Source organism: Lygodium microphyllum, chromosome 9, assembly GCF_053477565.2.
Source record: "Lygodium microphyllum isolate KBCC chromosome 9, Lygodium_microphyllum_v1.1.10, whole genome shotgun sequence".
NCBI classification, from domain to species: domain Eukaryota; kingdom Viridiplantae; phylum Streptophyta; class Polypodiopsida; order Schizaeales; family Lygodiaceae; genus Lygodium; species Lygodium microphyllum.
Genome location: NC_141143.1, coordinates 148980262 through 149052350, shown reverse-complemented (window position 1 = coordinate 149052350; position 72089 = coordinate 148980262). Strand labels below are relative to the sequence as shown.

Below are 72089 nucleotides of genomic sequence, written 5' to 3'. Positions count from 1 at the left end.
GCCAGTACATAACTTTTCTGGCTATCTTATGCCATCCTTTAAATACCTGCATTTGCTGTTGATTGGGAACATCAGGAAGAACCGGTTCTTCTTCATTTTCTGTAACAAATTCCCAATATCATTTTCCCATAAGAAAATTCGTCATTTTAAACTTCCATGCTTGGAAGTTGTTCTTGTCAAGCTTTTCAGTGACAATTTGTAAAAGAGAATCAAACACCATTATAGAACACTGCAAAAAATTTTGTCACTGTAAAAAAACACAGCTTTAGCCTCACAAGGGCAAATCTGCAAAACTGACGAAAGTGGTATTTGACCACACAGTCACTTCCTAGTGACAATTTTGCATCAATAAGCAACAAGGATGATTCTGTAACTCCCAATGTCTCTGCACACAGGCATACGATGCAATTTCTACGGTAACTTTTCACTGACCTGTAGAACAGTGGTCGCACAACAAAAAATATGGCATTTTCCTGAGTGCGTGCGGAAAACTTCCGCCTCCAAAACAGGCCCCAAAATGGCCTCGAATAAAAAAAAAGGGCAACCAAGAGAGAAGAAGGAGTCTCACTTGTAGCTTTCTCACTTACACAGTGGGGAAATACCACAAAGGTGGAGGCTGAAAACAGTTTTCCTCTTCTTAGTTGTGTAAACCAAAGACAACTAACTAAGGTGGCATACTAACTGAGCCATAAACTAGAGTAGATAAGGATAGCTATCATCTAGCTATTATTCATGGGCAGTGTTACCAACCGCATCTACAGCTAACAAGTCGGTGACATAAATGCACAACGGTCACCCTGGCATATCACAAGTGGAGCTCGATATCTCAACACTCTCTTCCCTATATAGTTGAAATTATGGGTGCATCTAAATCTGAGATTACAATTCTTCTATGGCAATCAAATATGTCATACAATGCATATCTAGTGATACAAATGTATATGTTTTTAGTTCTAGACATTGCTCTACCTAAAAAAACCCATTCCAAAGCACCACACTATATATATAGAATGAAGTAAAGAAACCTACAACAAAATGAGTTTTGTAGTCAACAATACATTGGAACATTACAAATATAGATAGAATAGCAAGGAGAATCACACATAATAATAAATAGGATGAACATTATTTGAAGCTAAGTCTACATATTCAAGATTTAATTCACTGTGTGTTTTAATGTTAAGCATGGTAATCTTTTTCTTTCTCTAATATTTCAAATGTCACATTCAAGTTTTAATTCGTTGTGTGTTTTAATATTAAGCATTGTGTGTTAAGAATGGTAATATTTTACTTTCTCTAATATTTCAAATGTCACATTTGTATAGGCAAACGATAATGAAGAGGGAGAAAATGAAGTAAGAACAAGTGAGCCTAATGGTTCTAACAAGGGAAGTAGAATTAAGAGTAGCACACTTGAGAAAATGTTGCCAATGCATGAGACAAATCATATTAGGTTATAGATGTAATTTAAGCCAAAGTTTGTCTATCAATTTTTTGTGTACATCAATGATTATTTGTAACATTGTATATGTGTTTTTTTGTAAACAAAAAATCCCTAGTTTTGCTTTTACTAGTTAGGATTTTGTGTGTTTGCTTGCATGTGTGGTTGATTGCTTGATGTTTTTGTAGCATAGAGTTTTTTAACATGTAGAAAGTCTAGTGTTTTTTATGCTTAAGATTTGTTTTTTCTTTACCCACTTGATATTTTGGTCAAGATTGGTCTGGTTTTGATAGGTTGATGCTAGAATTTGATTGAATTTGCTGGATGTCATGGATCACATAATGTTTCTTGCCAATTTCTTTGCATATTCAGGTGATATCAAGTCCATAAGCACCTCATGTTGTAGATTTGTTGATCCACTACACTTGAGGGTCATCTTTCATTTTTTTGAATTTATTTCCATGCCATGGGATGGAGTGATGCACAAACCACCATATTTAAGCATTATAGGACATGAGGCCCACTACAAGTATATGTACTAAAAGCTTTCGATTGTATGGGCATGATGATAGAGGTCACATAATTATGGGTGGTGTTTTTTGGTCTACATCAATTGACTATTCTTCTCTTGAGAAAATGTGTTTTTTGGGTGAGTGTAATGGAGTGTTATTATCTTCTATCTTGATTGAGAGGTGCATATAAGTATAAAAGACCTAATCTAATAAAAAAATTGTGCTTATATTATTGCATGATACACATGCACTCTAGCTAGGCATGATTGTTTTCAACGCATCCATCTTTTCCATGTGTAATATTGTGTTGTCTATCAATAAAGCATTCTTTTAAAAAGCTAGGCCCACCACATGAACATGCAAAAGTATTTTCAATGATGTTTTTTAAGATCTGAGGCTAGCTATATGCTAAATTTGGACTCATTGAGGATGCATGGAGCTATATTGGCTTGAATCACATTGTTTCTCTACTTTATTAAAAGCTACAATGTAAGCATCACACATTCATGACTTTGGCATGGCTTAGCATTATCTTTCTTCTAACCAAGGTTAGATGGACATTAGCTTTATGGCTATGATTTGGATCTACATAGAGACTACTTTTGTAAACACCTTGAATAAGGTAGTATGCTCAACACTTATAAAGTTCATTTATTTTCAAGACTTGATATTTCACAAAATGGAGAAAGTAAACACTTAAAGTTGAATATATCAAAACATCATGGCCACAAAAATGTAAAAGTAATAGAGGCAAGATTGAGGGTCAACAATGGATAACACCGCCCTCCCCAATCCCCCCCATTGGGTGCTTTGTCGAGGATTGTATTTGTGCTCAACCCAAGTTTCTTAGGAAAGAGCTTAGTTATAATTTGAGAGTGAGAATAAATAGTTCTTACACTCACAAGATATGTAAAAATATATATACACACATGCATCACTTACTATGTAATAAAACAAATCTTTACAAGATGTGAGTAAAAAGAGAAAAAATGTCAGAGAGAGAACTAGGGAGAGAGAAAGAGGAGAGAGAAGACTGTAGAAGAGAGAGAAAGATTGCAGGAAGAGAGAGAAGAAGAGTAACGAGGAGAGAGAAATAATAGATTTAGAGAGAGAAAGACAGGAAAGAAGGGGAAGCCATAGAAGCTGTGAGCAAGATGGAAGAGAAAGACTGTAATTGTATTAATGTGTCAGAAAGATATGTAAAATTACATGTCCTCTTCTTTTATACCAATGTCAGTGTGACATGGCATAATGTCAATATTATTTACACAAAATCCTTATTCCCAGCTTCTTACAATCCATCCCTTCCCAAAAGTTTTTGTCCTAAAAAACAAACCTGAAAGACTAGAAAAGGATAGATGAAACAGAGTACTACTTTGATACAAGGGCTACAAAAATAGGAAAAGCACTAGTTTGTACTAAGTAATGGAGAGGATCATAAGTGGGACAGGTGAATAGGCCATATGAACATCCATTTTGAAATGATAAAACTGAAAACTGAACCATCATAACTCCAAGAAAGAACACCTGCAAGAAATAGACAGCTTGATGTCTACTATAGAACCTACTGTAGTAAAACGGAGATATCTTGGGATGGGCATATCCAAATCAAGTGTGCTATGAGTCAAAAGAAAACTCATTAGACATACATGCAACCTATATAGATATCCTTCTTTTGTAATCAAACCAGAATTGAAGCTAAACCAAAATAGTAAGCTATCCAAAAACTATATGCAGTAGAACCAAAGATAAATGGACTAATTTTCAGCCAAATAAGCCTCTTAGATATGAAAATTCTGAACCCCAATATGGATGTTGGCCTAATGAAGGTGCAAAATCCTGCTCAAAACCTCCTGGATCAAAAGGTATTCCGTTATAATGATTGTCCAAGAGAATAGAATGCCTCTCAACCACATACTCCAATCCACCCAGATCAAATGGATACGATGAAGTATCCCCAAAATCAAGTCCATGATCACATCCATAATCCCCCGGATCATAGGGAAGCACAATGCCATCTTCATATTCATGTATGCCCAAATCATGTATTATATCATCATCAGACATGCGCCATTCACCATAACCATGATCAAGGTACTCATTATCAAATGCGTTCAATGGCTGTCGTAAACCTTGATTAAGTGTAAACTGATGCTCAAGAATATCATCATGAAGTTTCTCTAAGAGTCTAAAACCTTCAACATAACCATCTACATCTGCAAGTGCTTCATGTGATTCATCAACGAAGATGCCATCAGCTTGTACATCTTGCTCATCTACAAGTGCCTCATGTGATTCATCAATGAAGATGCCATCAGCTTGTACATCTTGCTCTTCATTGTTCCCTTCTTGTACATCTTCTTGGGCTTGTACATCTTCTTGGTCTTCTTGCTCATAACCATTACTGTCACATCCATAAGAACTGGGTTGCTCAACTAAGAGAGCTTCACAAGTATAATCATAACTATGTTGCTGAAGAGGTGGATGCTCATGAGTATAAGCATGTTGTCCATAATAGCCATTCTGTTGCCAAGGTTCAATGGAATGATACTCTGCATTATGATATGGTACATCATATTTATAAGCATTAACATGCTGTCTAGATGTACTTGCATACTGCTCATATTCATTTGCATATTGTTGCTGTTCATATTCATAAGATGCATGTAGATCATAGTGTGTACCATCAGCATATACATATTGTCCATGAGCATAACCATTTGATTCAAGTGTACCATCAGCATATACATGTTGGCCATAAGCATAAGCATTTGATTCAGGTCTTGCTCTTTTTTCTATAACCACCTTCATAAGAGCAATACATCGATCAGCTAAAACTTCAAGTTTGTCAATATTAGCCTGTGTTTGAAGCCAACCTTGTCCAAGTTTGTCAATATTAGCCTATGTTTGAAGCCAACCTTGTTCACTAGAGCTGGAGCTATTGTTCTCAGCTGCCATTGTAGCCAAGTTGCTGTGTTGGTGAATTTTAGGACCTCTATCCCCACTGATTGATTTGCAATTGTATCAAGCTTGCATTTGGTAAGACCTTTTGAATTCTGAAAGGTTTAGCTACAGATTTCAGGACATAGCTTGCAAGTATGAGGGCATCGTCATCAAGTGTGGAAGAACTGTTTCTGTGTCTTCTTTAGTTATGCTGAGTTGCTTTCTTCTTCAGTTATGCTACCACTATGAACATGTGCTCCAAATCTGTAACCCTGCAATGCATGAACCAACCACAACAATTGACCTCTCTCAAGAAAACCAACAAAAGCCAAGCCTTCAGTTGCAAAGTAACTTGCAACCAATGAAATGGAAAATCTGTAATCTGCTACCCCTGAACAATTAGAGAAGGTGTGTACTGTTCAAGTAGACCAATGCATATCAATGCTGCAACTCCACACAAAGCATTGGTTGTTTCCAGCAGACAACTACAAAGGCTTCATATCCATCACAAGCATACATTACTCCTCCCTCTATTTCACAGACATTTGCAAGCAACACTGATCAGTGAACAGCATCTGCTGACATCTATTAGTCCCAACTTGTAATGCCTACAAAGTAGACTTCCCTGTCCTCTCTGCTTCTTTACTCATCTAGAGGTAGGGATTTGAACTTTTGGAGATTGTGATGAAGTCCAAGTGGCTCCGACTTTGGCAGCCATAGCTTCACAAAAGGCTACTTTCCTTGTTTTCCCAGGCTGCTTCCCCTCAAATATCTCAAACACCTGTGTATGGTCTTATGGTTCCATTCCATATTGCTACTATCAAGAGTGTTACCAGCCAGCAAGATGGCGATCATTCATTCATTCAGCTAATCAAGACGTTGAGGTGCTAGGTTGCACAAAGGGAATCAGAGAAGGCGAGAGGGCAAGGACCAAAGACAACAATTTGCTTGGCAAATTCGAGCTATCTAGCATCCCTTGTGGCGTCCCCTTTTCAAAAGAATTAATCAAACAAAATTGTCGTTAATCAGACAACCAAAGCATCTCTGATTCAAATGCTTGTTATTGTGTTCAGACGAATGGAAGCAGACTCTTCAACTGTGCCTGTTCAGCTAATTGTGGCAGCAAATCACCACTGTACATGCTGTGATATGGTAGCTTGTAATGCCTGACTTCCCTTACAAATGCAACAACCTCAGAACTCCCAATTGCAGCGCTTTGCTCATCCAAAACAACTGCATATTTACAGTCACTTCCCTGAAGCTAAATCTCCCATAGTAGTGGGTGCTAGGTCAATGAATCCGCAACAGTCACCACTTCCTCCGCAAACTTAGTGATGTCCCAATCGAGCCTTTCCATGAGCAGCCAGCCTGATGACTCTACTCACTGTATACCGTTAGAGCGACCTGTTGCTTTTGACACAACTGCTACAAAATCAACTGATGCACATTTCATGTGCAGGGAAAATGCAGCATTTGTCACAGTCCCTAGTCACAATACAGGTACTATGGCTAACAACGACGAGCAACCATTATCAGCAAGTGATGGACATTGTGAGCCAGAGCAAAGAGAAGGCAATATTGCAAGTGGGAAAGGTCAACATGGCAGCAAATTTAAGGATGTAGAAGGTACTACTACGAGCCATGCAAAGAAACCTAAGAAGAGGATGACACAAAAGAAGAAGTAGGACGAAGGCAGCAAAAAGGAGAAGGAGGACTTAGAGAGAGAAAAAAGGGAATCCCTCAAAGAGGTGGAAGAGAGGGAGAAGAATAAGAAATAGGAAGCAGAAAAGTCGAAGGAAGAAGCCAAGAAAGCCAAGAAGGTATCAAAACAGGAGGCCGAAGAGAGGAAGAAGAAAGAAAAAGAAGAAGCAGATAAATTGGAGGAAGAATCTAGGAAAGTAGAAGAAGAGAGGGAGAGAAGAGCTGGTGAGGAAGAGGAGGAGCTAAGAAGGAAGGAGGAGGAAGACATGGCTGAAGTCACACGTCAGTCTATAGAGCAACAATTTTCAATGAAAAAAAGAAAAGAAAAAGGGGGACATGCCTCTCCCCACACATAGGTCTACACAAGGATAGCTCGCAAGTGGGGGTAAAAAAAGTTTGTGATGGCAAAGGTGAAAATGATACTGGGGACATGGGCTGCAAGCACATCAAACGCATGATGGAATACATCCTGTCATGAAAAAATTGTCAAGATTGTGGGAGAGAAGGAAGGAGTCTCACTTGTAGCTTTCTTGCTTGCACAGTGGGGGAATACACACACAAGTGGAGGCTGAAAACAGTTTTCCTCTTCTTAGTTGTGTAAGCCAAAAGAACTCTAGTACATAGAAATAGAAGAACCCTATATATGGGTCTCAAACCAAACTCAACTAGCTAAGGTGGCATACTAACTGAGCCACGAACTAGAGTAGATAAGGATAGCTTTCATCTAGCTATTATTCATGGGCCGTGTACCAACCGCATCTGAACCTGACAAATCAATGACATAAATGCACAATGGTCACCCTGGCATATCACGAGTGAAGGTCGATATCTCAACACTCCCCCTCGAGCTCAATCTCAATTCCTACACGCCAAGCAGGTCTCTGAACTTGCGCAACTTCTCTGCGCCCAATACCTTCGTAAATATATCAGCTACCTAATCCTCTGTGCTGACATAAACTAGATCAATAAGACCTAGTAAAACCCTCTCCGGCACATAGTGATAATGCACCTCAATGTGCTTTGTTCTAGCATGATAGACTGGGTTATTTGCCAAGTGTATACTGCTCATGTTGTCACAATAAATGACAATTGGCCCATCTGTAGGCTGATGCATATCATAAAGTAGCTTATGCAACCAAGCTACCTCACATGCAGCCATTGCTGCACCCCTGTACTCAGCCTCCGTGCTCGACAAGGCAATTGTAGGCTCTTTCCTACTTCTCTAAGTGACTGCAGCACTCCCAAAAGAGAACACGTATCCACTAGTAGATCGTCTATCAGAAGTACTACCAGCCCAATCAGCATCAGTGTATCCATGCAATTGTATCTGAACCCCAGTCTTATAAAATAGTCCATACTGCAATGTGGACTTCACATACCTGAGTATGCGTCTAGCCGCATCTAAATGTGGTTTCCTTGGAGCTTGCATAAATTGACTTACCAATCCAATAGCATAGATCAAATCTGGCCTGGTAATAGTCATATAAATCAAACTTCCTACTATGCGTCTATACATAGTAGGGTCTTCCAAAAGCTCACTTGCATCTGCGCTCAGCTTCACATTCTGCTCCAAAGAAATTGAAATAGTCTTACAGCCTGTTATCCCATATTTGGATAGCATGTCCAATCCATACTGCCTCTGTAAGAGCCATATCCCACTTAGTGATCTAATCACCTCAATGCCCAAGAAATAACACAGCTCTCCCAAATCTTTCATCTCAAACTTCTGCTTCAATAGCATTTTCACATGAAGGATATCTTCATCACTGTCACCTGTGATAATCAAATCATCAACATAAATGACAAGCAGCATAATATCTTTATCTATTTTTCTCACATAAAGTGAGAAATCTGCCTTGGAAATCTGAAAGCCAATAGTGACAAGATACTATCCTATCTTGTCAGACCATGCTCTAGGTGCTTGCTTCAAGCCATACAATACTTTTTTCAACCTGCAAACAAACTCAAGATGAACAACATGCACATAACTTGGTGGCTGCTCCATATACCTCTTCTTGCAAATCACCATGCAAGAAGGCATTCTTTACATCCATCTGATGTAAAGACCATTCCTTTGATGCAGCCATAGCAATGACTGCTCTTACGGTTGCCATCCTTCCAACCGAACTGAATGTTTCTTCATAATCAATGCCATATGTTTGTGCATACCCCTTGACTACTAATCTTGCCTTGTATCTATTCACAGAACCATCTGCATTGTGCTTCACCTTATAAACCCACTTACAACCAATTGCACTCTTATATTTAGGCAAAGGTACCAATTCCCATGTAGCATTTGCTTCCAAGGCATCCATTTCTTCATCCATGGCTTTCTCCCATTTTTCTTTTTCCATGGCTTGCTCAAAAGAAGTGGGTTCTGGTTCCTGTATCACTTTGACTATATATGCATAGTGAATGGCTGTAAAACCATCATATTTCAGCCTATCCACAGGATACCTAGCTTTGGTAGACCTCGCAAAGTAGGTTCACTCCCAAGTGCTCTCAAAATATCCCTGGTCTTCCTTACTCCAGGTGTAACAATAGAAGGAATACCCAACTCATCATCAATGCTCTATTCTGAGCCACTGGATTCACCATCCACATAAGAGTGACCTACATTCACATCAAACATGGGCTGATCTACCTTCTCTTTTCCTTTTCGTGATACATGCATACCACTATCTACATTTCTTTGAGAAGATTCTCCTGATCTCAATCTGCCTGTCCATGGCGAAGAATGTGAACCACTACTAGAGGACACTCCAGATCCACTAATATCTTATGACTGCTGCTGTGAATTCTGTGCAGCATTACCATTTTGTGTATCTACATTATCAATCACATTTATTGGTTTATACCAGCTACTCATCTCATCAAAAACAATATCTCTGCTCACTATAAACTTAAGAGTAGAAGGGTTATAGCATCTATACCATTTCTGCTGCAGAGAGTAACCAATAAAGATGCACTTCTCAGCTTTTGGATCCAACTTGGATCTCAACTTATCTGGCACATGAACATAGGCAATGTAACAAAAAAAATTTAAATGAGAAATATCTGGTTTCCTACTAGTATACCTCTCCTCTGGAGTCAACCCATGTATTGCTGCAGTGGAAGTCCTGTTCATTATGTAGACTGCTGTAGAAACTACCTTAGCCCAATAAAAATCTGGCAGGTCTTTTTCATTGAGCATGGCACGAGATACCTCTCTAATATGCTTGTTTTTTCTTTCTACAATTCCATTTTGTTGTGGGGTATGACTACATGAATATTGCTGCTTTATGCCATGCTCCTGCAGGAACCTTGCAAACTCATTTGAGAGGTACTCTCCCCCTCCATCTGACCTTAGGCATTTTATTTACAGGCCCGTTTCTTTTTTAACCATAGCTTTAAGAGTTTTGAAATGCCCAAAAACTTCACTTTTCTTTTTCATAAAATACACCCAAACTTTTCTGCTATAGTCATTAATAAAAGTGACAAAATAATGACAGCCTCCAAGAGATGCAGCTTTAGTAGTCCATACATCAGAGTGGATTAATTCCAATGGCTTTTTACTCTCTTGAACATGTCTAAGAAATGGTTTCCTTGCCTGTTTTCCAAATTGACAGGCTTCACATACCTTATACATTTCTGCAACCTTGAATTTAGGCAATCCTGCAACAATATTTTGGGCCTGCATTGATTTAAGTCGTTGTACATTAACATAACCAATGTGTTTATGCCAGATATCAATATCTGCAACTACATCGGTCCCATATTCAAACATTGCTGCACTCAATTCAGATATGTCTGCATCCAACGTAAACATTCTGCCCTTCTTCTTTCCTTTTGCTATCAAGCGACCTTTATTTTTCATATCCTCAACAAAGCATCCATGAGAGTTAAATCTGACCTGCAAGCCCTGCTCAACCATTTGACCAATAGAAACTAGATTCTTGGTGATATTCGGGACATGAAATACATCCGATATGTATTTCTTTTTCCCATCATGCATAGACAAAGGAATTTTTCTAATCTCCACAATAGGATGTGCAATATCATCACCAGTCTCCACAAATCCTGGTTTTTCCATTTTCCTTGCATCTTGTATCCATTCTGCATGACCTGTCATGTGGTTTGATGTACCTGAGTCAACATACCACACATCATTGCTTTCTTCTACACTTATCACAGAATTGGTCATGTACTGCACCATAAACAAATGCTCATTTCTATCATCACCGTGTCTACTAGAAGATGCATAATTCCCTTGTTGCAGTTTTCCATTCATGATGTCATTCTGCTTTTTATAGCAATCTTTAGCTATATGACCCATTTTACTAGAGTAGTAACATTCAACATTGTTGTTTGCATTTTGGCCTCTTTGCCATCCACCATGACCTCTTTGGCTCCCCCTGCCTCTAGAGTTACCACATCCTCCTCCATAGGACTGGTTTTCTTGAGTTTGCTGCATATTTTGATTTCTACCACGGCCTCCAAATCGGCCTCCTCTACCTCTTCCAGCATTTGAGTAGAAGACAGCTTCTTTTGAAGTTCCTCCTGAAGAAGATACACCACAATTTCTCTGCTCCTCAGAAATTAGAAGAGCAATCAACTCCTCAAAATCAGGAAATCTTTCACGGACGGAAATTGATGTTTGGAACTGTGCATAATCCTTTCCTAGACCATTCAAGGTCACAGAAACTAAATCATCATCTTCCACTGGCTACCCAATGGAAGCAAGTGCATCTGCAATCTTCTTCACCTTCATGTGGTAGTCATTGATGCTCATACTTTCTCTTTGCACATTGTGCAACTCTTGCTTGAGCTGCATTTTCCAAGCTTGCATATTTGTGCTATACATTTTTGACAAAGTATCCCATGCCTCCTTTGGCGTACTTGCATCTTGAATATGCACAATCCTAGAGTCTGAAATGCTGATAGACAGCCAGTACATAACTTTCTTGGCTCTCTCATGCCATGCTTTAAATGCCTGCATTTGCTGTTGATTGGGAACATCAGGAAGAACTGGTTCTTCTTTATTTCCTACAACGAATTTCCAATATCATTTTCCCATAAGGAAATTCGTCATTCTAAACTTCCATGCTTGGAAGTTGTTCTTGTCAAGCTTTTCAGTGACAATCTGTGAAAGAGAATCAGACGCCATTACAGAATACTGCAAAAAATTCTGTCACTGCAAAAAAACACAGCTTCAGCCTCACAAGGGCAAATCTGCAAAACTGACGAAAGTGATATTTAACCACACAGTCACTTCCTAGTGATGATTTTGCATCAACAGGCAACAAGGATGATTCTGTAACTCCCAATGTCTCTGGGCATAGGCATACGATGCAATTTCTACAGTAACTTTTCACTGACTTGTAGAACAGTGGTTGCACAGCATAAAATAGAGTCTTTTCCTGAGTGCTTGCAGAAGACTTTCGCATCCAAAACAGGCCCCGAAATGGACTCAAATAAAAAAAAACAGGGTCACCAAGTACTAAAGCCCTTTTCTCGCAGCATACACTGCCCTCTTGCTTCACCGCGAAGGGTATCTCAACCTGAGACAATGCACTCTTGCACTTTCTGGCTATGCTACCTGCAGAGACTTGCTCCCAAAACAAAAGAATGAAAGCAACACTGGTCCTCTTACTAGAACACCGCGAACTTGGCTTGCTTTCTTGAACTCCTTACCACGAACAAGGCTCTGATACCATGTCAAGATTGTGGAAGAGAAGGAAGGAGTCTCACTTGTAGCTTTCTTGCTTGCACAATGGGAGAATACACACACAGGTGGAGGCTGAAAACAGTTTTCCTCTTCTTAGTTGTGTAAGCCAAAAGAACTCTAGTACATAGAAATAGAAGAACCCTATATATGGGTCTCACACCAAACTCAACTAACTAAGGTGGCATACTAACTGAGCTACGAACTAGAGTAGATAAGGATAGCTGTCATCTAGCTATTATTCATGGGCGGTGTACCAATCGTATCTGCAAACTGACAAGTCGGTGATATAAATGCACAATGGTCACCGTGGCATATCACGAGTGGAGCTCGATATCTTAACAAAAATGAGAAATACTAACATTCACATGGAACCACCTTAAAATGAAACTCTATAAAAATGAATCAAAAAGTAGTTACAAAAAAATTATAAGTCAAATGGTAGTGTGGAAGGAAGAAAATGGAAGTAAGTCAATGAACAAATAGGATGAGCATTGAAAGTTTCACTTCATGTACCAAAGAGGCACATGCACATGGAAAACAAACAAAAAAACATGCAAAAAGTAGTGAAAATCTAATAATGACAAACCTGTGAGTTTGAATGGAATGAAGTAGAGAAAAATAGTGGGGTAAAGAATTAGACAAGGTAGCTAGTCAAAATGTAGTTTCAAAATAAGGGTTATGGCATTGCACAAAATAACATGATATATCGTGTGGTGGTTGGAGAGGTCCATCCTATATATGCATAGGAAAATAAGAATGTACCTATCTCCATTTGTCATAATGTCCCTCAAATATCACCTTTTAGTTGATTGAAGGGAAGATTGCTCACGCTCAACCTCCTCATTGTCTCATGCTCGATGGAGAAGGGCCACCCGATTCTTGAAACCCATTGATGTAATCCTCATTGCCACTTGTGCAAAGATTGTATGACTTGTGTGCATTTGATGATGCATAAGTGCATGCTACCATACAGTGCAAGAAATAGAAGGCCATAGTGCCTCATAGTTATATGCACAAAACATTTGCATGTGGTACATTGAAAAGCCCAATCCATACACATAACACTTCATTCACACATCTCACCTCTTATTGATTGAAAGGGGAAAGACTGGTCATTTAGTCCACCCTCCATCTCATACTTTGTTGATAGATATAGAGGGCAATATGTACTCAAATTTCCATTATATTAGGATAAAATCTCACATCACTAAATGGTTATTGATAAGGTGAGGCTTGTTGATGATGTCAAACAATATTACAAGGAGATAGCCAATAAATCAAGAACTTGTATTGGCATAAGTTCTTCCATCTACTGTAGAAGTGAGACATTTTGTGGAGTCACATGGTATAGTGTATGCACCAAGGGAGATGACTTTGAAACTACATCTTGGAAGGATCAACATATGATTCAACTAATTTGGACTATAAGGTGTCACTATCTTTTCCACAACCATCTTCCCACCCAAGGATTTTACCACCTTTTCTTAGAGCACGGCTTGTTATGACATGGAAAATTTTCCCATTTTCTCTCATAAATGTTTGTGCTTTTTTTCCTCTTCTTTTTTGGTTTACTTTTCTTTCCTTTCTCCCAAGCATGTTTTCACATTTTCTTGAAGAGTAGGTCAATATGGCAAATCGAAGTCATTTTCTTTTATAAATTTTTTAATTTTTAAATATCTTTAAAATTCTTGAAACAACATTTATCATAACCATCCATGACATTTATGCTAGATTGAAGGAAAGGTAACAAAATAGAGATAGGAGCTAGAGTAGAGGCAACAAGAGAATTAAGTGACCTTGTTAGAATAAGGAGAGAAAGCTATCATCAATAGCATGGAAAGCAATAGCAAGCAACACCCCTAGGAGAAGAACAAGCCACTGTGATTGAGGAAAGTAATTCTTCAAGTAATAGCCATTGATCAGGAGTGGGTCATTAGAGGTATTGATGGCATGTACTTGAATAGATCTGTTAAGATTAACACCAAGTGCCTTATAAGGGTCCATCCAAAAATGTTGATGGCATGTACTTGAATAGAGTTATTAAGATTAACAACAAGTGCCTCATAAGGGTCCATCCGAAAATGTTGAAGCTTGGTTGGGAACTTTTCGATGCATGAACCATATGGGAGAACAAGATCACCTTGTTGGAAATCTTTGTGATTGACGAGGTTGTCATGATAAGATTTGTGATGGGCCTACATAGCTTCCATGCACTATAGAGCCAGCCATTGAATCTCATTTGGGCATTTTAAGTGCAAGTTGTGGCATTGTAGTGAGTCATCAACACTACTTAATAGCCACTCATAGAGAGGGTAGTTTGAGCTCAATATGAAAGATAACTTCTATACCATATACCAATTGGAAAGGGATTTGTCATGTTGTGGTCTTATGGGAGGTTTTGTATACCTAGAGAGCCTATGTAAGTTTATCATCCCAATTACAATTATGGATAGCAATTATCCTTGCTAAGATCAAACACATGATGCAATTGGACCCTTTAACTTGGCCATTGGCTCTAGGGTAGTAGAGGGTGAACTTTTGGTGGCAGATCTTAAAGATCTCTTTGAACTTGTTCATGATCTTATTTAGGAAGTGGCTGCCTCGATCACTTACTAGCTCTAAGGAATTGCCAAAGTGAGTGATAACATTCTTGTATAGAAATAAGGCCACATTGTTTCCATCATCTTTCTTGAGGACTTTGGCTTTGCATCACTTTGCCACATAGTTTATACAAACTAGAATATAGCAATTCTATTTTTTTTAGTTGGAGGGTTGAAAGATCTGACGAATCGATACCCCATTTCTTGAATATCTTGAGGGGAAGGATAGGTTGCAACATCATGGCACTAGATTTGATAGAATTTTCCATTTATTGATAGGTGTCACAATGATTGCAATAGTTGTAGCTATCCTTATGTAAGATTGGCCACTAGTATCTAGCAAGCACAATCTTCTTGGCTATCGCTTCTCCTATAAAGTGTCCATCACATGATTTGTCATGTCATGCTTTATGAGGCCCCAATCTCATCTTGTATGATACATATTCATAGTACTTTATCTTTTTGTTTCATGTATAGTGCACCACCTAATAGGGTAGAGCAAACCAATTAACAAAAGCTTCTTCCTTTCGTGACTATAGATGCCAAGAGGGTATTATTGTGTAGCAAGAGGTTGGTAATGTGCCCATACCATCACGTTATAATCTCTACCAAAAACAAAGAAGAATCAAGGAGGTTTGAGTAATCTTACAAGCCTTGAAGGATCTACGATAGATGATTTTCCAATATGTGAGAGCAATCAAGCTTTGCTAACACTTCAAAGTCAAACTCTTAGAATAGGAATAGCCACCTCATCATTCTTTCTCTCACATCGGCTTTGTTCATCAAATGGGATAGAGGCCTCGTGGTCCACATAAAACTTAGAATGTATTGATAAAAGATAATGCCGAAACTTATCCAAGGAGAATACCATCATCCGCACTCCAATTCTATTACTGTATGGAGTGACTTTGTAGCTTGCATAGTAAATAAGTTGATCATGTTTGGGTGGACACATGGGATTTCTTCATCCAGTCAAGATGTTGTAGCATAGATGCTTTAATTAGGCATTGCTTTAGAGTATTGAAAGCTTCTTCACAATCGTGTTTCCAAATGAACTCTGCTCTTTTCTCAAGATTTTATTGTGAAATAATAGCCCCGCATGGCTAAGCAAATATCTTAACTACTTGAATTTGGTCGGTGCGATTAGAGTCATAATCTTCTTAATCTTTGTTGGGTTGGTAAATAATCCCTTGTGTGGAGACAATGTGGGCCAACAGAATACTAGAAACACACTAAAAATGCATTTTTTGGGATTGAAGGAGATCGTATACTTTCGACATCAATCAAAGTACTATTATAGGCATCCCTAGTGCTTGTAGAGTAGACTAAAAATGCAACATATCTCAATGAAATCATGCAAATGATTTCCAAATCTAGCCACCATGATATATTGGAAGGTAACTAAGGTGTTACACATCCGAAATGGCATTGCTCTATAGGTGTAGGTACCCCAATTTGATATAAAGCTAATCTTTGACTAATGTTCTTCTATGATATGCACTTGATTATATCCATTGAAGCCATCTAGGAGAGAATAGAGCTCATGTCCTGCCACCGAGTCTAACAATTAGTTTGCGAAAGGGATAGGAAAATTGTCTTTCTTTGTCTTGGAGTTGAATTTCTAGATGTCCATACTGACACAAAGCTTCCCGTTCTTCTTGGGTACTCCCACAATGGGAAGACTACTACCCACTTTTGAGATGAAGTTATGTGCCACCTACATCAACAAAGGTCAAGTGCTACCCACTTTGAGATTATGTTCTCTACCACCTACATCAACAAAGGTCAAATATCCTCAAAGTGGGAAGACTACTACCCACTTTGAGGTTATGTTTTTTACCATCTATATCAACAAATGTCAACTTCTTCTCACCTTTCAATTCTCTAATGAAAGTCTTGCAAATAGATTCTAGATACAGTCAAAGTCCTTCAAGGAAGTTGCCTCCTCTTTTGATACTCCCTTGGAATGAGCTTCATATATATCCAATTGTGATGCATCTGATATTATTGGAGGCTGAAATGGTTCAAGGGTTATTTCTATTTCAATTTTAGGAAGGATACTCTCTTGTTGACTTGATCATCATCCTTTCTTAGAAAAGGTGGAACAAGGCAACAAGAGTCACTAATAAAGGAAATCTTCATTTTCCTAATCCATTTTTGGTACATCTTTTGCATCCTTTGCGAATCATTAAAGGACTTGGAAGGGACCATTGTCATTTCATTTAGCAACAAGGAATGTTCATCCTCTAAATCAATTGTGGCTTTATTATCATTGGTATTCTCTTCTAATGGGAGGTTATGAGAAGAATAGGCTCTTTGCCTATGCTTCTACTTCTATCTCTAACTTTGCTATGGTCGTATAGTTAAAAGAGATAAATATACATGCCTCTAACTTAGTGTTAGAATTGATTTCAAATGTAACTTTGGGCTTAAAAAGAAGGTATTTTCCTATTGATAATGGCTTTGATTCCTCAAGGACTTGGGTTACAATGCCAATTATTAGTAATGGCCTCTTCATTGGCTAATGTTCCATTTATAACTTCATTGGAAGAGTCAGATGAGGCTTTAGTGGAAGTCTATCCATGCTCTTTTTGCAAACCATACAACTTCAATGCCACTTTTTTGGATCATGTGCCTAGGGTGAGAGTTTCTTTGAACCAATTAGTCCTTACTCGTGCTTCACAAAACTAGAGTCTAACCAATACTAGGGGTTAAAAGGTCCCATAAGAGTTTGGGTTCACCAGGAGATAAGTCAACTAGTTTCTCTTCCATCCATGGTAGTCTTGACATAGGGGAGAATGCCTAGAGGCTTTATTCTACTTTGATTTGCAAGCCTAATGAGCTATTGAGTAGGCTACATGCTTTGTAGTCCCAAGTCTTCCATCATTGCATCAATCATTGTGCTCACTAAAGAACCTCCATCTTTCAATGTGCTTGCCAAAAAGTAATCTTCTATCCCTATGCTAATCTCAAAGTGCAAGTATCTAGGAATGCATTGTCCATGTCTACTTGTTTCACAGGCACTGGAGCTTTATTTACCTTGGTACAAAGGCTAGGTTGGCAATCCTCAAACCACATCTTGTGTTAGTATGCTTTTGAAGCTTTTGTAACAATTGGGAGATAGCATAATAAATTATTAAAATTTTACATTAGAATGGAAGGTATTCAAGCTTTTGACCATATCATACTTTTTTATAAGGCCCACTAGTGAATCCACTAGGAAATGGGACAACATCCACTTTGATCTTACCTCTTTCTTCAAGAAGTCATTGCATTTCCATTTCTCCTACATGAGGTAAATCCATCTCTTATGTCTCTTGGAACTCTAATTTTGCTTTTTGGATTGTCTCTATATCCTTTCATGGCATTGAATGCTCTATAATATACTATTCTATATTGTACTGCTTTAGGGCTTTGTTTGAAGCTTAAATTTCATAGTTATGATAGGGGAAGTATTTATTATGGAGTAAATTTTTCTTTCTTTTTACCATGTGTAATCGCAAAAACATCCAATTCTACCAAATAGATGTGGGTTCTTGAACCTTTGATTGAGTATAAAGGGAATTTGCCTTTACACGAGGTAGAGACTGAGACAGTCTTTCGCAGTGTGGCCTTTGCCCTTGCATCTATTGCATATGGGCTTGTAATCCATAAACCTTCTAGATTTTGACAATTTGGGAAAATATGACCCTTTTCTCCACATCTATAGCATCCACTTTGGATCTATGACCACCTTTTGACTATCTCCCTCTATAGCTCTCAGAGGGAAACCTTCTTGGGTTGAAGTCTTGAAGTCCCTCAATTTATGCCCCAGTCTTGAGTTGTCATCTTGGACTCCAACATATTGAATCTCATTTCTTTATCTTTCTTAATTCTTTCATACATCTCATTTAGAAAACAAATGTCTTTTGTATGATTCTTTCTTAAATAGTGTGACTAGAAGGCTCCCAAAATGGTGGGTTTTTTGGTACATCCAATGACTAGATATCTTGCTTAGTGACACTTGCCACACCAAATATTCAACCTTAAGGTGTCTTGGGTCACTCCTATAGGATTGGAGATACTTGTAGTATTCACCTTTAGATTCTACAACTACTCTGTTATCACATCCATTAATTCCTTCTTAAATTTTGCAATTGAATTGGATAGGTAGTCCTTGAAACTTTATATGTTGATACATTTATAGTGGTGTTCTGGGACATTTTTGTGATCATAGCACATATTGGCTAGGTTGATGTAGAGGGGCCTCTATTTTGATTTAGATCAAAGCTCTTGTTTGGGCTATTGGTTGTTGATTCAAGTTGATAGGTTTCCATTGGTGTTGTTGATTTGGTAGTTGGGGGAACTATTTGAGGCCATTCTTATTGTGGTTGAACCATCATCAGAGGTAATATTTGTGGCCACTATGGTGTTGATGTATTGTAGACATCTCTAGATAGCGGTAAGTCGCAATTCCTTGAACTACATTCAATAGATATGCTATTCTTGGCATTAAGCTCTGGAGGAAGGAGTCCTCTTCCTATTTAACAATCTAGCTTCCACATCATTATATAGTATGGCATCTTCCGCTATAGCTTGGAAATTAACTAGTCCTCCTAGTTCCATAAACTTATGACTTTCTAGTTGTAACCCTTTGAGAAAGACTCCCTTTTAAATTCCTTCATCCAGATTATGTTTGGTTCATCTTTTGAATATGTATTTTATTCTTGAAAGATATACTTCAACTTGTTCTCCAAGGGACTAGCTCAAATTCATAAACTCTTGTATTCGCTCTTCAAAGCCTTCATGTCAAAATTTGGTGAGAATATACAGTGTCAGTTCATCCATGTACCAAAAATTACTCTTGGCTACCTTTGTACCATTGAAACATTGTGCCCTTCAAAGTGGCAGGGAATATCACCAGCCAATGATCTAGGATTATGGCATTATTAGCCACATATATTACCATTAACTTTGCTACATGAAGATCTGAGTCTTCATTGTATTCTCCATTTAAGAAGGGTAATGAGAGTACATTTTCTAGTTTGTCATCAATATTTTCAAGATGATCTGACTATGAAGGGGACATTAATTTGATTGTTCCATTAGGACTCCTATAAAGAGTACTGCAAGGGTCTCAAAAGATTCTTCTCCTACTTTGTCATTCTCGATTCTAGCCTACACTTTCTACCTTGGCACATACCTATGGACATGCTCCAAACTAGCTCATCCATTAGAGAGTTGGCTTCACCCAACTTTCAATGCTCCACAAAGGAGAAGAGAGGGTCTTTTGTTTTCTTTAGACTTTGGAAGACTCTTTGGCTAGCATTTCTTTCACCTTTATTTCTCATAGTCTTTGAATTTAGCCTTCATGCCACTACAAAGGAGAAGTAATTTAATTTTAAAGGTGTCAAAATTCATCCATCTAAGGATAGCCATGGTGCCATCATTCTAATAATACTAACTTTGGAGGGTTTCTATGGTGTATGTGGTGAATAAGACACAATCTACCAACTTCCAGTGGGTTGCGAGCTAAACATAAAGAAGATTCTTAGTGCATCAAGCATCCATGTATCCTACTGTTATGTGTTTAAGAACAAATTCTAGCTTTTCGCCTTCTTGTTGTGGTGGACTTCCACTCTTGATGATTCTTTACTATTTTCCACTTGCTTTATGCTTTTGATTCTTAAATTTTCTCCCAAACAAAGGGATGTCAAAAGGCAAGTATTTATTGGTTCTATAGATAGAGGAAACAGTTTGTCATATAAGGCTTGCATCAAGATATATTGTGCTTTCACCATTGATGAATGAATATTTTGAAGAAAATGGACCTATGAATTCATTCAATTGTTTTGTAGTTCTTGAAATTTTACAAACTTACTTTTCTTTCTTTTCAACAATGTCATTCCTTTCATTTTCAACCTCTTGTGGATGCTTATTGATGGTAGTTTTCACTACTACACACCAAGACATGGAGCTGTCTAAAGAACACAAAAAATATAAGGAAATAACTAAAATAAAATCTATCTTGTGGCATAAAAAAGAAACCTTTTTATATCTTCAAAGTAGAAACAAAGAAAACAATAAGAACAACAAGAACTTCTCTACGTAGCATCATAAACACATTCTCTTATGTGTTTATCTTCAATAGATCTTCACAATGTCTTCATTATCATGAACTGACAATGAAATTAATACAAAGGAATACTCACTATGGAATGGAAATGATCACATAGTCTTCATTGATCATGATACATACTCTAATTCTCTCATAATCTCACTCATAGATACATTGTTTCAACCTCTGAAATGACTATCTTTCTCTCTCATATACACTCTATAATGAAGGAGACCTAAGAGAGAGAAGGGGTGAAGGGAGAGACTATAGAGAGGAGAGAGAAAGAGGAAGAAGATGAGACAAAGACTAGAAAAAGAGAAAGAAATATAGGAAAAGTGAGAAAAGGAGAAGGGAAGCTATGAGAGCTTGAAGGAAGGGTAAAAAGAGACTAGATTATTGATAATGCTACCCTAACTAGGTCACTCAACACCATAAATACCCCGCCAATATATGTGGGTATTCTCGTACTAACCCATGTCCTATCCATCTATCCCCACTCTTTTACATTACATCCCAACCCTAAAGGTTTTTTCCCTAAAAAACAAAAAAGATGACTAATTAGTGTGGCTCATAAGGGAAGGGGGGTTGCAGAGTACTACTGTGTTCAGGATTTCAAAGTAGAATATAGGTATGAAAAAGTACAATCTCATGTGAAATTGGGACATACAAAAGTGTATGTGATGCATACAACATGTGCAAGTTGATAGCATATGAGTTTGACCACCAATTTTTGACAATAAGTGGCTGACAAACAATGGACATCATGCTATCCAGAATAGGCATGCTAGAGAAAAGTGGTCATAACTTCCTATGAGTAGTTCTGATTGAGGGATGTTACATATCAAAACAAAGCTTATGAAGTGCACTTTCAGCTCATATAGGCAACACTTGACTATCATTAATGCAATGTAAAAACTATTTTAAAATAGTGTGTTGTCTACAAGTTGTTTGTAGTGTAGACTAGGGCAATGTTAGTTAATCCTCAGTCAAAATTGCACTAGTAAAGTAGGGGGAGTGCTACACTAGTGAAATGCTGATCAAGGTAGGGCTTTTCCAAAACCGTTCATTTCCTTAGGATCAAATGGATAACCTACATGATAAGCATTAAGAGCATGAGGGTCATCCATAGAAGCATGGGCCATACCATTGGGGTCAAAAGGATAATTGTGATCCAACGCATTTGCTATATTAGAAAAGTGATTCATGGTGTGATCTTCAAGCACTAATGGTGGCACAAGATCCTCACTCACCCATATGGTAGCATGCACTAACTTGTCCATAAACTCATTGGGAACCACTGTGCCATGTATAGCTAGAGCAAATGAGGTTGCAACAATCACTACAACATTCATTACATCAACCCCCAGGCATTGCATGTCCATGAGTCCCACATGCATGGCTGCTATTGGACATTCAAAGTTAAGGACCTTGGGCTGATGGGACATCTACTCATGAAGCTGCAGTGAGATGCTCTCATCATGGCAATGTTCATGAGAAGAATCATGTTGCTCATAAGGACATGCATGCTGCTCATGGTAATGATTAAGTGGTAGATGATGTTGAGCACTTTGTTGTTGCTAATAATGATGTTGCTTCCCATTACATACTCATATACATTTGCATGATGCTACCCATGTATAGAAGGTTGTTTAGATGGTTGTCCATGTATCTGACCAGAATGTAGCTCATAAGAGCATACATGGTCATTGGATGCATGCTTTGCTCAAAATATGCACAATCAGCATATGCATGCTAACCATAAATAGGCACATGATGCTAGCATGTCTTTGCATATCCAAACCATGTCAACGGTCACGTAACTCATAATTTCCATGAGAATGCCCATGTTATAGCTCATAATTATGTTGATCCATCTTTTAATAGTAGCCATTTGAGCAAATTGAGTTGTAAGGGCTGCAAGTTTGTCATTAATTGCCTTGGCTTGCGTGCTGGTGACTGAGAGGGTTGAGACCACTCAGTCCATCTTAGACATGAACTAACTGTGTTGCTGAACTAGTTGATTGTGGCTCACAACTCTAAGAGCTTCTTGTTGCCATATAGTAGCCAATGCATTCATTTAGGGATGCCAAGAGTGAGAAAAGGAATCGGAACTCGGAGCCATGACTAGCTTTATCTAGCATGTGCTTACTATTGATCACCACCCCATGGACCTCTCAGATACTCATAACAACATGCTTCAATGTCTATGTGTTCAAGGTTCTTATTCTTACCTTTGATACATGAAAGCCTGCTAAATTAACCCCTCAGATACTGCATGATAGCTTGTTGCAATGTTTGCAATTGTTAGTGTTATAAGCTCAGTAATCTTCCACAAACAATTTCATTTACTTGGTATAGTAATGCAAGTGCCTTCACTATGTAGTGTTGAAAGCATAGTAACATCCACTTCATATTCACTATTGCATGTAGTGTTTACTATTTTATTCATTACCAATTGCGTCAAGGGTTTTTAAAAATAAAATGCAAATGTAATCATGCCTCACAATTGCCTTCATAGTTTACACATGGAATCACTATTGCATTCTATTGAGATGGCAAGCTCAACACGTATGGACATTGAAGATAGACCGTGTGGCTAGATGGGTCCGTAAGTCTACACTTAGCACGTTGGTGGTCATTATGATACTCACATGGCAACTGACCTATCACTTATTATATTTAGTTTATTACACCTACCTATAACTGGCAAAAATATAGTTCCAGTTGATTAGTGTAGTCCATTATGCATTGTTTGACTTAGTAGACTATTTTTCTTTATGTTGTATCTTATCTATACTTTGTGTACATTGTATAGTGTGTGGAAGAAGAAGAAGAAATCAGCAAGAAAACATTTTGGTCTCCATCTCTCTTCTTATGTTCTTGAGTGAGCTTCCTCTTTTGTATACAGTGTTTGTTTGGCACAACAGCTCAAGCAAGTCTCCCCACCATGCAATTCTTGGCACATTCACCTCATCCATAATTGCATTCACTGTTTTCTACTACCATAAGGCATTGACAAATGGAGACCATCATGATGAGCCAAAGTCTTTGGGCACTACTTCTAGGAGTATGCAACCTAAAAAATGTCAATTTCATCAAGATCTCTTGGATTTGGCATGGGTCCAAGAAGCATTAAAATCTCAAACATCAAGTTCTAGCCTAGCCCAAGAGGGGTTCTTTCAGCCCCTCTATGATGCATTAAAGAATGCTAAGTTCGTAGCTTTAACTTTATGCACCATTTTCTCATCCCTTTAATAAACTCTTGTTATGTGATTTTCTAACTTGCATCTATATTAGACTCCCACATGATGGAATCAAGGGGACCCTCATTAGGAGCACCTGAATGCAAGTATTCAATGCAATGACCATTCTATCATATTAACTATATATTCTACTCTATTCAAGTTATTGGGACAAGAAGTCTATAGCTCCCAAAGGCAATTTATTGTGCAAATAGCTTTTTATGACCACTACAGTAGCATATATATTCAAATAGTTATTGATATCAATACTAGAGACATTAGAAGCATTTGACAAGACCAGGGTGATCCAAACACCCAAATTTTGTGAAAACAAGTCTAATACATCAGATTCATTGTGTACCAAGTCATGGCTGTGGCAGTAAATATTTTTGCTAACTGTGATGTATAAGTATTTGAGGTACATTTGCCCCAAGGATAAGCCCATTCAATTTTAGGACTTCACAAGTTTCTCTAACATCATCTACTTGTTGCACAAATCTTATGTGGTCCTTTATTTGTCCTAATAAATCATAATCACCTTGGTTGTGATGGAGTTTAAGCACATCTTTTGTAATCTTAGTAGTGAGTGTTCTAAGAAAAAAGGCCGTTAGTACCACCACACCACACCAAGACATTGTCACCCACAAAAAACCAACGTTAGTGAGTGTTCTAAGCAAAAAGGTCGTTAGTACCACCACACCAAGACATTGTCACCCACAAAAAACCAACGTAACTCTAAGTTTGGGAAAGGATGCTCCAACTTTATCATCACGGACAAGTTGTATTAGCAATTATCCATACAGTAGGGGAAAAGATCTATTGATAACCTAGGCATCAAAGGGGTTTACAGCTGTGGTTGGGGATCTCTATGCACTAACGATGCAAGTGTGCCCTGAGCTCATCACCAACAAAATGTGAATGTTTACTCTTTACAATAGAATGAACCATATACAACTCTTCTCAACCTTATTATCATGCACCTACCAGTGCTAATTTAGTGGAGACATTGTAGTACTGGCACAATGGCTCCCAAGCTAAGTTTTTCAGAAGCTTCTCAAGGGCAACAAGTACCCATTCAGAACTTAAATCCATCTGTGATCACTACTAAGACCAAACCTATATCTTTTGCTTCCAAGCCTTTTATACTAGATGTTGTTACAGAGCAAAACCAAGACGCTCATAGAAGCTGCTCATTAAACCAACTCCTCTAGATGGGATTCATCTCTCATGTTCAAGATTACTTATATGAGGTTATGGTTTTTGCAGCAGTGAAAACTTCGCACGATCATCATAGCAGGCTGCGTAAAGCCACATCCTCTTAACATGTAGGCCAAAAATTATAATGTTCTAGCAAGATAGACACCAAGGGAAATATGTAAAGGGAGGCACTAGCACGCCCACCTACCCTAGCATAAGCTTGCTACCATAAGCTTGACTCACAAATCAAAGTGCTGACAAGGAAGTAGTCAGAAGTATGGAGTTGATTTTTGATTTGATTTGCTACCTCCATCAAGCATGTAAGCCAGTGAAATCGCACATGGCTATTCATTTCAATTTTTGCTAAGAGGCTATATGATACTGTAGGGTACATTAGCCTTGCTGCAAGATCTCCTGCCAATGGCTGTAGGAGGTTTACTCAAATAATCCTTCTAATTGGGCAAGTTGCCCTTCCATCTCGATTTGGAGCTGTTGGTAATACATTTTTGGTAGATTGCTTTGCCCTTCACCCCCACGCAGCTAGTCTCTAACTCTGCTCACATGCCAACTATAGTAGGCCTAAAATCTGGAGGCATGAATCCTGAACGTGTTTTGCTTGTGGGACTATAAATTACTACTCTAGGGATTTCCAAGCACTCAATTGGAAAGGGTCATTCTTTTCTGTGATTACCTCTTGGGGCCCTTTTTGAGCTCCCTCTCTCCTAGTTTATAGCTTTTTTTGCACTCCTTTATACCCGGGGTGGCAAGGCGAAAGAAGGGCTCCATCTCTCTTGATTTATACACAATCATGTAGGCGCCTCACGAAGTTGTGGATGGCAAGCTTGATGCCCACTTCCCTTTAGTTGTCTAGCAAACTAACAGTGGCCTCTAGGGTCTAGTAATGTGGCCATCTCCACAACATTGTTGTGCACCGCACCTACCCCCTTTTTCACCATGGGACTCTCACATAGCAACCATTATATCTGATTAGAGCTAGCAATCTCTCTCAGAATGTCTCCCACATAGTTTAACTGAGCCACCTCAAGAGGGTGCTTGAATGATAGAGCAAAGCAGAAGGAAGCTTTTCCTCAAGATGTTGCAGATGGTTTGAAATGGAGCAAGGAATGAGAGATATAATCAAAAGAGTGACACCATGGCGACATGAAGCAAGCTTGAGGGAAAAAGAGGAAGAAGATATTTCTTGAAAAATAATAGTAGTTTTACTCTTCTCTAACTCCTCTGAGACAACTTCAATTATAGGAATCCCTAAATTTTTACCTCAAAATTTTTCATGAGCTACTAAATTTGACCTAAATGCCTCCATCTTTTGACCATAGCTATGTGAGATCTCCAAGAAAGAAATCAGCCCCATGTGGTACTCCATCATTTCTTCTTATAACTCGTCCTTGTTGTACTTGTTTGATTAAAATTTTTTAATAAAATATAACTAGATATATGAAAAGAGGAAGAAAGGACCAAATACCTATGCTTTGATACCAATTGTGATGAAGGAGACCCAAGAGAGAGAAGGGGAGAAGGGAGGAACTATAGAGAGGAGAGAGAAAGAGAAAGAAGATGAGAGAAAAAGAGAGAGAAAGACTAGCAAAAGAGAGATAAAGATAGGAAAAGTGAGAGAAGGAGAAGGGAAACCATGAAAGTTGGAAGGAGGGGTAAAAAGAGAATTGATTATTGATAATTGATGCCATAATTGGGTTTCTCAACACCCTAAGTAACCCATGTCCTACCTATCTATCCCCACTCTTTGACAATGTTCTCTCTTGGTAATAGAGTTACCCTCCAAAGGGTATGTCAGTGCACTCAAGAGTCACTAGAGCCACTACAATGATGCTTCATAGCTCATCAATAGAATATCACTCCAAGTCTTTACTCTAGTCTTCAAGTACTACTTTTTAAAATTCAAATGAGATACTTTGAGCTTCCATTCTTCTATTTCCTAAGCAAGAACCAAATAGACATAAATAAGAAAAATCAATCAAACTATTGTTAGAACATGTCAACTCATCACAAAACAATCAAAACCATCATACTCAACCACTACCAAAACTCTTCAAACCACTTCCACAACCAATGAAATCCAATGAATCATGCACTAAAACAACCAATTAACATAAAAAATCCAATAAAAATATAGTCTATTTTACTCTTAATATGAAGCATATACAATGTTTACTAAACAAAGAGAATATGGATTGCTATAATAACAACAACTTAGCACCAAAGCCAAGCCAAAAAATGTATAAAAAGAGGAAAAATTAAGCTAATACACTATTGGCCAGAAGCAAGGAGCAACCAATATAAGTGTCTGCTCTCAAAAAAACTATTTAAAATTGATTATTAGAAAATAAGGCTAAAAGGTAGAGTGGAAATGGAAGTATAAGCAAAAGCAAGAAGGGTGCAAGATCCATAGAGGTTTGAGCAAGAAGAGAGAGACCAATGTGTGGGAACTTCAATAGTCACAATGTGTGACTTGTCGTCCCTTATTTGATTACCACTAAAAGAATAAAAATAGTGATGGGGATCCACCATGCGTAGTGTAAAGGTGTGCATGTACTACATAGACCACTAGGCAGATTTAGCCTTTAACCCCAAATAACTTCGCAGTTAAAGGTAAATATATTTGAGTGTGGAAAAAATAAGAAAAAATGATAAAGTATAAAGTGTACATAGAAGTACAATAGGATGAGGAAAGATGTCATCTCATCCTAGATCCATCATCTTCCTAAGAAAGATATAATGTTCCACCAAGAGACTTTTAGTGACCAGATTTGCAAGATGTGCATTTGTAGGATCTTGACAAGCTTTGTGTATGTACGGATCTTAACAAGCTTAGTGGACTTATTCTTTATCACCTCTTTGATAAAGTGATAGCATATCTTAATGTGCTTTATCTTCACATGCAAGGCTAGGTTACAAGATTTGTAACCAAATACCCTAACCATAGGGCCTCCTTGGAAGCCTTAGGGGTTGCAATGTTGAGCCAAATGCATCAACAGTCAAGACTTCAAACAAAATTCTATTCTTTCAGAAGTTGCAAGTCACTTTGGTGACAATCTCTCACCTTCTCTCATAACATTCCACTCTACAATAATCGAGCATCTCCTCTCTATTTCAAGAAAGAAATAATGTAAGACTTCAAGGTGTAGTGAACTTATCAACTTACATTTTCATATTATTTTTCAAAAGCTTGAAGGCTCAAAGATGGTCCCATGACCCAAGAAAAATGATCCAATACCATCTCTCCTTCACATCCACCACCAAGCATACCAATGAGTCAAGAAGCTAGTAGAGAAGAAGAAGAAGAAGAGAAAGAATATGATGAAGAGCTTCACCTTTTCTTAGTCCCTTACTCAACACATGTTTCACTCTCTTCCTCTCATTTACTCTCAACAATGGAGATAAGATAATAGAATAGAAGAAGATAATAGAAAGCTTCAATAGTTACACTGATAGAGCTTTTGCAGCATGGATGTACCAAAAGGGTCAATTGAGATCTTCCACCCTTATATAGGCAAAAATTAGGGTAAGGAGTAAGGTACCTCTCTACGATGCACACTGTTTTAAGATTAGGATTTGTGCCCTTGTTGCATTTTGGGATTTCCATGACTGTGAATTAGAGTTTATGCCCTCTTTAGGGCATCCTATCCCATTTGTAGATTCTAGGCCGGTCAATCCTCATAGCATGCTTGTATCTTAGTTTAAATAAACCAAGCCTATGCCAATCTAATCACAAATGTAAAATCCACGCAATACTTGTGGGTGCAATAAACACAATGTAAGAGATAAATAAAACGTACATGAAAGTGAGCCTAGCTCTTAGAAAATAATACATACATGATAATCTGATGTCCATGAAGTACAACAATAACACACAAGTTTCCAAATAATATAATGAAGTTTCACAAAATAAACATCCACCAAAAAATAGTAGCCGACACTTGTGATTTTGTAGCCTTTTCAAAATGCCATCAATATTATTTTTCCCCTAGATGAGTGCTAGTTCCATGGCACTCATGACATAGGTGGCTTGTTGAAGCTTGTGTTGAAGACATAGAATGCTAGGAGTATTCCATGAAGAAGTAGTCCTAATGGAGAAATAAAGGCTATTGATGAAGAACTTAGATTGATAAAGATGTGTCTGATAAAGAATGATGTGGTGAGGAACTGGTACTAGAGACTATGATTCTCTTATTGATTGTGTAGATGATGTCCAAAAATTAGGCTCAATGATGAAAAATGATGGTAACGGGAAGAATCAATGATAGCTTTGTTGAAGAAAAAACCATGGAATGGGGAGGATGTAGAGGCCACTGATGGTGATGGTTCTTCAGTTCTTCTTCAAACGATTCTTTCCGAGAATCATGCAAGCTAACTTGTGCTCTCTCTAATGAATGTATTTAACTTATCAATGTAGTGATTTATACATATGTAAGTGCAATTGTGAGATGGGTTGAGAACTCTAGGGGCAAGTATGAATATTGTCACACACTTGAGGTCCCAATTGACAAACTGTTAATGTGTAGTGCAAAAATCAAGGTGATAGGTCATTTGAGCAGTCCTCGGATGTCATATCCTTGATGTATCCTAAGATTATGTAGTAAGGGAAGGGCTAAGGGATTAGAGATGGAGCCAATTGACCAAATTCACTAGATGCACCTAACTTGAGGATCCCTAGGTGTAGTGAAATATGAGTGCACCTAACAAATCATGGAGCCTTTTCTCTCTCCTTTTTCCCTCTATTTTTTTCAAGTAGATGTACAAGTGATATACTCCTCGAGGGGTGGTTGCAAGGGGGAACAAATCACACAACTAGAAGTGATAGATTCCACTCTCATGTGAAGCATTGATATTGGGAATTTTTGGGAAGTTATGTGTACCATGTTTCTTAGCATCATCGTTCCTTCTATACCTTCTTGGATAAGGGAAATGAAGGATATTTGACTTGCAATGAGAATAGTAGAAGGCAAAATGGGCCATTTCATCTACTTTGAGGATAGGATATCTCCATTTTGGTTGAATCTTTCACTGCTCTAGCGGCTTTTCTTTGAGATGCTCCCTCCCTTCTCCTTAGAAATCTTACAGACTACTTTCAAAGCCAATCTATATTGTTTCTTCAACCACTTCTTAGAAATTTTCTCTAACCTTGATGAGCTTTTGCACTATACTGATTGGTAAGGGTGTTTTAAATTTGATATCTTCATAGACATTGAAATAAAAAATGATGGTCTCCTCCCACTTTTTGCTTCCAATGATAAGTCTTAATGGGCTTATATAGATCCTCTTTGTGCCTCCGTGCCTTGCATGTCAATGTGGTACTCTAGTGTATCTTGTGGTGTAGCTTAAAGGAATTAAACCATCCTATCAAAGTACTCTTGGACCTCAAGTAATGTGTTTAGTACTAGTGGTGGTTCTTGAGTTTCCTTTGTAGGTCCTTCCTATTTAACAAAACCCTAGGGGTCCATGTAATCAAAAGAAGGAACCATGTCCTTAAGAGGTTCTACTGCAATGGGATCTTTAAAAAGTGACTTATGTTGTATGTCACACGGCTCAATAGATGTTGGTTGCAACATTCCATCCATCTCTCAATTCTTGATCATTGTAGCTCATGTCACACAAGTGACCAATCATTTGGCTTTTGAGATAAATAATGTGAGCTCCTCTCTCTGGTCAAAAGTGGCTAAGGCACATGTAACAATTCCCTACCTGGATTTGAGTTCCTCTACATCATCCATGCCTCCAGATGATATGGTCCTAATGGCTTGCTGATAGATCCCTTGCTATAGTGACAATGCATGCTTATAGATAGCAACATGAAGCTTTAATTGGCATTCCTTACGAAGGTTATTAGGAAGGTCTATGACCAGTTGTTGTAGCATCTCCTCATAAGCTCTATTAGCTTTCTCCTCCACTTGATTAACAATAGTAGTTAGACTCGTTCCAATTGTATCTTGTAGTCTTGTGAAGGCTATCTTCATTTGTGCTTGAGTATTATGTGCTTCTAATAACTCTCTAGTGAGAGATGGTATCCTTGCCTTTTGCCTCTCTAGCTGGACCGTGACATCTGCAACTTGGGCACATGTAATGTCTTCCCTTTTTCTCATAATCTCAACTTCTTGCAATTGTTCTCTCGGCCCTCCTAGCTCCTTATTGTCTAATGCAATCTAGATCTATAGGGCATGTACCTGTTGGATTGAGTGCCTAAAATTTTCTTGATAAGCCATTCTGTCTTCCTCATACTTTTTTTGCATTTCTAACTTTTTCTGAATTGCCTATTCTTTGTCCTATTTTAGCTCCTCACATAAGAGCTCTAGTGGACCAAGGCCACCCAAATCTATTGATGTCCTTGTGCATTCTTTTGAATGAGTTGAAATCCCAACAAGTTGTTACTTTTCTATGCCAAAAGTAACTATAATATCTTCATGCGGTTTATCCCTTTCCAACACATTGATCTTGACTTGCATGGTCTATAAGGTGGTCTTGAATATCTAAATATCCCCTAGATCAATCAATTTTTGCTCTATTACAATATTTCCCTTTCCTTTGCTAGAGTCTCCTACTCTCCTATTAAATTCTTCCTTGACTCTTTGCTAGTTGGAAACTTCCTTCCTCATGTTCTTTTCGAACAATTTATGCATTGTTGTGGCCAAATGCTCCTCTCCCATCTAGAGAACTTCCTTCAAAGACTCTTAAATGGCTTTGTGATCCTCTTTTTGGAATTTTCCTTTCTTGCTCCCTTGCTAACTTATTTTCTTGAGCAGATTCTCAATACTGGGCTCTTATTCCACCCTTAGTCTTTTGTGCTTCATTTGTCTCACTATTTCTGGTGCCACTTGGAATGGTTTTGAGTATCCCAAGGTTGTAGTAATGAGCTTAGTGAGAGAACTACCATAGGTGATTACACAAAACTTGGCCTCAATAGTGGTAAGCTTTTCGTCATGATTTTTGGGAAGAGCCCTATGTGCCCTGGCAAGAGGCTCACAAATCAAATCTAACCAAAAGTCATTCAAATCTTCCTTAGAGAGCATGTCAGTTAGAATGTCCTCCATGAAGCCCTTAGATACCCTCCCCTCCCTACATGATTGTTGGATTTGTTGTAAGTGTAGTGGCCATGAGATCCTCCTCCTCAATGGACAATAATAATAATCCCCTTGTTGTGACCTATGGCCAATTACTCCACCATTGATCTAGTAAGAGCGATTTGAATGGTCAGGTGTACTTACATGACTCTCTTCCGATACCTAAAGCTTGCTCCACTAGTTTTGAGGTGAGGGTGATCTAACTAAACCTTTGCTCCGTTCCTACCCCATGCACCAAGGAACTTGATCTAGTCTCACGCTTATAGTTCTAGATAAAATCAAAGCATATGTCAAAATTGATGGGGTCATTAGTTGCATTGACATAGGTTTCAAGTCTACACACAACTACTAGCTCCCTAGTCCGAGGAAACTTATCAATGAAGCTATAGAATCTAGTAAGTTGATAGAATCTCAAGGCTCCAATGCTCCACATGTTAGCTTCTAAACCAAACTCCTTGCACTACTCCATAGTGAACACACACTTATCGTCATGGTGATAATCTTTGACAATCACTAAAGTTGTCCTATGAACTGGTTCAACTTGTGAAATTTGTATAGCTGCCATCTGTACTTGCAAAAAGGTAAAATCCATATGTTGAGAAATTTTCAAGTAAGCAACACAAAAATATAGTAAGATCCAAAATATACCTTTGCCTATTTATCAAAATATACAAAAGCCAAAATTTTCCCTTATAATCAAAAGGGACAAGCAAGCTTCCTAGCTTGTAGGTGTAACAAGAAAAGGACTGGAAAATATATCAATGCAACACAACAACAATGAAATAAAAACAAACAAGACTGATTATGTACAAAGAAAATTCAAAGATAACTAGATGTACAAAGAAAAACAAACAAGACTGATTGTGCACAAAGAAAATTCAAAGATAACTAGATGGAGGGTGGACAATCATGAAGTTTTAAAGTTGGGATTATACTCCAATTCTACAAATACATCAAGATCAAAAGGTCACATATCCAAACCACACAAATAAGTGGTAGTATCTGTGAGTAGACAAGGACCAACAAAGTGACTAGCCACGTGAGTTCCTCCTCTGTAAGAATCTTATTAAATAGTGGGTGGTGTTGTAGATTGGAGGGCACTTCTAGTTCACAATCCAAAATGATAACATGGAGTGAAATATTATAATGATATGTAAGATCATCCTAAAGAGTGTGGTGCTAATACTGCATAGTTGCTCAGCATTGGTCATAAGGTGATTGCCAACATGTGCAATCTCAAGCCAGTGGCCATACTGATGGTGTAAGAAAGGACTATAAGTGGTTTGTTCAGCCATAAGGTTTGCAATCTCAACATCATTGTCACTTTGGTCACTAGAGCATGAGAAGAGATGAAATGGGAAGATTGGAGATGCTTCTAAGGAAGAGTTTTGGCATATTCATCTTGCACTAAAGAGACTTTTGTGAAAGAGATGTTTATTCTCCTCCCATGTGGAACTTCATCGAGTAGCAAATTCAAGTGCCTCATTTTTGGCAAGGCCAAGATCATCATAGAAAATAATTTTGCAAAAGTTATAAACATAGAGTTGAATTGAAGTAACCAACTAGCTTCTGAGGAGTTGTCCATTGTAGCCAAGTTTGTTGCCATGCCGCTGAGAGAGCAACAAATGAGAAAAGATTCGAGACCAAAAGGTGGATCAAGAGTAGTGGAACTAATCTAAAGAGGAGTTTAAACTGGTTCCCCATGTTCATGTAAGACTATAGCTTGGACTGTGTGATCCAACTAGTGGATTGGCCAAGAGGGAGTGGCAAAGAAGGATTCCTCAAATGATTTTAAGGGCTCACGGGTGAGTGTAGGAATAGAATTGTAGGTGGATCCAAGGCAAAAGATGGAGATGGTGAGTCAAAGGAAGGCAATAAAGGTGACTCCTTAGGAAGTGGTTGTGCAAGTGGGGAAGAAGGGAATGTAGAATCTAACTCTATATGAGATGATGTAGTTGGGGGTGAGAATTAATGAGAAGCTCATGCATAGGGCATTTGGCACTTGGATCTTCCTAGAGAAAGTGTGGATAAAGCCTAAGGAAACATCACAAATAAAAATCTACATTGTTTGGGAATCTAAGAGAAGTTCCTTTCCCACATCCTCTTGGTTTGGAAGAATGTATTTAAAAAAAAAAAGAGGGACATTCTCGGTTGTAACAATAAGCAAGAGCGTACATTTATCCAATAATGAGTAGGGTTGGCCACCATCATAGGGGTTAAGCTTAGTGTGAGTGGGTGTCAAAGTGGGTTGACCCAAATCCATCCAAAGATTATATGAAGTTAGAACCTTCATCAACGAGAGCATTAGCAGTGACTTGGTTAGTAGCAATCAATTGGATCCAAAGAAAGACCAGCGGAATTGTAGGGTCATACTCAAGGTCAATTAAAGAGATGGAAAGAGCCCCCATGTTGAAAAATGAAGATGAGTTTTGCACAGGCCTAGGTGAAGTCAACTTATGAGTGTCACCTTTTGCTCAAGTTGCTTAGACTAGGTTTGTTTAGCCACCACCATGATTGCACTAACAAGACCATTAGGAGGATTCATGGGGCATTCATGTAAGTAATAACCTGGGGGGTAATACTTCTTAATACAGATGCCATTGAAGTATCTAATGCCTTCCCCCTCCAAGGTCTCAAGCTCAACACTGCCTGTCCTACTAATTTTACAAATGCGATACAGTCCTAGGACTCAAAGTTTCAATTTTTGCTTATGCCTTTTAAGAGATTACAAGAGCACCAAGTCACCTTTATCAAAGGAACATTGTTACACATGTCAATTAAACCAGGCCTTATGGCAAGCCTTTTCAACAAGGAGGGCATGTGTGTCCAAAAGATGAGTTTCAGTAGTGAGGCATTCCAACTCCACAAGGTGGTTGATCCAAGTACTAATGCCTTTCCAATGCTCTTGTACTACAATATGAAGATTGGGAATTAGAGAGTCAATTAGTATGATAGATAGCATCACTGCCATAGGTGAGTTGGAATTGAGTCTAGCCAGTTGCAGACTTGAAAGTTGTGCGGTAGCCCCAAAGGGCAACCATAAGCTTGTTATCCCAATCAAAGCGTGAAGTAAAAATAGCCTTGGCCAAAACATTAAGCAAAATCCTATTGGTGGACCTAGCTTGGCCATTTGCCTTGGGATAGTATAAAGATGACTTGAAATAGATAATTAGAAAGGTAGAGAGTAAATGCTTAACAATCTCATTCAGAAAGTGAGTCCCTTGATCATCAACCAACTCAATCGGGCAACCAAAGTAAGAAATCACTTGTTCCCATAAGAACTTAGTCATTGTATGGCCATCATTCTTGCAGATGGCCCATGCCTCAATCTATTTTTCAAAATCCTTCCCCCATTTTTCAAAGTCAATTCCCCAATTTTCAAAAAGTTTTCTAACAATGATAGGTGATACCTCCATCTTGTCCTTGCAAATAAGAAGTTTGGTGCACTAGCACTCATCACAATTCTTAATAAAACTTGCCGCATCCTTGAATAAGGTGGGCCACCACAATTGGGCCTGTAAAACTTTATGTGATGTAGTCATACTGTAGAAATGTCCACTAGTAATGCCTCCATTAGCTTCTTGGAGCATATGCTCCATGTCATGTTCACACACTCATCATCAAAGGAGACCATCCTGCCCTAGTCAATAAAGTTGGCTAGTAATCATATGGTGGGGCCTAGTCTTAATCAACAAGCAAGTGAGGAAAGCCTTCTCAATGGGGCATTCAGGAATTCCACTCTCTAAAATAGCAACAATGTCATCAGCCCAATGAGGTGTGAGGTTAGCCTTGAACAATTGGGCCTCTTGTTGAATCAAAACAAATGGGCATCAAGAAAATTGCCATTAATGCCTATTGCCTTTTCTCCATTGGTCAAGTGAGACACGTAATCAACTATGTAATGCTGCTCTTCTTTCTACACAATCATAGAGAAATCAAACTCAAGAAAAAGCAATAACCATCTGGCAATTTTGCCTATAGCACATGGCTTGTTCATAAGATAAAGTAGAGTTTAATGATCAACAAAAACATAAAGGGAGTGGAAATAAAATAACCTTGAAACTTCTTAACTATGTAAACCATTGCTAAACCTTCCCATTTAGTGGTGGAGTAATTAATCTCGGTCTTAGTGAGTTCCTTGGTTGCGAAAATCACCAAAAAGTCCATGTTCTGTTCACCTACTCTTAATCAACAAGCAAGTGAGGAAAGCCTTCTCAATGGGGGATTCAGGAATTCCACTCTCTAAAATAGCAACAATGTCATCAGCCCAATGAGGTGTGAGGTCAGTCTTGAACAATTGGGCCTCTTGTTGAAGTCCAAACAAATGGAAATCAAGAAAATTACCATTACTGCCTAATAGCCTTTTCTCCATTGGTCAAGTGAGACACGTAATCAACTATGTAATGCTCTTCTTTCTACACAATCACAGAGAAATCAAACTCAAGAAAAAGCATTAACCATCTGGCCATTTTGCCTATAGCACATGGCTTGTTCACAAGATAAAGTAGAGTTTAATGATCAACAAAAATATAAAGGGAGTGGAAAGAAAATAACTTTGAAACTTCTTAACTATATAAACCATTGCTAAACCTTCCCGTTTAGTGGTGGAATAATTAATCTCGGTCCTAGTGAGTTCCCTGGATGCGAAAATCACCAAAAAGTCTATGTTCTGTTCACCAAGTTGGCACAAAGTAGTGCTAATGGAAATTTTGGATGCATCAATATAAACCTAAGGTGGCACTCCTTTAAGGTCTATGTTATGCCAAGTCAACACATCATGGAACTCCTTGAGTAACTGAATGAGTGCCTCCTCATCTTCCTTGCTTAAATCCTCAGCAATGTGGGTTTTGGTGTTTCCCTCTCCTTAACAATGTCAATTCCTTTAACTTTAGTTGCTCCTTTAATGGATTCATTAGTTTTCCCCTAGCATTTGGTACAAGCATAATGACAATCCGATCTCCTTTTTTAAATCTAGTAAAGTGTATAGGGGGGATCATGGGCTCATGTTGAGAGTCTGCATCAAATCTAGGGTTCTTCTAAGATTTCTTAAAATGCTTCATTTGCAAGTGACCTGGCAAGGTCATCTTGGAACGGGGAGTTGGGGTAGCTTGAGGTATTTCAATATCTAAGTTAGTGCTAACATCAAACTCCCAATCAAACTCCTCTGACCTCAATGAAGCATCAAAGGGTAGGTCTTGTAAGGGTTCAATTAGTGAACAAATCAAGGTTGGAAGCAAGGTAAGAAGTGTGGGATTCTAGCTGAGTGTAATCCATGGCTTTTAGGTACTCCAACCATTCTAAGTCATATTTAATATGGAGAAGGCTAGCATCAATGAGAGATGAGGGGTGTTTGGAAGGTTTTTGGTTAGTTGTGATTTGCTCAATTATTCTTCCATCAAAGTCATAGTCTGCATCAAATTTTAATACTTATCCAGTTGATATTCAAAGTCATTGTCCTCCTCTGTGTCAAAATCATCAAAGGGCATCATGAAGACAAAAAGATTATTATGATAATTGAACAAAACTTGATGTCAGTCCAATGCCATATATGGGACATGTTAAGAGCTCATCAAAGATAAGTATGTTAGCCTCGCCCATATTTTTAAAGGCTGGTCTTCATAAGAAGAGGAGTTTATGGAGCTCAAGTCTATAAGTGGGTGTGTAAAAGCCACTTGGCTTGGGGGGGGGGGGGGGGGGGGGGGGGGGGGCGAATTTTGGAGGGGGGGGAGGGGTGGTGTGTGTTGAGGGGGGGGGCCAATTTTTGGGGGGGGGGGGGGGGGGCGGGGGAGGGGTGGTGTGGTGTGGTGTGTGTTGAGGGGGGGGGGGGGGGGGGAGGGGTGGTGTTTTGTGTGTTAGATAGTCATGATGGGTTAGCATGCATCATCAACAATGGTGTAGAAGGTAGTTCATCCAAGCTTGTTTATGGGGGCTTGCTTAAGTTGTGTTGACTCAAACATTTGCTAGCTTCTTTATATTCTCCTTCCTCAATGAATGGAAGCTCTAAGGTAGCAAGAATATGAAGCTAGTCTTGCTCAGAATCGGGCAACAAAACATATTTGTTCAAGGGCTTTTGTATTGAGGAATAGATGGTGTCACCATGCACTAAGCTAGAAATAACATAAAATTCGACTAAGGTAGTCTTCCAACTATCCATTTCAATGCACACAGCCTCAATAAAATTTTCCAAAAAGACTAGACCATTCCTCCAATCTTCAATAAGTCATGCATTGGGCATCCAAGGTTGGCTGAGTGATGGGTCATAGTCAACTCCTTTCATGACCACAAATGTGACAAAGAACTTGACATCAGCGATCTTCACCAGTCAGTCCTTTAACATGCCTGGGGGGGCACACCTTAGAACCATCAACGATAGTGAGATTAATGTGGCGAGACTCAATTGGAGGGTTGCCCCATGTCTTATGAACTGCTTGATTCATGATGCTAATACAAGCTCATGTAGTTCAGCACCCTCCCAAAATGTGAAAATATTGAGAGTGCCAAGTACGGGGGTTGGTGTGGGGAGCTACACAATGGGTTTTGTGGGTGCTCCTCGTTAGGCTGGTTCTCGTTACTTCCATCAATGCAAGTCCTAAAAGCTGTCCAAATAGATAGATTGTTATTCAAGAGCATACCCAATGGTATTGAGACACTCATAAAGGTTAAGGAAGCTAAAAGACTAGGGTATACTTCTTGATACTCTAACTTCATTGGCTGATATTGGGTAGGCAATTATGCTTCAAGTTCAGTAGCAGGTCTTTTGAAGGTGTTAGGTCCAATGGTTGAGGTCAAAGGAAGTGTGCTATCGATGCCATGTGGCTACAAATTGTCCTTAGCTTCTTCAGCCCTAACTTTAGCTTGAGCCTCTTCCACCCAATTCTTCACTTTACTAATCAACATAAGTTAATGCTTAGGGTTAGGATATTCACCTACTTTGTTCAAGATAGCCATTGCAATGTGAGGAGCAGATGTAGTTTGCTTAGCACTCGAAGCAACTGCAGGAACATAAGTCTCCTCGTCACTCTTGAGCTTGACAGTAGCATGCTTCACTTTCTTCTTTGCATTCTTCTTTCCAATGATAGAGCCAATAGCCATAGATGGGATATGGGTATTGACTCTGCCTTGCTTAGCTTGCGCCCAAGTAGTGGCATTAGTCAAAATGGTAATCACATCCTCATCTTTCAGTATTTCTACTGCAAAGAGAGCCCAAGGCATAGTGGGTACTATAGCTTTGCTAGAGCTAGCTTTCTGCTTTTGGCAATCAAGATACATGTGAGTGATTTCACATTCCAAACACCTTTGGTTAGCTTTATTCTCCTTCAGGTGTTCTTGTTTCTAAGAGCACCATGTGGAGATGTGACTAGGCAACTATGCTTCTACTAGTAGAAATAATAATGATAAAAATGAGTATTTATTTGTCATGCCATATTTCATGAATACTAGCACCGCTAAAGGTTCTTTTAAAAGTAATCTATATTATGTAAAATCAAGCGCCTCTAACCACATGGAATCTCATGGAGATTGGTTTACAGAGGTACACATTTTGTCGATCTGGTCAAGTTTGCCTGAATGACTCTATGACTTTCAAGAGATCTTTTTATTGTTTCATTACATCTACCATGAGATTTTGAGTTTGGGTATTGCCTACCTCAAGTTTTTCTCTACTAGACTGGGAGTCAAATACTAGGCCTTTTCCTTTGAACTTGTCACGAGTTCTCTCCTTATGCAGATCTTCTATATGGATTGCTTCATCTAATACTCTATTGAAATTTGTTTGATCTAGAATTGAATTCCTAGCCAATGCCTCATAGATGCTTTCATTGTGGATACCCTTGATGAAAGCCTTTGTGACTGCTTTGGCAGCTGTTTCAGCTAGTGGGATTCTCTTGTAGGGTCCTCTCAACCTAGACACATAGTCTCACATGCTCTGGGGATTTTATTTTTGCGGGCTTTCATTTTCGTTCTTTTCTAATCAATCTCTTTTTTTCGAGATTTTTCGTGCAACATATCCATTCTGCATATAAATAGTCTTACTTAAGGAGTATGACACGTTGCATTTACATGAACACACATCAAGAAAGCAAAACCAACGGAAAACTAGTAAAATATATTCGTGTCAAATAGTCGCAAGGTACACTCTTCCTAAAAACAAATCAAAGATCCCAATGCATGTAATCTCTTAGACAAAATCGGGCATAGTCACATGACGAAGTGTATAATAAACATATAAAAGTAGTAACAAAATGAAATGTCTAGAGTCTCTCGAAACAAAAAACACACACTCTCTCAGCATGGTACCGGTCCACACACTATGGTGGACAAACACTCCCCATAGAGCACATAATCTATTTCTAGACACATGCAATGTCTCATCTCCTCTGCACTGGCCCACGCCAAACCACCACACCCCGCAAACACATCCAAAACATAGTCATAGCGCTTCGTAAATGTGGCTAGTAACCACCTAACCATATCACCAATCACATATCACCAATCAAGATACAGAATCTTTGCAGCCATGCAAGTAGAAACAATGAAAATACCATACAAGGTAACCTGAGAGCAAAAACATGCAAGACTACTTACCGATAGAAAAGATGAGACCTCTCTGCTCCGCCTCTGACAGTGACACCATCAACGTCTATGGGAAAGACACAATCATCCATCATGTAGCTACGATATGCTGGAAACAATCTCTCTGAAATCTTCTCCCCAGCCTCTCTGTCGTAGAAAGGCACAACATGACCAGCACGATGCCAAAGACACACAGTAAGATCAAGTACCTATTCACGAGTGGAAATAGAATAAGTGATCCATGTTTTTATTTAAAGCATGTAACACAAACTTTATTTAGAACATACAACCATACGTTCAACGTATCCAACTTTGTTATCTTACCGCCTCTCTAGTAACGGGATGTCGATAAGCCTTGGAGTCACACATGAGTGTCCAAGTGCGGTGAAGCACAAGCCCCACTCTTGTCGCATCCGTAATAAACTCACCTATATGCTCTGCTAAGCACATAGTGACTAAGAATCCCTGGTCGGCCAAATACTCGCGAGCAAGGTCCATACAACCCATAACTAGACCCTTTGAGAACGTGTTCCACTTGGGAATAGTCATGCCCTCTACAAACAACATTGGCATTATGATATATGAGAAGTGAGTTTGATGTAAACCTTGTGTGATAGAAAGCATAACTTACCCAATAGGATGGGACCTAGAGCATCCACAAGCAAGCTCGTAGGAAAATCCGCAAATATCAATCGAGCCACCTCTTGACATGGAACTCCATCTTTGCTATAAAGATGCATCTTTTGTGTTGCAAAAAACTTGTTGATGCTATACACAAAACAACATAGTCATTAATGCAAAGTAAACGATGATGCAATGCTATATGCAACATGTAAATTGATGTTCTTGCAATATGTAGTTGTCATGTCTACCTATCAAGGGCAAATCTATTAATTTGGGTCACATCCACTAATAGAGCATCGACATATGTTTGATACTGGAACCCTACAATAATTATTTGAAAGTAATTTATTTTTAATAATCATACACGACTATCTTCATGGGCGACCAATAAAGCACATGAATTTCAAGTTAATATAAGACTTCTCACCTACTAAACGGGTCATAGGTCGCCTCTCCCAATTCTCTCGACCAAGAGATGAATCTGCAACAAAGGAGGTGGTGGGCGCCATAGAGGACTCTGGCACATTTTTTCTCCCTGGATTACCTTGAGTACCTTGGGTGGCATGTGTAGCATCCTTGCTAGCTTCACTAGCCTGAGTACTTCCTTCTACACCTTTGGTATCCTTGGTTGCTTGCTCCTCTACAGTGGTGGGTGCGGTAAGCGGTTCATGAGTATCAACTTCCTCCTTGAATCCTACATAATATCATTCACCCTTAGATTCCCATGCATGAGCACAAAAACTATTGCTACAAAAGCGATGAGATGTTTACATAGATTGAAGTACTTACTCTCATGCAGATCTTTCTCTTGCTTAGGGATAACCCCCACAGGGTAATCCAGGCACCAAGGGCAAACACTTGCCTCCCATGCCGTCAATTTTCTCTCACGTAATGATGGAGAATACATAGTGTTCTCGTCACGAACATCAATCCACTCTCTTGTGAATTGCTGAGCTACATCCAGCCTCTTCTCTTCTACACATTGTAGTATCCACCTGCAACATTCTTGCCAATTACGCAAGTAAATGCATGCAATCTAATATGAAAATTAGACACACAATCTCCTTTATATAAGACAATAGTTTTATAATAATAAACAAACCACCCAACCTCGAGCTTTCACGTGGCGCTTAGAATAGAAAAATCAATAACATAAATAGGCTTTCAAGTGCCATTATATCTACTACATTTAAGATGAAAAGTTTGCAAAAAAATAGTTTCGATGCTAACCTATAAATCACACGTTTGGCTGAAAACGTAAGCGCTGGCATCTTCTCTGCAACATCTGAATATTTCACTCCATCCAAGAGGTGTACAAAAGCCTACACAAGTTTCACAAGCACTTAACCAGCACATATACATTTTAAGAAAGAACTTAAGAAAGAAATATGAATGCACTGCATTGAGTCAACCTGCATGACATGATTCTTCATGTTAAGCTTAAAGAACTCCTCAAATGAATCTGGTAGTTGTGGACCTTCTACTTGTACCCTTTCAATCTGAAGTAGTGCCTCTGAATGCAAGTGAGCCCAATATGTCTCTTTCTTCATGTAAACCTGAAAGAGCTTATAATCACCAAAATGCGGGTATTGGGGGTCTTTGGCCTTTGTGAGACTCATAAGATGCAACAATATTTTTTTCCTGTGATGAACAACAATATACGCAAATAGAAAGCATTGAAGAAAAAAGCATCACATACACACACCTTGCGTTATTTATATATACAAATTACCTTTCCGCAGGGATTTTTGAGCTTGTGAGACAATACAACTTGTCTCTTGTGATCTTGAGCATGCTTGCATCATCCCACTTTAGCCCAAATAACAACTTAAAGAACTCATCACCATTTTGGGGATTAGCAATGGATAGGTACTTGTAACCCCTATCCTTAAGGTGCTTCTCTTCCACCCTTGTAGCCTTCTCCAAACGTTTCTTCCTCTCTACCTCATCTAGACCAAGAGCCTCAAGCTTCGCAGTTTCTTTTGAGATGAAGACATGAAATTCATCCTATCATTCCAAAAAATAAATAAATTAGAGATAGAAAAGCACATCTCATACAAGTGAGCCATAGATAGAAAATCACCTTCCATACAAGCTGAGATATTAAACCGCAAGGAGAGTTATACCATGGAGCAACACCATGATAATACCTTGCCTCTATACTCATCTCAACCTCAGCCCACTTCCTCATGGCCGGACTCAATCTATCTAGAATGGAGTCTTTGTTTGCAATACCAAACTTTTGAAACATATACACCTCATGCACAATATTTGGAGTAACATGAGCTCTGGAAATACTATTGAAAACAAACAAAAGCATAATATGAGAATGTAAGTGTAACATATTACAAAGAGGAGCATAGTTAAAGGAAGAAGACTTACGCGTTGGTGGTGTCTAGTGCGAGTAGTAGCTCTGCTTCCTTCGCCTTTGGCACCTCAATGAATTGGCACCATACACTAACATGGTAGTGAGCACAGTCGGAGTACTCTGTAATTGAAAACCAACAAACATAAGAATGGGATACAAACATTCAATACTTGCATGTATAGTGGACAACTTACTTTCTTTGATGCGTTTCCACCACGTTTTAAGCCTGTGGTTTCCATCCCAAACCAAGAACTTTTAACCCTTAAGGTCTTGCCACACTCTTCCAAGAGCCCTCTCAAAGTCCTCATTTCTTTGACTCCATATTGGACCCCATTCATATAGATTGCTTGCTGTCATAGACATGGTCTCCCCTCTCGGACCTTCAATTGACACAAGGAAGTGTCCCATAGTCTCAAGATAACCAATGGAATCAAAGGAAGGAATCAACCACTGGGCATCATCCGTAGCAAATCTGACTGCCTCATGAGCCAGTAATCTGCAAAGAGGTACAAGAGGAGGCAACGTCCTCTTTTTTATATAAAATTGACTCAGCACATCCTTCATTAGTCCTAGAGAGACTTGCTTGCCTAAGTTCCTTGAGTGCTTCTTTTCTTTTTCATCATCATTCTCCCCTTGATCACTATCACCACTCACCTCTTCTTTGTCATCTAGACTATCAAGCTGCACATTAGTCTCTGTAGGAGCAGATATTAATAAGTAACAATAAAAAACAGTAGCATTAAACCAATCATATATAATACATAACACTGAACAAAGAGTCATATGTAAATGAAATGGACACATAAGTGACTACCTGTGTGCTCCACAACCCCGTCAATTGTATTGGAGTCCCCATCCACTTGTGCTTCGTCATCAATGTAGACACATCTTTTTGGACCACATCCTTTCTTTGTTGAAGGAGTGTCCACTGATCTCAAATGCGATGATGCTTCTTGCTCTAAGATCCGCCCAGGAACACATCCTGAACGTAGCTTCATACAGACTTCACGGCTACTATGAGGTGACACACATTTCTTTCTCTTTCTAAGCACTCTTTTAGGTGCCATAACTTTCTCTACACACTTGCAAATAGATACACAATCAACCTCTTTAAGATTAACAACACAATCAATCTCTTTAAGATTAGCAACACAATCAATCTCTTTAAGGTTAAAGATTAACAACACAATCAATCTCTTTAAGGTTAATAACATAATCAACCTCTTTGAGGTTAATAACAAAATCAACCTCTTTAATACACAATCAATCTCATGATACATAATGAACCTCTTTAATTTAGAAAATTCAATGAAAATAGGCTTGTGCATAAGGCCACCCATCGTCGTGCATAAGCCACACGGGAGAGCTGAGGTCACGGACGAAACCACACGAGAGAGCTGAGGTCACGGACGATGCCACACGGGAGAGATGATGCCATGCTAACGCGGATGTTGACGCCACGTTGATGCCACACTGATGCTGACACGACACGGGAGAGCTGACGCTCACTTTGACGCGGGAGAGATGATGTGCAAGATGCTGACGCAGAGGAGCATAAGCCCACCCATCGTCCGCGCGGACGCAGATGATTGGGGGGCAGGGGCTTCAATCTCAACGTTTGGAGTCTGTGTGTCAACGGTTGCATGGACGTGGAGCTGCACGATGCCACTTGGAGCTGCACACGCCACGCTAACGGACACAATGGAGCTGCACCACGAACCTCAACAATCGAGCACACACAATCGAGCTGCACCACACTAGCACACACAATCGAGCATTTTGCTTCAGAGAGGCGTACCTCAACAAGGGCAAGAGTTGTGAGGCAGGGGCTGGGGGGCGTTTAGGCTGCAGGTCTGAGGAGGGGGGAGAGAGTTCTTGTGTGTGTGTGTCGCGAGAGAGAGAGACGGAGAGAAGGGAGAAATAGTCTTTTTGCCTTGGTGTGTGTGTGTGTGTCGCGAGAGAGAGAGAGGGAGAGAGGGAGAGAAGGGAGAAGGGAGAAAGAGAGAAGGGAGAGAGAGAGAGAGAGGGAGAGAAGAGAGAGAGAGAGAGAGCAAAGAGAGTGGAGAGAGTTGAGGAAGAGAGTTTCGCCATACTTAATAACTCTAATAAAGAAGAGAGGCACTTTGCTCACGCACTGAATTTGCCAGCGTTTAAGCACCGAGCACATAGTTTGCGAATCTGATGCACCCAACGATATTCACCTGAATCTTCCAAAGCCTCGAACGTTGATAATAGGTCAAGCTACATAGTCAATTGTCATGGTCCATATCATGAGCACAATCAGAGTGCTCAGGACAAAGCTAATGTTCTCGTCATCGCTCCTAGAATTATTATAATTAATAAGCTAGTTAGTCTCTCTCTCGTAAGTTAGTCGTTAAATAATTAATAATTAGGTAATTACGTAATTAGATAATTAGCTAGCCGTTAAATAATTAAATAATTAATACAACATAAATAAATTTTAAAAATATTAATTTAATCTAATTTACAACATTATTTTGACAAAATCATGGGGCGAGAGCTCTTAATTATGAGTGCATAGTTGGTTATTTAGTTAGATATATAGTCAGAATGATAGAGGGCAATAAAGGTGAAGGATGGTGGGTGATTGAGTCGTAAATTTTTCTTTTAATTTCTGATGATTATGCTTATTTATTATTGCTCTTAAATGTCGATGAATGACTGTGGCTCTTAAATTTTGATGAGTGTGCATATTCGTTATTTAGTCATCTCTGCTTGTAGTGACGGTTGCTATAGCTTCGAGGTTATTCTAACCCTCTTGTAACTTCCTCCATGCCTCCCTTTTTTCTCTACACGGTCATCCGACGGTGAACTGCTGCCTTCTCTTCATCAAATACACACTGTGAGCTCTATTCAGAGTTTTCTTCTCTTCATCAAATACTAACCCACCAGAGGGCACAACATGTCGAGTTTTGCTATTTTGACATGGAGACTAGCCAGTGATTGCTTAGAGCACAGGGTTTCATTAAGAAATGGAGAGGTTCTTTTGAGTGAGTACTACCTACAGAATCTATTGCCTCCAACACAAAAATTCCAGTGGTTGCAAGCCGTCATAGAGAATGATGGTGGAGCAAACAACGTCACTGTGTCTCCAAGATGGGATCATCAAGGGCATGCGCACTATCTGATTGATAGTACATTATCAGCCACCTACTCTATCATGCACTCAAATGACTATGTGTGCATCTCTAATAGTATTGAGTCAATAGAAGATGAGATTGACAACTACATTGATTGTACTCCTGGTTGTAGCAAATCAACTCCAGTGTGTCTTGACATACCCTCAGATAACAAGAAGGATGTTGATGAAGTAACAATTTCAATAGGTGCATGCAATGACGGAGGGATCCATAAGGATCTACATGACACAAATGTCGAGGAGGACCTATGTGTGGGCAGCCAAAGCGAGGACTTATCTTCCTATGATAACTCCATTGCATCCTTCATTGAGGAGAAAGCTAGAACGGGCAGATTGAAAAAATTACTAGCGCTCTGTGGACCTCCACGAAGGGTGGATGAGCTTCCAATCAAGTATAATGGCACAATTGCTTTTGAGCTTCCAGCCACACATAGCAAGAAACGAATGATGGGTATGGAACAAAAATATGATGGTCACCTGTGGTCGCGGCCCTCACAAACAAATATGGCAATTGAGTGCACTGTGCGCTTGAGCTATTGTCTTGGAAGTCTTCAATGTCTCAGGATCACTTGTCCTTACTACACAACAGAGGGAAAATACAATGATGTTTTTTTCCATGGTCACTTGGATAGAAGCGTGAGCATGGGTTATCCTGCAAGTGAGGGAAACTCCAAGGTAACATGTCACTATTGTCAAAATGTTGCTACTTATGCAGCCATTTGCAAATGCATGATCTATTATGTGTTACCACTGGATCCTACAATGGCACCTTTGGTGATCCATGTTGGGGAGCATGCTCACAGTGTTCAACATGGCACAAAGAGGGCAACCCTTGACAAGGTGCGGAGGCTTGTGAGCACGGTCCTAAAGATCGAAAAGGGAGGCCCACGAAAAATACAAATGCTAGTCACTCGGCAGACGTTGTTTGAATCTTTAACAAAAGAAGACGAGTCGGAGGCGACTGAGGTGGACCTTAATCATTTTCTAGAAGAAATGATGCCACTTGTGCAGAATAAAGGGTAAGCTTGTGCATTATTATTTTCTGCTTACAATGTACGTCCTGCATTTGAAATAACCCTCTAATAAACACATAGGTTCAAAGGCATTGTTTCACAAGAGAGATCCAAACAAGGTTAGGTGGTTGGTGATGGGTATGACAACATACTTCTTTTGCAAAAATGTTGTGTCTTCCCATTTTTCCATGGAAGTAGATTTCCGGGACAAGGTGATGCCAAGGAGAAGTGCTACTTGTTTAAAATGTCCACCAAGGGACTAGCATCAGGGGTGTACTTAGTGAATCGTATGAGGTGAATAGGGACTGGAGATTTACGACGTGCATGGGTGCACTTTGATCATACCCATAGGATTGATGGGTGGGCAACTTTGTCTTGTTCAGTTTATGATCACGGGTATGTGGCAACATAATTAAAGATTTTATTGAAATTAAATTGTTGTTAATGAACACTATACTAATGTATCAATCATGAACTAGCATGAGAGCATTACAGGTAATTGCAATATGTGAATTTAAAGAGGAGGACGAAGAGTCTCAAATCCTGTTTTGGAGAAATTTGAATTCTGTCATGGTTCAATGTGGCCATGATCCACCTGACTTTGCTGGATTTATGTCCGATGAGGCAAATGTGAATTGGATGGCAATAAGGGCTGTGTACAATGGAGGACCTCATAACATAATGGAAGGGAGTTAGCGTTCTTGTCTTTTTCATTGGGAGCAAAGTTTGCAAAAGCATACCAAGAAATTAGTCACTGTGGATAAACAAATGCACCACATTGAATTGTGTGAAGCATGGAGGCTAGCAATGACAACTCAACTAGCCTCACTTCAGGCCTCTGCTATCCGAGATTGGTGGGCACGAAATGTAAACAAGGAACACATCAAGGCTTTGGATAGGTGGTTGAAACAGTGGGAGCAAAGAATTGCCCACTGGGGAGGAATTGAATCTCATGTAAGTGTGACATTTTTTCCAGCTCATTAAGATTTGTTGCACAATGTAGCAATGGAGAGAGCTACTGATTCTATTTTTGGATTTGACTCCACAAGCTAACAAAAGTCCTTGGGAACATGCTCAAATTCCAAGCATAAACTTATCAGAAAGTGTCCATGCTAGTTGGTTAGCAGGTGAGGGTGGAAAACGAAAGATATCACTTTATGATGCATGTGTTAGTGATGTTTTGAATGCATATATTCAATGTGCAAAGAGGTTGGGCTATACCACAAGGAGGTTTATTGGATCTGGGCCTTCTATGGAGTCTTTGTTGGCTAGTGCCAGCAAAAGGGAATCCCCAAATCCCACCTCTGTTGCACGTGCATTGCAAGGTGTTGTAGCTGGAAGTCCTTTGTACGAGGAGCCTATAATGCAAGGTGATAGGGAGACTGTGCAAAGAAAAAAGAAGGGAGGTGGAGCAACTGTAAGTTCTCATAGACCGGGGTATGTGATGGAGTCAAGGCAAAGGAAAATCAGGGGCAAGCCGCGGTGTATACAGTTTGACGATGGAAAGATGGAAGAGATATGTATCCAAGAGGATGAGGAGATACCAATCAAGCCCTTTGCAAGTGGAGTAAGTGCACCAAATGCGGAAACATCAACCCACTCTTTCTCACTCTATCTTCATTAAGAGCAATCCATCACTTCAAGACAATTGTCTCATTCTCTCTCCACGATTGTATTCATTCTATTTCTTCACCACCATCGTCTTCCTCTCTCCTCGATCACAACATTCAAAATCAATGTTAACATAACATTTAATCTTAATGTCAAGGTTAAAAGGAATGATATTATTAATTATCAGCGTAACAATAACATTTTATGTTACATTAAAATTAAAATTAAAAGTAATGTCAATATTAAATATTGAATTGATAGAAAGTACTATCAATCAATAGTCTCATGCTTATTTAGGCTACAAAATTTTGGCCTCTGATGATGGTTTTCCATAGCCTTGGAGTGGTAGCTCTCCCAACTTTGATAATCAAAACCACTGAAAAGTTTTACACACGAAAATCACCTCAACACAAACCCAAGCATAGATACGAAACAAAAAAAGAAATATACATTGCTTTCATACCCATCGCAAACAACACATGCCCCCCTCTACACACATCTCCTGCTAGCAGTGTTCCATACCACCCTTAAAAAGATGAAGGCATACCTGTTAGGTGTGAACCATCATGGTTACGTGAGCAAAAGTGGTTTTGTGCACATCATCAAATATCATGTCCAATTGTAGGGTTAGCAATCTGATACCAATGAAACATCCAACTAGAATCCAACTTGCACACAAGACAAAACGCAAGTCAAACTCACAATAGAAGTGACTAGACATTGGACTCACCTCCCAACTATAGAGCTAAACCGGCTTAAACCTTGATCTTGGGAGCTAGTAGCACTTTGAATCAATCACATCCAAAGGGTTAGCATCCCATACCACCAGCCCATATCATCTCGATATATAGATGTGCCAACCGACAAGCCAAGAGTCTGAGTGGTGATCACATAATGAATGTTCTCAATAGGGCCTTGAGTCCTATAAATAGGACTTAGTTGCCCTAACCCTGAAGTTTCCTTAGTGTATTCGTACTAAGTCACTTCATAACCATTGTGACTAATGCTACTAGCATTCATCCAAATGTTTAGGATTGTAACACTAATGCATATGTAATGGTATCCACTTTTCAAATCTATGAAGTTGAAAATGGCTAAACCTTATAATCTATCCATGATATCAATGATCTTGGGTATTGGGAATCAACTTTTTATCATGATCTTATTCAATGCACAATAGTCAATGTATATACACCATAAGTCATCCTTCTTCTACACCAATAGCACAAGAGAATAGTAAGGAGATGGGCTAGGCCAAACAATCCCCTTCTCTCTAGCAACTCATTGACCTGGCTCATAATCTTCTCCCATTTGGCTACACTCACCTTGTATGGTGGCATATTGGGAGTAATACTTCCATGGATCAAATCTATGGTATGATTCCATTAGGGCAAAAAATACTTCAAAAAATGTACTTTTGTTAATCACAAGATTAAGAAAAGGGCTAAAGAGAGTTTGCCACATATGCAAGAATATGGTATTCTTGTCTTCTCTTTTTTGGAGGTAGTGAGGAGGTAGTATAGTCCACTTCATGATTCTCTCCTCTTTTTAGCCAAAATCTCCAAAGTTTGACATGTTTTGGTAGTCTCGAAGTCCTTATTTACTTATAAAATCTGATAAAGGGGTATAATAAAGATGTTGTGAAGTTAATGATGACTTTTCGGAGAGTCGATAACTTTTTGGTGTTCAATATATTTTCATTAGTCTTCTTAATATTCCTTTTTATTTCATTCACCTTTCTCGGTGAGCTTCTTTCTCTGTGAATTCGATTCAAGTATGATATCAAGAATGTGCCCTTTCTTGTTTAGTAGGCTCCTACACCATCTGTAGCCAAGGAGCTTATGAAAAGTGGGAGCCAAAAATCTTTAGCATAAATGATTGGGTTACCATGCTGCCCTATTGCAAGGACTCACATAAGATGAAAAGAAGAAAACATGCCTGAAGGGTGGTTTATCAAATTGCAACATGTTTACATGGCCAAGGATATGCACTTGCCTCCAAATGAGTGTGTTTCCCAGCAAACACATTGTAAGTCTTGAATTGATAACATATGTAATATTTTTTTCATTTAAGAAAGTACTAATAATGAATTCTTGGTTGTAGATATATTTCTGTCAACAAGTATTGAATGACAACTTATGGAAAGCTTAAGTTGAACCTTCCATGCAATTCATAAGATGTTCACAAACATTATCTATGTTGATCAAATTGTGAGTTCTTTTACTGAGGGAAGGGTATTTATATATTATGCATGTTTTATGGTTTTGTGGAGGGGAGTCAGAATCAACTAATATGATTGCCCTATTCAAAGTCAACTCAATACAATGCTCCCTTATCCACCATATATATGAGTCAGAGTAATTTCAGCACTACGAGAAAAAATGTAACAAGTTGGTAAACTGAAAAAGGGTCCCTAAAAAGACATTTGAAATCACTCTCCATCCAAAAGTACGTGTATGACTTTGCAATGGTACTTCTTATTAGAAAACATTATATGGTTTTTTAGGATCAACAATATCCTCTTTATGTGGTGTCCACCAAGAAGGTAGTCATAAGCCTGTCAGCATTGCAAATGGAAACATGTAACTAAAATAGATAATCAAATAAAATAAACAATTAACCCAAAGCAAGAAGTATTCTATCCAATGCACATTCTTGCTTGGCCATGGATACCACTTGGAGAGTTCATGAGGATAATTTCTCTAGTGAGTGTATCCAATGTTAAAAAAAAAAATGGTAGTTTGTGATGGAAACAAAAGCTTTGAAAAACATTGCTATGTTTGAACCAGATCTTGAAAAAAATTCCAATAATAACAGTGGATCAACAATAAATATACTTTTAGAGATTTCTTGGCTAAGAGAAGAAATCAATGCCCTAAACCTAATAGCAAAAATAAAGGAGTTATTTGCAATCAATAGCACAATCATTCTATGTACTAAAATTTTTGAGAGTCGAAATACCTTACCTTATGTGGCAATAAACTACAGAATTTGACAATTGAATATCATTTTTAACAACTAGCATGGACTTGTCCTCAAGAGATATGCTAAGATAGTCCTACTCCTCATAAGTGTAAGAAACATTGATAACCATTTGTCCATACACCTCACCCATTCTCTTATAATTAACAAGGCTAAGCATATCGATTTTTCTCTTGCAAACATTATCCTCGGTTTCTATGACCTCTTGCATTTTTTCTTCTTGGACAAACTCGTGGGATGCGGTTCTTGTTGGGTATAGATGTATCATATCCTCAATCTTTGGCCCTTTCGCTTTTCTAGACAATTTTGGGAGAATGTTAATGATCTCAAAGGATTTTTTATCAATAGTAGGCAAGGGCCTCAATACCTTGTCAAACATGTACCTGATTCTACTGACCATACTAAAATATTTGCTCATTAAGGTGATCCTAAGAGCATGAGCAGCAACAATGTAAGCATCATTCATAAAGTCAATAACAAAGTCTTCAACTACCTCCTAAAGACAAATAATCGCTATAAGCTTTTCTTTTGCACTCTAGTTCTAGTCAACACTCTTGATAATCTATCAAAAATATCCTTGACCACTTTGATAAAAGCTGTCTTTGGAATGGCATGCTGTATAGTTCTATGGGCCTTCCTTATCTCAATAAAACACTTATGTATATAGTAAAACCTAGATCTTCTCTTTCTCCTTGGCTCGAAAGGCTTGTTTCCTTGAGCAAAAGAGGGTCTAGATTGATTTGTTGGCTGATCATGTACTATAGGGGAGATTGGAACCTTGGCAATTATAGGAGAGGACTATCTAGCAAGATCATAGGGTTAGTCATTAACCACATGGACCTTGCCTTGGGCAAGAGGAGAAGACACAGTCTCTACACTTGATTGCTTCAATTGGATGGCAGGAGATTGGGAAAAACTAGGGGTAGGAGGGATCTGAGGAGGGACAACAACTTGTGGAACCTCTGGTGGCCTTGCCTCTTGTTCACTATTCTTACTCTTTATATAAACTCTCCTTGCTATCTACTTTTTCCTTGCCATCATTGCCTGATAGAGTATGGTAGAAAGAGTAATAAAAAACTATTCACTAGAGGTATCATTGATATGATGTGCAGAGGATAAGTTGATACGATGCGAGAGCAGCGAAGCCAAATCTCCACAGGATCCTACTCACGCCCTATCATGGAGCAGTTGATATGGCATGAGCGCAACAAATTGTAATTTTTTGCTTTGTATCATGGATGAGTTGATATGGCGCAAGAGTGGCAAGGAAAAATCTCCATAGGGGTCCTTCTCGCTTTGTGTATCATGGAGGAGCAAACAAGAGTGTACAAATCACAACCCCCCTATTTGCATAGTTTTGTAATGTCTTATTTTTTGTAAGACCTTACACCTATCTAAAAAATTTCAAAAAAAATCTATAAATATTTTAGACTCTAAAAAAAGTGAAAATTTTTAAAGAATCTTTTGAGCACATTTGCTATTTTAAATCTATTTTAAAGAAAAAAGACCTAAAATGAAAAAAAAAAAAACACAAAGGCCCAACCTCCCTATTTGCACCATATCATGATGGCCTATTTTTTGTGATTTTTTAGTGATTTTTAGGCATTTTATACTCTGTGAAGCATCATGCACACATGAAATCCTCTTAGTTCTAAAGTTGATATGATACACAATATCACTAATACTTTCATCTATTACTAGGTTAATGTTTTTATATTTTAATAGACTAAAAATTGAATAATAAACATTTTTTATCTATTACTAGGTAAATAGTTTTATCTCCCAAAAATCAAAGTACTTCATTTCTTCTAATTATAATATTTATCCTTGTCTTATCCATTAGTGCTTGCTAAAAAGTTTATATTACAAGACTGTATAATGAAGATATTCTATTTTCAAGTGCCAAGATCAAGGTGAAAATTTTTACATTCTATTCTATTAGCTTAAAGTTTATCCTTAGTATGTCTATTCCTACCAATTTGTATCAACACCATGAGACTCTTTTAACCATTTTCTTATTAATCAAATTGAAGAGATGGAAGAAAAAGCTTAGCTTTGGTTGAAACAAAATCTTACAGAACACATGTTTAAGGGGATGAAGTAAAGATATGGCTTGAATGTCCCAACCTAGTTGGGTCTGCTAAAAACTGATCAGTTGATCTCGTTTCAAGTCCATGGAGGATCATATCTCTATAGTTCAATAAGCAAGTAAGTAAGTGGTGTGGGTCCTCTGTGTAGAGACTCTTTTGATTGTTGATCTCCTTCTTAAGATTTTGTGAAAGGAGATGAAGGGAGACCAATGCAGACTGCTGCTGGTAAGAACCAGACATGTTTTTTGTGAGAAATTTTATGGCAGAGTAAAATTTGCTCTAAGAACTTAGAAACAAAGAGAAGAGGAGAGCACGATGGTTCAAATGAATGTAGATGAAAAAAGAAGCATGATTTTGGTGGAAAACATGAAAGTAAATATTTAACCATTCGAAAAGAAAGAATAATGGTAAAAAAGTGACCCTTGATATGAGTTAACATCCTTAGGCATTTAATGGCTGACCTCTTAAATGAATAATTTATTCTCTCATTAATCATGTCTAAATGGCCAAATTTGGAGGCTTCACTCTTTTAAAATCTCAACTAATTAGTAACTTAATCATTTTCTTACAAGTATCGTTTTTGAAACGCTTTTTGCCCTAATGCTCTAGCCTTTTAAGCATTTGTTGTCACAAAAAAGCAATCAATATATATTGTTAGAAACAATATGCGATCCTTATCTAACATAGATACGTTTTCAATATTTTTATTATTATCTTTATCCTTTGCGAAAAACTAAGTATGCTAAATATGATTTTTCATTACTTTTGAAATAACAAAAGTTCATACAATAGGGATAGATTCCCTTTTCAATTTTACATTCACTATATGTGCTTTGCCCTTATGTTCATGATTTACAACTTTGTCATGGGTGTTAATCACTGTATGCATTGATGCGAAGGCACTCCAAGTGATATGCCATAACCCTCCAATGGAGCTATGAAGAACTCTTTGTTATCCACATAACTTTGAATGTGAAAGCGGAGCATCGTATCTCACAAGGATGTGAACTTTTAATGATTTTCTTAGAATTTGATTAAAAGTTAATAAAATATTCAAATATGATTTGCACATGTGAGGTGCAAGTTAATTATTTCTTCATATGGGATCTAGGACCCCAAGATATCAATCTCAATACCAAAGGTAAAAATTGTAATAAGTTATGCATGACAAGTACTAAGTAGTATCCGATGTGAGATTCGAGCCTAGATCAGTTTAGTGGCCACTAATGTCAATGGTGACATTAGAGACTAGGGATTAATTAATTAAGTGATGTCGATCTAAGAGTCAATAACCGCTCAAGGATACTTGGAATACAAATTGGCCTAGTTAATTTACTTATTGGCTAGTGAAATTATTTTTCTAATGATTAAAATAATTATTAAATTATTTTTTAAAATTAAAAATTTAAAAATTAATTTAATAAGCTAGAGAATGCTAAATTTTGGGATTTAAAGGCTACCACTTGGCAAAACTTGTCTATGCAAGTGGAAAAAATGTTTTTAAGATTGGGAGAGAGACAAAGAGAGAGTCATTCCAACCTTGTGCAAGGAGAGAGAGAGAGAGAGAGAGAGAGAGAGAGAGAGAGAGAGAGAGAGAGAGAGAGAGAGAGAGAGAGAGAGAGAGAGAGAGAGAGAGAGAGAGATGGTTGCCATTGCTATTGCAATAGTTGATAGGCCCTTTTCAATCAATAAGAGATCTCCCCAAGAGCTGGTGATATGCCTAAAAGAGACTTCAATAATAAGTGACAATGGTTTGAGGGTTGTTTCAACTAGGCAACATCTTATTCGAGGTGTTCTATCAGTGGAGACAATTCATGGCTGTCTAGAGAGGGCAATAGTTGATTTCTTCTATTTTCTCACAATGAAAGTCTAAATTTTCTCTCTCTGCATCATTCTTCTCATTGTCCAACCAATCTCAGGTTATCTCAACAACAAAATCTAGCCATTTGGGTCTTCAAAAGTGAAGATTTTGGTTAATCTATGATGTAAACCCTAAGTACAATAGAAATTAGGGTTTGATAGCTACATTAGGATGCATGCTTAGATTTGAGAGCCTAGAATTTGAATTCTAACAACTGAAATTGAAGAACTTCAAGGAGATTTAATAGCTCATCCAATCAATATCAAATTTGGGGCTAAATTTGTCTCACAAGGAGTAGGATGAATATCAATCCCTAAGCAAACCAAGGTGCAAATTGGTTTGAAAGCTTGACTTTCATTTATGATAGTAAGAGGTGCAATTAGTGAATCTCAATTGTACTCCATCCATTTCCAATTGAAAATAAAGTAATATCGTAAGCAATGCAAGTTTTGGGCCCAGCAAGCTATCCATTATCCAAGATTAAAGTGGTAAAGTATGCATTTCAGTTTATGTGATTTACTTACTTGTAGTAATTACTATTAAGTTAGGTTTTTACCACCCTCTCCAAGGAATAAGGCTATTTTCATGGCTTCATTGCTAGGATTCCATCAAATCCCTTAACTTGGTGGGCCCAAGGCACCCTATTATAGGTCAAATGTGTTACTCTAAGTGTTGAAATTATGTTCAACTAAGCATTTACAACAAGTATGTATTCTCACAATGAGATGGGGTCAAGTAGTGATGATGCATCTCATTTTGAAAATGCACATAATGAAAGGGAAAATGCAATGCCTAATCTTGGAATGGGCTTAACCATGGACAACAAGGAGAAAATGTGGTTGTTAACCAAGAAGCAGATCCTTTAAGGATGTGCACAATATGCTAATGACTAGTAAGGAGGTGAAGAATATGATGACCTTTTCAAGGCTCACTTGAAGGCAGTAGCTAACTCTTTGTCCAATTGGCCAAAGATCCACAATATCCCAAAAAAGATAGCAACTGTAAGAAGGAGATGTCATTTTCAAAGGCTTTTGCGCAACAAGAAGCTTTCAAAGGACAACCACTACAGTCTAAAGATGCATCCAAGGTTGGGGATGAGCAAAAGAAAATGATACTAGTGCGATTGGATGCCCAAATGCAAGGCCATCTTGGTAATGCCAATCCAATGAGTTTTAGACAACCGGGCATGCATGAAATGATCCAGCAACCAAGGTACTTTGATGGTGGCACTATTTTTCATGCTATGGTGGGTTGGGGATCACATTCAAGAATGCATGGCACAACTCCTTATGGTATACGTTAACCAATGCATGGTGTGTGAGGCCCAATGTATCTAGGTATGACTGATAATATGTATAACCCATATATGGAGGCATTAGCATGATGCCTAGGGCACAAAGTGGCATGTTTGACAATGCATATGCACCCCCATGTGCTTATGGGACTTAAGGAATGAGTGGCGATCATGGGAATGCTTCATTTGATGTTGGCCATGATACAAATACAACAAATGCACTCTTTTTGCAGCAACTAGTACATGCTCCCAAAGGGGCAACAAAGGACTATGTTGAGGATGGAGAAGGGGTGAAGTTTGAGTCCTTCAATGGTGCACAAGCTAGGATGAAAGATTTGACATTTATTCAACAGTTTAATGCAGCCTATTTGAGAGGAAACTTCACTGAATCCTCAAGGATTTGGAAGGCAACCACTTTCTTAAAGGGGAATGCATTGCACTGGTGGTGCACACTCTTAATGCAAGGTGGACCATCAGCATGGGTACAATTCAAGCAAATGTTGTAATGGAGGGAAATACTTAGGTCAAGTTGACCTAAGTATAAAAGGTGTAAGGGACACTGCATAGGTACCATTTGATGAATACACATTTGTCCTTTCACCTTCTTCACCTTCTTCCCTGTCCTTCCATGGGTGCCAGCCATTTCTCTCTCCTCTTCTTGCCTTTCTCTCTCTAATTCTAGTCTTTCTCTCTCCTCTCTACAGTCTCTCCCTTCTCTCCTTCTCTCTCCTAGGTCCCCTTCATTACAGTTGGTATCAGAGTTTAGTTTTTAGGTCCTTGCTTTCTCTCTCCTTCCCTTAGATTTAGTTCCTTTTTCAGTCTCAGGAAACCCTAGTGTGTACAGGTACAGCATTGAAGAACCCCAGCAGTCAAGAAGTACCAGAGATGGCAACCTCTCTTGGGGAGCTCACTAGAGGTTTGGCCGCATCTGGAGATCACAACCAGACTCCACTCGTGCTTCAAGGGGTGCAGACAAGGGTTCTGCAGCAGCCTGTTGTGCTCCCATCACCTGCGGGGATGAATATCTAGACTTGGGTGTCACAGTTGCAGTGCGAATCTGTTGCTGTTCTGCAGCAAGCCCTATTGTCCACAAGGGCCCCTGAGCTCCCAACTAGCTGAAAGCTGCTACCTCACTAGAGTTGTTTAAGGATTTCATCTGTAGATGTTGGAGTGCTGATAAAAGCTCTTCCATGGTCCTCGGTGATGGAGAATCTGTCGCTGTGCAAGAGCTGACATAGCAATGCACGGCACCTCTTCATAAGATGGGACGGTTATGGTGGGCACGGACCGCAATAAGTGATCAAGGCAGCCCCAACTGTGGCCACATTGCGGAAGGCGAGTGTGCAGGAGGAGACCATGGGGCCTGGTCAGGTCAGACAAGAAATTGATTTGCTGCACTTCCTACCCCCCAGCTGTTCTCTGTTTGTCAATACACCGTGTCTTCGTTTCCCCTCTTCAACAATTTCCAAGGGCTACAAGAACGACAATTCGAAGGCCTCCATCAGCGCCGACCAGAAGCAGAACTCCGGCAACAGCAAGCTCGCTGATTACAACAAGAAGATCAAGACAGCCGCAAGCACTGGCGTGGACAAGGCCAAAGTAGTGGCCTCTGCAGGGGCCAAGAAGGCCAAATCTGGCACGCGAGTCATCATGCATTGATGAGCAAGTGTAATCAGTCATAGAGCATACATGAGGAACGTCTGTCAAAGCTGATGGAAGAAGAGGCAAAAGACCCAAAAGCAGCAGGATTAGATAAGCTTGCAGACCTCGACCCATGATCTCTGTGTCTCTGACCCGAGAAGAGTGTTGCAGAGAGCAGGCCTTCATTTTATCGTGCGATCTCAATCGTGGGCTCATAAAAGGGGCAGAATCCTGGTGAACTCTGGGAATCTTGATAACTCCTGCACGTGAGGAGGCGGGTCTCAGGATTGTGCATTGCATCAGAGCTCCTATTAGAGAAGATCATCAAGATCGACATCATACTCGCTCCCAGAGTGCTAAGCAGAGATATGCAGAATAAAACCCAACACCAAACTGACCGATCATGCTGACATCTGCCCCGGTAGCTAGGGCTTCTATGAATTCCTTAGTACCGGATCAGGCTATAGTACCGAGATTGTTGACCAGATTTGCTTTTGTCATGCTAATACCGCTGTCGATGATGGTCAATGTGTTGGTCGCCTTGTCTGGAACGATGTGAATGAAAAGCTCCGAGAGTCGAGCTTGCTCTTGTCAGTCAAGCCCTCTTATTACCAACAGAAACTATCCTTCGCAAACAGTCTCGGAACTCTGAAAGGATAGCCTTTTCTTGCCTTGCATACACAGGCGTCATAGATGATGACTTGTGTGTGGAAATACTACCAATGTTAGACCCAGATGGAGATGGCGGTGCAGTGAACACACTGTCTTGCTCATCACACATCAAAGCCAGTGTTCCAGGAGACATGGCTCTTTGTTTGGCTACATTTGTACCAACTTCAGAGTCTGTCGCATCAATGCTCGCATTTGAAGCTTGCCCAATTAAGCCTCTCTCTCCTTTGTGTTCGTCACACACGTCCTTGCTTTCATTCTGATTTCTTGTAGCGAAACATCACTCTCCTTGATATCCGAAGTGCTCTTTTCCGTTAGTAGCACCTTAGCATTTTCTGTTCTGCTTCTACAACAAAAGCTCTGCTAGCTTCAACAGAGACTATAACCAAGAGTTTACGAAGCTCTTGAATTGCCTCTGGCTGCACCACTCCTGTCAGTAAGCTGTATAAAAGTTTAGAAGCTGGCACAGCAGGTAAGGGTGCGTGAAATGCTGGTAATGACATGCTAGGGCATGCATTGGCCCACTACCAAGCTTAGCACCATCAGGCTGCAACATTTGAGGTGCTCTTTGCAATGGAATTTTCTTCTTCAACCCATGTCCAACAAATACAAGATCATTTGATCTTTCCATTTATCAATGGCTAAGTTCAACATCAGGCTTGGTTGGACATTTCATTTCGCTACTTACCACACCCCAATAATGCTAGAGCAGTTGGTGCAGGCGAAGCAGCTGCTAGATCATATACCATTGGATATCGCACATGGATATTGCCTAGCTACTGCTGATTGGTGAAGTGCCATGTAACTTCCCCAAAGAGGAATGGTTGTTTGCAGCGCATTACCCAGTTAGAAACTGTGAGAGCAGTAGTAGTTGAGATCAGAAGCAATAACCTTTGCAACGTCTCTAAGTAACTGGAAATATCTGAAGTTTGATGGTGGGCATTGATAGCAGAGGAAGAGGACTGATTATTGTCCACTCTTGCTCACACACTTTTACACCTTCATTATTCGGCCAGATGCATCATATTCCATTCTTGTTGACAACAGAGAATGGGAATCTGGAAGCTTCTACACTGATTGGGATATTTTGCCACCTCGAAAAATTAAGGGTGTGAATGCGAAGAAGCCTGCTGATTGGGATGATAGGGAGTACATATTTGACCCTGATGCTGGTAAACCAGAGGGATATGACTTGATTCCCCCAGAGATCCCTGATCCAAATGCTAAAAAGCCTACTGACTGGGACGATGCAATAAGTGGTGAATGGAGCCCTCCTCAAGTCCCTAACCCAGATTACAAAGGTCCATGGAAAGGCAAGAAAGTAAAGAATCCAAGTTACAAAGGGAAGTGGAAAATTCCATGGATAGATAACCTAGAGTTTGAAGATGACCCAGATCTGTATGTTTTCAAACCTTTGAAATATTTTGGGATGGGAGCTTTGGCAGGTTAAAGCTGGTTCAGTCTTTGACAATATTTTGGTCTGCGATGATCCTGCTTACGCCAAGCAAGTTGTTGAAGAATGGATGACCCAAAACAAGGAGGCTAAAAAGGAATCTTTTGATGAGGCTGAAAAGAGAAGACTCAAGGAAGAGGAAGAGGACTGATTATTGTCCACTCTTGATTCAGTGGTAGAGCTTCCAGGGTCTTAATCCTCTGTTTGAGTGAGGGTCTTGATGCTCAGTTTAAGATTTGGCACAATGTTAAGCTTGTGATGCGTTGGTTGTGTATGACCAAACCTGGTTTATCTGAGCATGACCTTTAGTAGTGGTCACCTTTAAATAGGTTGATCAAGCCTGAATACAGCTATTGATCGCATGATAGACCTTGAGATGCTATCAGAAAAGGACATGCATCAGGCATAGTTGGAGCAGAGACTGACAGGACTAAGAGTAATGCAAGAATGATGGTTTTACTGGAAAGAAGATGAATCTCAGTAGTCAAATCTGCAAAGCTCTAAGGTTTCTTGACAGTCTCTTTACATCACTCAGGGAGATTGACAGATCTGAAGTAGATTGCAGGTTGGTTGTTGGAACTGAAGGCTCTGTGTGAATAGCATTTAGTTCATATATGTAGACACATCAGTTACAGCATTTAGAGGCATTCTCTGAAGGCTTTGTGTGAATATTCAGGGAGATTGACAGATCTGAAGTAGATTGCAGGTTGGTTGCTGGACACATTAGTTACAGCAGCAGCCTGTGGAATAAGAATAGCAGAGTCAAACAGTGAATACTGATGCTTGATCCATAAACACTCTATTCTAACAATAACAGTGTGTCGTACGCACTTGCAAAATACTCAGTGATTGCATCTCAATTGTCATCATTGAATGAAGAGGCTCTGAATGCAAACAGTAGTGGTGAATATGTTTGTGAGCCCTGAATAGTGAGCAACAGTTGCTTAAGTGGTCTGAAATTTGCAACAGCAGTGAGCAGCAGTTCTGAGGCTTGAAGCAATAGTGGACAACAATTGCTTACGTGGTTTGAAGTTTAAAGCAACAGTGAGCAACATTAGTAGGCAGCATGTATGCATATACTCAACCACATTGTCCCTATGGACAACAACATGGTTCCTATCAGCAGCATGCATATGGAGATTCTTATGCCACGCAACCATATGGGCAGTTGCCTCATGGAGACCCTGATGCAATGCAGGAGTGGCAAGCAAGTGATTATGACCGACATCATGCCGATACCTATGCTCATGGACTTGCCAATTATCATACTCATGGTCAGCCTAGGATGCAAGAACACCATTGTAATCATGTTGAACAATCTTCATGCAATCTTGGGCAGCATGTTTATGGGCAACAATATGACCAAAGTTTTGGTAGTAGTCAACAACAAATAGATGTATTTGGACAGCAGCATGAACATTTTTGTGACATGCATTCTCATAGAGATTATGGACAGCATGACCAATGCTGTGGGATCAATGATTAAAGGCAGCATGCTTATGACGGTAATGTGTGTGATGCACAGCAGGGCTATTATCACCACATGCAGTATGGACAACATGAGTATCATTATGAGCAGCAGCCACATTCCTACGACCATCCATATGGACAGCATGAGCATGAACATCCATCTATTGTATATGAGCAGCATACTTATGTACGTGAGCAGCAAACATCAGTGGAAGCAAATGCATATGCTTAACCACATTGTCCCTCTGATGCGTAGCAGGGCTATTATCACCATATACAGTATGGACAGCATGAATATCATTATGAGCAGCAGCCACATTGGTATGACCATCCATATGGACAACATGAGCGTTATGGTCATGAGCATGGACAGCCATCTGTTGTATATGAGCAGCAAGATGTCTATGAGCAACATGTCAGAACTATTACTGAGCTGACCAATGGTGATGAGCAAGTGTGTAAATTGCTATCTAAGGCTACACGCATTAGACACCTTACTAGTGATACGATATGGAATTGCATGCTACGGGCTTATGCTATCGATGTGTTAAGCCAATATCTTGTAATCATCAAGCCATATGCAGGGCAAAGACTACCAAATACTCTTGGTATTAGAGTATTATGATGCAAAGGATGGAGAAGATCTTGTTGAAGATCATTTTGGTATGGGTCCACAACAAGAACTTCAGTTCAAAAAAGAAGATCATGGGCAGCATGTGGATTTGGATGATCATGATCCCATGCGGGAGCCCCTTCAGTCCACAGACCTGCAATTTAAATGCTTGGACATCACTAAGAATGCAGGGTCCATGAATATGCACCACTTAGGGGCTGATGCAGTCCATGCAATGGTGACTTCAGCCTCATATGCTTCAGTCATACAGAGCATGGTGATGCCTGAGAGGCTTATGGAAGAGCTAGAGAATACCACCATGCTGATCATGCTTCTAGTTGTACTAGACTTTGACCTTATGGAAGCTGATCCAATGTATGGCAGTGATACCACTTTCCCTTTTGATCCGGGTGGCTACAGGCTGACCTTGACCCTCTGCATAGACTAGTACTACTCTTGAATATTAGACAATCTTTTACTGGGTCTATGCCAAGAAATCCCCCCTCCCCCACTATCTTTTGCCACTTGTAATGCTATACAAAGTAGTACTCTGCAGCCCACTACTTGGCTATACCAATAAGTCCGATCTTTGTTTTTGAGGACAAAAACTTCATCTAGTCTTTCTCTCTCCTCGTCACTCTTATTCTCTCTCTCCCTGCAGTCTTTCTCTCTCCTCTGCAGTCTTTCTCTCTCCTCTTTCTCTCTCCCTAGTTCTCTCTCTGACAAATGTTTGCATCAAATTGATTGAATAGTATATTTGAGGTGGACAATATGACAACTTGGAACACGCTTGATGCAACAGAATGCAAGAACTTGGAATAATATACTAAGAAGTTTTGAGATGCTTTACTCTGCTAGTGACTTCTTATCGTCTAGTTCCTCTTCATGACCAAGTGGAATAATATGTATGTGGACTGCTAAAAGGAATCAAAGATTTTTGTATTTATCGTGTCTAGTATGTCTCAACTCATAGAAATTGTTGCTACAGTTGATGCATTGCTATGTGGGAAAGGTTCAAGCTTCCAAGACAATGGAAGGAAGCCAAATAAGTAGCTATCAAAGGCTGAGAAAAGGGGTTGATTTGAAAATCAAGCTGAAAAGATATCAAATAGCAAGGGATTTTTTAAATGCAAGATAGTCGAGTTGTGCTATATAAGAGTCATGAACAAATTTCAGAGTGCAGATGAACCATCAAGCATTGTGCTACTTCTTACCTTAGACTAACTTGTTTAAGAAGCACATGGACTAACTTCTTATCTATGTTTCACTTTTAGATTGTGCACATAGATGGACAAAGAAGCACATGGACTAACTTCATATCTATGTTTCACTTTTAGATTGTGCACATAGATGGAAAAAAAATATCATGGCTGATGCATTGTCACATAAGCCTTAGATTTTAGCTATCATTATGGTATACCACATTGAATTGGATGCTATGAAGGATCGGTATGCTATTGATTCGGATTTTGGAAATATATATGATCATCTTTGCCATGGCTAAAGGCATGGCTAGAGGCACAAGCCCTTTGTGGTTAGAGATGGTTTTCAAATGATGTATGGACAGCTATGTGTCACAAAGCAGTTGAGGCATAAGATGATCACTAAGAGTCATGCTCCTCCTTATGCAAGGCATAGAGGTATTGATGCTATAGTTAAACAAATAGAGTATTTCTTTTATTGGCCTTCTTTGAGACATGATGTTAGTCAATTTGTTAGGACATGTATCGCATGTCAAAAAGTGAAGTATGATAGGCAAAAGATGTTGGGTTTATTATAACTCTTATCTATTCTAGATAGGCCTTGGCAGAGTATTGCTATGGACTTTATCTTTGAGCTCCTAGGATACCTACAAGAAATGATGTGTATGGACCATTGTTTGCAAGTTTAGTAAGCATACCCATTTCATTCCAGTGAAAAAGAAGATAAAGACTAATCGTATGGCACACTTATTTTTGCAGCATGTGTTTAAATATCATGGCACACTAGAGTTGATCATGAGTAATCAAGATCCTTTGATGACCAGTTTGTTTTGGAAGGGGTTATTTGAAAAAATGGATACTACGATGATAGTTTCTTCATCCTTCCATCCTCAAATAGATGTTCAATCAAAAGAGGCAAATTCTATAGTGCTTGATCTCTTGAGAGATACTATGTATCTAAGCATAAATCATAGTGTGAACTAGCCTTCCTTCTTAGATAGGATGGAAATACCTAATTAATCACTTAATTATATCAATCAATAAATGAGCATAAACTAAAATTCACGCTTTATCTTAATAATCTTGAATAGTAGACACTCTATTGGCCCCAAAACTAGCATCCCTTTTGGTATTTCTTTAACTTTAATGGCTAATGGATTGGGTACAAGTTGAGATTCCACAATCTCCTTTGTTGATCCAAAAGCCCCTTGTTGTATAACCAACCAACAAGCATTTCGAGCCAATTGCCTCTTGAATTTTACATAGGACTTGCTTTAATAGACCCCAACTGGCCAAATGCTACCCTAAATTCATGATGAATGGAATAGCACTTGAAATCCCTAACAATTCCATGAATTTCAAGTATTGATTCCAATGTAGATGCCTTTGCTTGATGGCATGGGTCTCAAGATGGCTACTAAACCCTGTTTTTTATAGAAATTTAGGGTTTACAATAGAATTTTTCCTATTATCCACCAAATCTAGCTAAGATCTACTCCAAAGGTTAGAAAATGCTATGATGCTTTGAGAATGGACTAAAGAGAGTGAGAGAATGCTAAGAAAGAGAAAATTCAGAGTTCCCTCATGGAAAAACCTTGTAATCTGCATGTTGCTTACTCCAAAAGTGATACCTCACCTCAATGTGTTTCGTCTTCGCATGGAAGACTGGATTCTTGGCTAACTGAATAGCACTCATAGAATCCGAATGCAGTGTAGGGATAGCATCAATATCAAGGTTAGAAACTAAACGACCCAACCAAATGGCCTCCTTGCAAGCCTCGCTGCAACATACTTGGCCTCTATAGTAGAAAGGGCCGTGCATTTCTACACCCTGGATATCCAAGAAACAGCACCTCCAGCATAGGTGAATACATAGCTGGAAGTGGACTTTCTACTATCTGCATGTCCTGCATAATCAGAGTCAATGTACCCCACGACTCCTGTATCCTGGCTGCCATAGCATATGCACATATCTACAGTGCCCTTCAGGTACCTCATGATACCCTTTACGACATCCCAATGCTTCTTGCCAGGTGTAGCCATATAGCGTGCCACAACATCAACTGCAAAGGCAATATCTGGATGAGTGGCTATCATGGCATACATAAGATTGCCCACTGCGGATACATAGGGAATCTTGGCCATCTCGGCCTTCCGCTCTTCTGTCTGCGGACAATCAGCCCGTGATATCTTCACATAAGAAGGCAATGGACAGCCAATAGGCTTTACGTCCTGCATGCGAAAGCGCTCAAGGACTTTATGAATGTACTCCCTCTGTGATAAGTAGAGGAGTTTCTGATGCCTGTCGCATGTAATGCGCATACCAAGTATGTGAGTAGCCTGTCCCAGATCTTTCATCTCAAAGCTCTTCTTGAGCTGAGCCTTAAGAGCATCTAGCTCATCATGAGCTTTCCCTGCTATCAACATATCATCCATATAGAGTACCAAAATCAATAAAGAACCATCACAAGCTTTCTTCGTGTAAGGACACAGATCCATAACACTCTGGTTGTAGCCCTGTGACTATATAAATGCATCAAACTTATGATACCAATCCCTAGGTGCCTGTTTCAAGCCATAAAGACTTTTCTTCAATTTGCACACTAGGTGCTCCCTGCCAAGTTCTGCAAAGCCCTTAGGCTGCTCCATATAAATCTCATCATGCAAGTCCCCATGTAAGAAAGTCGTCTTGACATCCATCTGGTATAAATCCAAGTCAAGCTGAGCAACCAAAGCCAAGACTAAGCGCAGGGTGGCCATCTTAACCACAGGAGAAAAGACCTCATCAAAGTCCACACCATGCTTCTGCTTAAAACCCTTTGGTACCAATCTAGCCGTTTATGCCGGCTTGGGATGTCTAGGGGTACTTTTTAGCTTGTACACCCACTTGCATGGCAAAGCCTTCTGGCCCATAGGCAAGGAAACCAAATCCCAAGTGTCATTCTTATGCAGGGAGCCGTTTATGCCGGCTTGGGATGTCTAGGGGTACTTTTTAGCTTGTACACCCACTTGCATGGCAAAGCCTTCTGGCCCATAGACAAGGAAACCAAATCCCAAGTGTCATTCTTATGCAGGGAGTCTATCTCAGACTGCATAGCCCTCTCCTAGGAGTGACTGTCACCCCTGCGCATAGCCTTATCATAGGTGAAAGGCTCTCCTGCATTTGTAACCAAGACATAATGCATCGAGGGCTGAAATCTATCAGGTGGACGTCTATCTCTAGTAGACCGTCTCACGGCAGGCTCTGCTGCCTGCCCTGTTGCTTGTCCAACACCTTGACCATGAGTATCTGCTGCAGCTGTAGGCTGTCCAACTGGCTGTGCGGGAGCCCTTGACTCCTCCTGAAATATGACCCTAGGGATCTCAACAACTCTCTCAGGCTGCCTATGCATTTTGTCTTCATGGAAGACTATATCATGACTGTGGATGACTTTCCGCGCCTGCGGATCCTAGAGACGGTAACCCATCTCGCCTGCATCCCCATAACCAAGGAAAATGCATTTGACACTCTTGGGATCCAGCTTACTTCTCTTGTCCCTGGGCACATGGAAAAATGCCTCACATCCAAAGACACAGAGATGCGCATAAGAGGGAGGTTTTCCAGTCCATATCTCCTCTGCAACCTGGAAATCCAAACCATTAGAGGGTGATCTGTTTATGACATGCATAGCTGTACTAACTACCTCAGCCCAAAAGCTCTATGGTAGGCTTGCATGACTAAGCATATTGCGTACACGCTCTTGGATGGTTCTATTCATCCGCTCAGCCAAATCATTCTGGGGGGTGTAGGGGGCGGTCAACTGACGCTTAATACCTCTCTCATCACATAATTGCTCAAAAGCACGTGAGACATACTTGCCCCCATTATCTGTCCTTAGGTATTTTAGCCTATACCCAGACTGGTTCTCAACCAATGCAAGCCATCTCTGAAACACATCTAAGACATCGGATTTCAGCTTAATGGGATAAGCCCAAACTTTCCGTGGAAAATCATCTATGAACGTAACAAAATACTTTGCACCAACCATAGACTTACAAGGCATGGGCCCACAGACATCCGAATGTACCAATGCCAAGGGCTCACTCATGCGTGGCCTACCAGACTTCTTATGCATAGACCTAGTCTGCCTACCATAAAGACAATGCTCACATGAATCAAAATATGCATAATCAAGGGGCAGTAAGTACTGCAAACCAGAAAGCATTTTCATTCCCTTCAAAGACATATGGCCCAAATGGATATGCCAAAGAGATACATGTGAGATAGAACCCACAGACAAAACATGATCAAGGGAAGAAGCTGATACAATCAAGGGGTAGAGACTGCCAGTCTTGGCACCTCTCGCAATCACAAGTCTGCCACGAGTGAACTTCCATGCAGAGTCTCCAAAACATACATGATATCCTGTGTCATCAAGCTGTCCAGCTGACATGAGACTACGTGTCAAAGCAGGTACATGATGTACATCCTGCATAACAAAACTATTGCCAGAAAGAATCTACAGCCTAACATCACTAATGCCCACAATATCAAGAGAGCTGTCATCACCCAAGCGCACAGAACCCAAAACAGTACGGTATGAATGAAACCACTCTCGGCAAGGTGTCACATGAAAGGACGCACCTAAGTCCAAGAGCCAACACTGTGCATACATAGAGTGTATCTCTGTCATCTGCGAAGCACTAGAAGAAGCTGCTAGGATATAATCATCATCATTAACATTCTCAGGCTGCATAACACTGATCTCTTCAATTTTAACACTGGACTTTGCAGGTACTATGCTGCAATCAGAAGACTTATCCTGCACTTTGTTTTTTCCCTTATCTTTGCACCTTTCATTGCGCAATTCATGGCATTGTGGCCTAATATGGCCCTTTTTCCCACAATGGTGACAAGTAACATCTGCATTCCTGCCACAGGATTTGCTACGTGACTTTCCACGAGACTTGGACCAAGATTTCTGAGAATCCCGTCCACAGCCACTGCCATGCTTTTCATATCCATCATTCCTGCCTCTAACTGTCATAGCATGCGACACACGAGAGGCATCCAAATTCTTACGGTTAACCTCTTCTTGCAGAAGAGCACTCTCAACATCAGATAATTTCAAGATAGTAGTAGAGGCACATAATGTAGTGCGGAATACATCCCATGACTCATTAAGAGTACCAAGCAAGAAAAGAGGAGTGACATTCTCTGCAAAAGTGATGTCCTACGAAGTCAAGTTCTTGAGTATAGCATGGAACTGGCTCAAGTGAGCAGACATAGTCGCATTCTCCTTCATGCGCAGATCCATAAGCTGCTTCAGCCAATACATCTAACTCGCTGGTCTTTTCTTGTCATAGAGATTTTTGATCTTTTCCCATAACTTCTATGCACTCTGTTCTTCCTCAAAGACATTATAGTAAACCTGTTTTATGAGAGACAATACAATAGTGGACTTGCATAACTCATCAAGCTCAAGCCATTCCTCATCTGGCATAGTTACAGGCGGATGCCCGCTTAACCTCAAAGGTTTGATCTATGATTTCTGCACCAACACCTGCCAAATCTGGCTCTTTCAATAAGAGTAATTCGTACCATCAAGCTTAGTGATGTTGAAAATAGCATGATCAGTGGATAAATTCGCCATAATGCAGGCTGGAAGACTGTAGATAGTTCAAAACTGCTTGCTGTTTACTGTAGAAAATGACAAAAAAATCACCAAAATCGAGAAAAAATGGCGAGGAAAGTGGAACCAAAGCTGCTGCCCACCAAATACTAGTGAAAGTACATCATTTCAGAGTGTTTCAGCATGAAAAATCCATGTCAGTCTATACATATATGCTTGCTGTAATAAATTTCAGATTTCAGTAAAAGAGAGCTAACAGTATCAAAATCGGATCCCAAGGCAATCAGATACTGCCAAGACCAAAGCCGGCATCATGCAGACATAGCATAAGCATATGATAGTCGATAAGCATGAATCCAACACCCAAGTATGTCATACAAACATCTGCTAGTGAGTAGGTACACCCCCCCAGTCAACGGGGCAAAGTGTTCCTACCACTACCAAAACTTGACACAAGTAGGTGTCAGTTCACAAAGATACGGATCCAAAACTGAGACTTAGCTCATAAGCATACATTGAACCAAGACATATGATGTATTATCCCAAAAGGTAAGAAGTCCCAAAGTCTCAAGTGTCTGTAACTGCTCAATGGAATGTAACGGCTCAATGCATAAAAGTACTGCCTGCTCAATATATGATAAGCATTCAAGAATGCTCCCACTAGCACAAAAGTCATATGTACGAGCTCAATAGCTTAAGGCAAGGCAAGACAAAGTGCCAATGACATAAGTCCAAGACAATACATCAATAGTACATCCCGAACATGTAGGCGGTAGAGCATTCGTATGTAGCATCCGTAAGCATGCAAGACATCAAATACATCCCAATCCGAACTCTGACAGGCCAAGTAACATCCAAGACTACTCCAGATAATCCAAAATGCATCCAAGGTGGAGCTTCAATGAGCACTCAAGCTCAACATATGCATAGGATAATCAACCGTGACATGAGCATCAAGCCGTAGGCAACGGTATGCATAAACCCAAGAAGCATCACTGTCAAAGCATATACCAATATCAATAAGTGCGGGCTAAATTAAGCTCAAGCTTCCAAAAGCATCCGGATTCAATGACAAGCTCAAAGTCGTCCCTCGATGATCAATACATCATAGCATAACCCAAGGCATATATCTAGAACCAATAGGCATATGTCAAAGTATGAAAGATTGCTTCAGTCCAAGAGTATTTAGCATGCATTTACTGTTATAAACTATGTATTTCCAGCTCCAAAATCAGGCCAAAATCATAGCATTACATGTAGCTTCAATCCCCCAATCAATCGGGATGCAATAGGCATCAAACCGGTTATGTAGTCATGCCCA

At 39.4% G+C, this 72089-nt stretch overlaps 1 protein-coding gene, 1 long non-coding RNA gene and 2 pseudogenes across 2 annotated transcripts; 3 read left to right on the top strand and 1 right to left on the bottom strand.

The window, feature by feature from the left end:
* Positions 1–41801: 41801 nt before the first annotated feature.
* LOC148031699 (uncharacterized) lies at positions 41802–42261 on the bottom strand. Its single transcript, XR_015692006.1, has 3 exons — positions 42157–42261; positions 41978–42050; positions 41802–41873 (listed from the first exon to the last, which is right to left on the bottom strand). It is a non-coding gene; the product is annotated as an uncharacterized LOC148031699 (long non-coding RNA).
* A 5758-nt stretch (positions 42262–48019) lies between these two features.
* On the top strand, positions 48020–51755 carry LOC148031698 (uncharacterized; annotated as a pseudogene).
* A 6852-nt stretch (positions 51756–58607) lies between these two features.
* Positions 58608–61385, top strand: LOC148031697 (uncharacterized). The gene has a single exon (XM_087685270.1). The coding sequence runs from the start codon at positions 59465–59467 to the stop codon at positions 59765–59767; it is 303 nt and encodes a 100-aa protein (XP_087541396.1). The 5' UTR covers positions 58608–59464; the 3' UTR covers positions 59768–61385.
* Positions 61056–65779, top strand: LOC148031696 (calreticulin-3 pseudogene; annotated as a pseudogene).
* The last annotated feature ends 6310 nt before the right edge of the window (positions 65780–72089 follow it).

Coding starts and splice junctions, on each gene's coding strand:
- LOC148031697 (XM_087685270.1), top strand. CDS start 59,465: ATGGGGCCTGGTCAGGTCAGACAAGAAATTGATTTGCTGCACTTCCTA.